This window comes from Triturus cristatus, chromosome 7 (assembly GCF_964204655.1).
Source record: "Triturus cristatus chromosome 7, aTriCri1.1, whole genome shotgun sequence".
Lineage (NCBI taxonomy): Eukaryota > Metazoa > Chordata > Amphibia > Caudata > Salamandridae > Triturus > Triturus cristatus.
This window is the reverse complement of record NC_140590.1, coordinates 1,779,021,055-1,779,093,143: the sequence shown is the minus strand read 5'-3', so window position 1 is coordinate 1,779,093,143 and position 72,089 is coordinate 1,779,021,055. Positions and strand designations below refer to the sequence as shown.

At 47.0% G+C, this 72,089-nt stretch overlaps 1 pseudogene; it reads left to right on the top strand.

The window, feature by feature from the left end:
• Positions 1–25,745: 25,745 nt before the first annotated feature.
• LOC146813091 (olfactory receptor 8H3-like) lies at positions 25,746–63,615 on the top strand (annotated as a pseudogene).
• Positions 63,616–72,089: the final 8,474 nt, after the last annotated feature.

Genomic DNA, 72,089 nt, shown 5'->3' with positions numbered 1-72,089 from the left:
GCTTGATGTTTGGCGAGGTCCCAGTCCCCTGCTGGAAGTCTGGAGCATCTTAGCTTTCAGCAGAACCAACATAAAAACCAGACCCTGGTTGTTGTTGAAGTTAGCTGGCTTGACACTCGACTTAGGAATGGTCACCTTATGGAGCTTTTTCACAAAAGTCATCCAAACATTTCCAAACTTCAGGAGGTGCTTCGTGAAGTTCTCCTTGTAGGTTCCAACTCTCCAAAATCAAGTCAACGGGTCTGGAATGTCCTATATGGTCTTTGGGAGGTCTGAACCAAAATTCTCACAATGCACCTGGACAAATCCTTAAAAGTGCACTGGATGAACTCCAGGATGGGGACTCTTGGTGGAAATGATACAAGTCTGGTTTGTTAACCTGTAGCTTGCAGGAAGTTCACTCCTTAATCCTTCTTGAAGCAAGGTATAGTCCCTAGGGCAGTAGTACCAAACTGTGAAGTAGGCGCAGCCATTCAGAGTACAGGCCTTTTGGTGCAGACCCCTATTCCAGCAGGGCAGTCCTTCTCCCTGTAGTTTCAGGCAGCAGGTCTGAGAGGCTTTGCAAGATTGACATATTTATTCACGGCTTCTGGGCATCAAGCAAGGGGGCACTCCTGATCAATGGGATGTAGGATGCCACACACAGGCATCAATACTTCCTCCAAAGTGTGGCATAGTCTTGTCTCAGAAAGCACTATTATTGCAAATTTCAATATGGATGAAATCACATCAGAGGTGTAAGACCTATCGAAACCAAACTCCTTATGTGGCTCGTATCCCTTAACTCCCCTCCTCTCATTTGCAAATTCCTCTCTTAATCCTTCCATCTGGCAGCAGGAGGGGCGAGCCTAACTGGCATTCCTGCCTGTCCTGTTCTATTTTGAATCTTATGCTTTATTTCCCATCCCCCTGCTGGGCCTGGTCTTTGCTGCTGCAGAGCTTCCTCCATCAGGTAACCTCTGCTTGGCCAAGCCACTTCTTACCTAATCAAGACAGCCCGGCTAACCCTCTTAGAGCTTACCAATCAGGGGAGACTGCAAGTAGGCTGGATTCTGCCTCACAAAAAAGAAAGTCTTATAACTTCATTTCTGTATGAGTTATGATACATTCAAGAATACAATTTGTTGGATTTATCAATACCATTCTTTTCAGTCTTTGAATTACATGTTGCACTCCCTTCCTAGCAATATTAATATGTACATAACACATTGCAATGTTAGCCTACAGAGCTAAATATATGCAATGGGGAGAAATGAAATGAGTGATTCCGTTCTCACCAGGGTTTATAAAACATCTTCTATAAGGACCCTGCTTATAGTTACATGACCTCCCACCCATGGGATATCTGAGGGAGACCTTGGTGGTACTTAATATGTTAAAATATTGCAGATTTCCCCTTTAAAGTGCTGAAAGCATCAACTTTGAGTTTGCAGTGAATTTACCTTTAAAGGCAGTCTGTAAACCAAGGCTGCATTTAAAATGACAACAAGTCACTGAGCAGTGCACACTTGCAAAGTGTATAAAAGCTGCTGGGCTTCAAATCCGCCATGCACTATTATCTACTAGTGTCTTATAGGCAGATTAAACCCATGGCCCTATTACTAGTGATTTATAGGGTCCCTTGTGCCAATTGTAAGTGCATTCATATACATAGCGCACCCTACTACATGTGTTTGTTTAAACATAGTTGTGAACGTGGACCTGGGCCTGGCTAGCAGAGCCCAGGGAACAGAGTCAGTTACCACCAGTAACAGCCAGCAAATAATGTGGGTGAACAGGCCAGATTGATAACTTTCTAACTCACGTCCTTACCTGTAGTGGTGTTGTAGAGGCAGAGCTTGGTAATCCCAGGGGTACGCGCAGTCTGACTGCCATGCCATTGCCCCATACACCTTGACTTGGCTCCCCACCTAGTCTCGGAGGACTCAGAAGGCATGTGCATGTCAGAGTCCTGGATCTCCTGCTCCTTGTTTACCCTACTGACCATCAGCGTTGCCAAGTTTTTGACCGTCTCAACTAAGAGGTGGTGAGCTAGACATGCCCATTGTTGAGCTAAATTACATAGCTCAAAGAAATTCCCTTTATATTCCAGGACTGTCTGAGGGAAGGATGTTTGATTGGCTGAGGTCACCCTGGTCATTGTCCATGTGGTCTGGGAATGATTCACTGATCTGTGCTCTGGATAGGGAGCTCCAATAGAGGAGCAGGCTAAAGTCCAGTTATCCGCAAACTGGATGGACATTTTTAGTTTTCCCCAATATATTGGTTCGGGATGAGTGAAAATACAGCAAACAACAGTTTGCTCACATTATTCCCCCCTCTCGAGCTCAAGGGGTTCTGTGAAGGTGGATATAAGCAACCATACCGTAGACTCATTGTATAAAGCAGTGTGCTTTGATAGGGGGACTGCCCCTTCTTGTAGTCATGATGTCATCGCTCATATGTCTATCAGGAAATTGTATGGTGTTTTGTTCACAAGCATCGTGACCATGGGGTTTTCTTCTGACCAACTTTGGGTGGATTGTAGGATGTGTGTGTTCTCATGCATGTTGGTAGTCTCTGGCATAGGTTTTTTATCTCCTTGGACTCTTGGTCTGACCCTGTAGCCTCACTCATGATATCGGAACCCAGGGGCCGGGGCTCTCATCGCCTCACTTTTGCAAGGGAACGCTATGAACCTCACAGTCACCTGAGAGCATTCTACTGGACGGGTTGGCGTGCATGGTTCCTGCACCACTGAGGCTTCATGGGTTGAATACGAGGGATGAGGGTGCTGAACTTTTTGGAATCCTAACAACAACATGGAATGATGCTGAAATCATCAGGCTTGCCAGTCTGGTGACCTCCCAGTCCTAGATCTAGAGGCGTGCAGCCTGGTGGGGGGGCCCTCCAGCTCCTACAACTGGTGGATTGGTGTATCGGATTGCAGGAGCGGTTGGGGTGGTAGGCAAGAGAGAGCTCCTCTATTCTTGTATATGGTGGGAGAGGTGTGGATGCCTTGCAGTATGTTCTGGGACAGGATTGTTGGTCTGGTCCGCCTCAAAAATGGCCCACAGTTCTAGTAGTGGCTCTCTTCCAGCCTTCTTTTACCCTACATAAGTGGTCCAAATGTGTATCTGAATGTGTTCTATTATGTTAGTGTAAAAGGTTCCTCCCCGTGTGCATGACATTTGTAGCAAAACTTACTGAGTTTTTTAGCCTGTGTGGGGAACCTAGTTTGCATGTGTATTAATAGACTCAGAACAGTACAAAAGTTCTTTTTGGTCTACTGTTGAGACAGGCCCTGTTTTTTTGCTGAAGAACTCAAACGTCCAGTAGTTCTAGCAATATTTGCACATTAAAAGGCTTTCTCAACAGCAGATCAACAAAGGCCTTTTCGTAGTGTTCATGGTCTATTCATGTATTTGAACTGTATTAAGGGGTTTTCTTTTTCATGTATGTTTCACACTTGCTTGATGGCATAGTGTTTCCGGACAATTGAGCGCATGTTACTTTGCATGTTGCTTTTATAACCGGGGACTTTGGATGTGCAGAAAATTTACGTACCACTGCCATCAAAGTTTCTTTGTTGCTTCTCGGGTCAAATAACCCTAAATTCTACTCTGATCATGGGGGGATATGTACACGTATTATGATGGCAATAACTACTTTACTACGAGGTTCGCTGTATGCAAAGATGCATTGATAGCAGACTTTTCACAATACCCCAACCAACAATGCATATGAAAGAAAGTGCAATTGTTAATTCAAAACATTGTGAATGTTTAGCAACAGAATAGCAGATATGGAATAACCATTTGGGGGTATGGGAACTTCTTCATATGTCCATGAAATCATTAACATAACCCAGCATTCAACATAAAACACAGTTGCAATATTTAACATCACCACAACATCAAGAATGTAAAATGTAACACCTGAACGCCACAATCACGACAGAGAGAGAGAGAGAGAGAGAGAAAGAGAGAGAGGGAGGGAGGGAGAGAGAGAGAGTGAGAGCTAAAGAAACTGACAGAGAAAAATTGTGTCTGTCAAAAACACCTTAGCCCGCTACTAGTGCATGCTGCCTGATGATGAGGGGAGGCTCTGCATTTTACCCTGGACTAAGGGAGGTCGATAGTCTGACAATATCAGCCTAGGGACAAAGATAGCAGATAGCAACACTTTACCCAGAGAAAAGGAACAACTCGACAACTACTGGCCCTCCTTAGCGAAGCACGAGCTAGACTGAATCTCTGAGGCCCAAATTTCCCCTAACATCCGTATTACTACTTATGTCACACCCAGGGGTCACGTGTACCATCTGTGTCACACCCCGTGGTCTAAGCAAATGACACCTGTAACTTATTTCAGATACTAAGAGTGTTAAGAAACTGACGGCACTGGGAAAACCATTTTAGACAATCAAAAAGGATTGAGGTGGTCCAAGCAGTGAAGGCCTATCCCTGTGTGAAACCCAGGGGTCAAGCGTATGTTAAAACCATGTAATTTGATGTCAATGTACACCACGATATATGTACATGCAACAATGTCAATATCGACAAATATGAATGTAATGTACACCATAACAAAAGTATGCACAATAAAGATAATGTCAATAAATGCAACCTTTCCTTCTCTCCTATATATCTTATGCTACTGTAACAGTAAGACTAAGAATAACGCATTGCAGTACTCTTGTGTCTACCGTGAAGATTACAGGCCTAAGTGAGCTAGTATAACAAATGATATTCACCATGTATGTTTGTTGAGAAGGCTTCCTCTTTCCTGTTCATGCTCTAACAGTTGAGTTCATGAGAGAGTGGCCATGGTCATGGACCCCCCATGCTGTGTGCTGTTTCATTCATGTATACAGTATACGAGCAGTTTCCCATGACAGTGCAGCATGGCTGGAAAAAATGTACGACATGCACCCCCATTGCATTTGCCAAACCAACACTATATGCCTTTCATTGACCATTATTCCACTCTTGGCTTGTCTAACATTGTGAACCAACCAAATGCCCAGATTGATATTTGTGTTAGAAGATATTGCAATGCTAACCAAACTGTAGTGATGTATTGCAGTTGTATTTAAGGGGAGGTGTATCTGGCATCTAAAATATGTATAATGTTTTATTCCAGCCTCACAGAACAGAAGGGATGGATGGTTGGAAGAAAGGGTGTATTTTGAATGGATGGAGAATGGATTGGAAATGTTGGTGAAAGACTGAATGAAAGAAAACAAAGATTAATAATGGTGGATATGGGTGAATTGGCATGAAAGGATCAATTAATATTTGGATAGTTTGGATGAATAAGCAAGGCAGCTCTTCTCATGAGGAGCATGCTGCTCATCTACTATGCCTACTTTGTTTATGTAGGGTTGTCAAAGCTATGGTTCAAAGTGGGGGGTATTTTTTAAGTTTGTTCTACTTCGTTGCATCACTATATTTGTTAAGTGAGCCAGATGTATCCCACCCATCAGTCATCACCCCCCCCAGCCCACGCATGCAATTTTGTGAAATCTGCATCTGCTTCAATTAATGCTGCATTTACAACGCTTTCAACACATTGCAAACTGAACACACAAGGTAACCTCTTAGTACTTCACTCCTTTATTTTATTCTAATTTCTTCAGTCCCAGTCTACCAAAAATATGGAAAATCCCTTCTTGGCATGTGCCACATTTGATTTTATAACCTTATGAAATAAAGTGATCCCAGAATATATTTCATTGTTTTCCATAGCAAATTTATTTTACACCAGTTCAGATGTTTCCTGTTCGACTTTCGTCAACTAGTACAGTGACTGAATAACCCATAGATGTCCTACTCAGACTCCAGCCTACCCGCCATCCCATCAACTTCTTCCCACATTGCAAACAGCAGGCTATTGCTGCTCCGCGTTCCACAGCAACTGGACACCATCGAGAGCTGGTTCACCACGATGGAGCAGATTCTGGTCCAGCTCTGGATGTTCATTCAGAATGCCCTATTTTAGCCCTTTTTTATTTTTTTTGTTTTGGTGGAAGGGATTTTTTTTGTGGCTGGACAGGGAGGGTGGGGGGAGTTGGGATTGGGTTTCTTTGGACATTTCAGATTATGGGACATTGGGGATTGGGTCAATTTGGGGAGAGATGTGGGCATGTTGTGTTAGTAAACAGGGTGAGTTTCTTTGTAAATAAATAAATGGGAACTATTATTTTATAGAAATGTGTGCCTGAAGTAGTTTGGTTTACTTTTACTTTGCACTGCAGCCTTCAGTTTTTACGCAGTCTGTGTAAGACAGAGTTTACCGCTTAGATATTGAGTTATACCTCCCTAACTTGACCATTAGGGGGGATGCTACCGTGACCTATACTGTCTATACCAACCTAGATAAACAATAGTAGTAGTTAGATAGTTACTTACTAAGCTATTTATGTTATGTTATTAAAATGTATAAAGCGTGCAAATACCGAAAATGGTGTCTTGGTAGTCCATAATGAGCACGAACCTCTATTTGTTAAACAGCCAGGTTTTAAGGGCCTTCCTGAATGCTCTCAGTGAGGGAAGAGTTCTGATAGAATTGGGGAGGCTGTTTCAGAGCTTTGTAGCCCCCACTGTGAAACTCCTAATGCCCCAATTGGCTTTGTGGAATCTGGGAGTAAGCATCAGTTTCACTCCTTCAGAACGTAGATATCTATTTGGGGCATACCAGTGCAATGACTGCCTCAAGAACTGAGGAGCGGTGCTGTGAAGTGTCATGTACATAATGCAAAGGACCTTGAGCATAAAGCGGCTCATGACTGGGGGCCAATGCAACTTCTAAAGGTGCTTTCTAACTGATTTAAACTTGGGGATCCCTAGCAGAAGCCTAGCAGCGACATTATGAATCATTTGAAGCTTATGTAGCTGCCTCTCAGGCATGCCACGGTAGTTCTTGCCAAGGGAGAGCCCCTTGGCAAGAACTAACAATGTTCCCACTGTTTTTTTGCTATCAGCTGGAATAAAAGGTTTGATTGTCTTAATCCCCTTAAGTAGAAAGAAACAAGATGAGGAGACGGCATTGAGTTGTGCCTCGAAGTTCAGTTTCTCATCAATAATCACACCCACGTTCTTAGCCTTGGGAGCTGGAATAGGTGCTGCCCCCAATTTGGCCGGCCACAGGATCTGTGACCAGCTTGGGGAAAAGTTACCAAAGAGGACTATCTCAGTTTTTCCTGACTTCAGCTTGAGGCAGTGTGAGCTCAACCATGAGCTGACTGCCGACATGCACTCCCTAAATCTTTTGACCCTCAGCATACTGTTTTTTGAAACAGACAGAACAATTTGAGTGTTGTCTGCATAAGATGTTAGTGCCAAGCCACAGCATGTGATTAATGCTGCTAGTTCTGACACATAAATATTAAAAAGGGTAGGACTCATTGAAGAACCCTGTGGAACCCCACAGGGGAGCACAAAAGAAGGAGATTCGTAGTTACCCAAGGCAACCGATTGTGTTCCACTGAATAGAAATGAGGACACCAGTGCTGGAGCATTATCCATGGTGCCAATAGGATTCAGACAATTGAGTACCAGATTATGTTCAGTGCTATGTTCTGCCCTGAAACCAAATTGGGTCTCATCTAGGAAGTTATGTTCGCAAAGATAGAATGTTAATTGATCATTCATAACTTTTTCCACCAGTTTGGCTGGTAGTGGTAGACGTGAAATGGGCCTATAGTTATTCGGTTTGGTTGAATAAAGGCTGGATTTTTTCAAAAGAGTGTAAGATTGATGCCCTTTTCCAGATGGATGGAGTTGAAAATCGCAGTTAGACTTTGGCCAAGAATCTGAGGGGCCTGTTTAAACATCATGGGGGGTAGCGGGTTATAGGGAGAGCCTGATCTGGCCTGCTGGATGAGAGTTGTTATCTCATCATTAGTTACTGGCCTAAATTCTATGAATACCCAGCATTCGAGGAATGCGAATTAACTGAAACAAGTGCCTTAGACATACATTTGCTCCACCTTTTTTTTAAAAATGCTGAGCTAACGAATTACAAAAAGCTTGTGAATGTTCACTTGCACTTATTTATGGGAGTGTGGACAGTTTAGTTACTTCCTGAAAAAGTTCCCTAGTGGAGTTTTTTGCCTCCTCAATTTGCTTAGCGGAGTTCACTTCACTCTATAGCTGTATCATCTGAATATAGATGAAGCAATAAAGGGAAGGAAGCACAGCTTCACAAGTGAGGTCTTGCTTCCCCCAAGGTGAGCTTCAACTGTAGGACTAATCAGAATGATTATCTATTGTAGGGAACTAAATTGAAATAAAAAGACTAAGTTAGTGGGTTATATCAAAGCTTTACAAAGAATTGACACCAGAGTTCTAGATGATGACACAAAAAGAATTCCTGGTAGTGAGAAACTAACAAAATATAATGGTAGTAGTAATTTACCTTATGGGGAGCTAATAGTACCTTACGAAGTCTGAAGTGGACAATCTTAGGCTAGGCGTTTACGGTTACACAACACAAGGCCTGAATGATGATGATGATGATGACGATGTATGTAATTTGTTCTAACTCTAACATATGGTTAACTTTTCATGCACGGGAAGGAAAATGGGCAAGTGTGGGCTATTGTTTAGAAGATCCTGCAGTAAGTTTGTGTTCCTTTCACCTCATCCAAGTGTGTGATCCATTGATGGTGTAAATTAAGCCACACCTCAATAAATCACAGAGCCTAGGGGAAGAGGGTTAGGGGTCTGATGAGTAGATGGGAAAGGTGATTTAGAGAAAGATTTGACAAAGACAAAACACTACACAAGGCTAACATTAATATCGGCAATGAGCAGCACATCATTTGTCATCAATCTGTTGTGGAACAAAACAAAGGAATGAGTATGACAGAGTACAGTTGAATGCATTGCAAACAGTTCTTCGGCCCCTGAGATCCAAGCTATCATATCTAAATGTTTTGGCTTTTAGGTTGGGAGGAACCCATCCTCCCAGTTCCACAAATATTATTGTTAAAAGAAAAATGATACTGTATTGCAAAATTAGGTGGCGCATGTGCATTCTCCTTTGGAATGTCCATCACACTCGGGTGTCTGTTTTGACTGGTCCTGTAGGTAAACAGGAGAGTGTAGCTCATTTTTTGCCTTTCATTCGTGCAAGAGACTAGAAGGCCTGAGGATTGTAAAACAGAAACTGTGTTTTGGAGTCAAGGAGAAGGACAGAAGGAAGGAAAGCTTCATGAAGAGGGTATCAAAGAATACTCAGAGGCTGAGCAAAAACAACAAGAGGGGGACACAAAGTTTCACTTTTGCCACAAGTCCAACACACACACACACAAAAACAGAAACAGATGCATTTGACAAATAAAACCTCTTTCCTTTCCACATTGCTGAGTACTAGGCTTCAGACCCTTGGTTTACCTTTGAACTGAAGTCAATAGTTTCTTGCTTCTACCTGTTGATGAGGTACTCCTGCAGCTCCTGCCCGGAGTTCTTTCATCCTCCTCTTTACTCGGAGTAACTCTGTCCTAGACTAGTCATCATGACCCGAGTGAGATAAGCGTCTAATGCTCTGCAGTTGAAGAACAAGTAGATAAAAAGAATTGCAGTATTTTGCATAGGTTTTTGTTTGTTATCTAAAGTGACTGTTCTGGTCTCTGAAGAACGAGAAAAAAGGAAAGGACCCTACAAGTAAATCTGGCCAAGTGTTCAAGGGCTAATCACTTAGAGAGAAAAAGAAAGTTCCTCATTATAGTTCAACACTCCTTCCCTCACTGTCAGCCACCACATGAATCATCAATCATCAATCATCACTCACAATCACCCTGTAATCAGATCACTCACTGGTGCAATGATGACCCGTTCCAATTCAAGTGGTAGGTACACTATCTCCCCTCTGATGCAAGCAACAGATTGGAATTTGGCAGTCTGGTAAATCAAATGATTGTCTGGGGCAGCCTTCTTAGATTATGAAAAAAACTGATGGATCATAGGAGTGGACTGTATAGGTTAAATTAATTAATTTTTGCTAAGTACGTTTGTATCCAATCATGTACGCCAATCAACTCCAGGGAAAAAATGATCCCCCGTCACTCAGGCCCCAAACTTAAAATCAATAATCTCAAGTAAGTTCCCACATAACAGTTCAACACCCTCCCTCACTGTCTGCCACCACATGATGAATCATCAGTCATCACTCACACAATCCCTCACTCACCATTGCAGTCGTTGTAGGTACCTCTTTCAATCCAAGCATGGGTAGCTTAGGTAATAATCTTTGATGCCTGCACCACTCTTGTAAATCAACAATCTTCTGGGGCAGACCTGCTAGTGCTAAGTGATTCAAAATGGGATAGGCAATAGGCATGCAAGGGGGTCTGGCTTTGTCTCCAATATCATAAAGGAATTGTAGAGGCTTCTTTGGTGCACACTGGTCCAACTGCAATCCGGAAATATTTGTGATAATAATGGTGGGGAAGCATAATACTGACAAAAAAATAATAACGTTCCACTAAAAACATTTGTTTTTTGTTGCAAAGATAGAAGTTCAATGAGAAAAAATTAAAAAGTTCTATAGGGGCAATGGCATACTTGGTCCGAGAAGTTGAGTTTGTCCTCCAACTCAAGTGGTTTACCCGGAAGTTGATCAGGTAACACACTTGATTCTGACCAATATTCTTCCTCCTCCTCCTAAACTGTTTCAGATATGTTGTAGTTGTGTGGTATGAAATGTTGGTTCAAATTGATCATAGTCAATCTCTCTACATTTTGAAGCAAGAGAATGGTCCTTCTCACTATAACAACCACACCAGATGCACTGAGCACACGCTCGGCAGACAAACAGGCCACAGGATAAGCCAGCTACTTTGGCCAGCCTGTTGAGCTCTGGCCATTGGCAAGTCTTCCCATACCAATACATCAACGAATTTTGATCCACATACACCTATTTTGAATCATCAAGATACTTCTGAAACATCTTGTGGATGGTCGTTGGTGCTGCCACTTGCTCAACCTGTTTTGTCATCACCTCTGCACTGGCCTTAAGCCCTGACTATTGAAACCAGTGTATGCAGAGGTTGGGTACGGTCTTTCTGTTGCTGTTGTTGCCGGTGTTCTGGGTGATGGTGTTGTTTACTGCTGTGATACAAGACTTCCCTCTCTGGAAGTTGAAGGTGGTACCCTAGAACTGCAGGTTGAGACTCTATGCTCTGGAATTCCACTCACCTGAATCTTCCTGACCAGTGCAGATCTTTTTGGCAGTCTCGACTCAGCGAGGGACGCCTAGGGATACTTCCAATTTGCTGGGCTGTCTTTTGTCCTGAAGAAGACCCACTCTGACGCCATACTAATGCATTATCAGGGTCGAAACATCAACGATAACACATGGCTCAATCTTAACAAATATCTGGGTGTACACTAATGAGCGGCTCAGCCACAACCAGAGATATTGACTTTGTTGTTGTTCTGACCATTATTCAACCTGTACTTATTTGTACATAGCTTCACTCTTGTATATATGCACTGCACCATCAGCACTGGGCACCTATTGTCACTTTGAAACACTTGTCACTTTACAGTTATGCCTCACCTTGACAGCCCTTGAAAAATGTATTTTTAATATACGGGGAGCGCATGCTTGCCACGCTTTCCGGCAAGGAGGCTTTCTCAGCGGTCCTTATCATCTAGAGAGCACACCAATCTCTGGCCTTCCGCCCCACACCCAGCACCCCTCCTTGCCCATCATTGCGAGAGTACTCAACTATAGAGACCGCGACGTTGCTTTGCAGCTTGCCCTGGAAAAGGGACGGCTGCTTTTTGATGGAATAGAAGTATCATTTTACCCTGATTGACTGTCCAGGAGGCGTGCAGAAAATTCCTCCCAGTGAAGAAAAATCTACAGCAAGCGGGCATTTCCTGCGCCATGCTCTATCCTGCACGCCTCAGGGTCATGCACCAAGGAATTCTCCATTCCTTCATGAGTCCCCAACACGTCTCTGATTTTCTAAAATCCCTACCTAAGCGACCCACAGACCAAGCATCGCCTTCCTCCCATCCTGCCGATGCTGGTGGCGCCTCAGCTGTAGAATGAAGGCCATGCCACTCTTTGAGCCCTTCCTTTCCCTTGTCTTTTGTCTGCACAACTTCTTCCTGGAGACTGAAACTGCCGCGGGCCCCATCAACCTACCGCTGGAAATGTGGTGCCTGCTACTATGAACTGCTCCATGAACTATGATGGACCTCCAGGGCTGATGCCAAAGCGGCTCTTAAACTTTGCCCACCGCCAGAGGCCAATTGGCACGATGAGACTCTCTCCTACTCCCTGAGCGCCCTTACTGTTGCGAGGTGTCCCTGGTTCGCCCTTTAGCCTCTACCCTTTAGGGAACTCCTACACTGTTTCGACTTAGTATTATCATTGTCTATTGTTCACCCTTCCCTGTTGAGAGTTTGACACACAGAATTTTGGGAAAGGGGGGAAATACGCCACAGCAGGTTTGGGCTACTGATGCTGGTGGGGGTTGTTTTGCTCACTGTCACGTATAGATGACCCGACAAACAACAACGTTGCACGCACAGGTGATCCACCTGACATGACTGCAATACTCTCCATAATATCTCCGACATGGGTCCATGGAGAACCGTCCTGGCCCCGTAGGTATAAACTCCTAACATGGAATGTGAGAGGCCTGGGCAACCCACGCAAACGCTGACATATCCTTGCTTACCTAGACCGACATAATATACACTGCGCTGCTCTCCAGGAGACACACCTCGGTCCCTCCGCACCTATCTCCTATGCATCCCGATGGGCTACATATCGTTGCTTTTCCTCATACTCCACCTATGCACGCGGCACCGCCATTCTCATTAAATGCACACTTCCCTACATTCCCATGGGGTCTTACAATGACCCGCAAGGCCGTTACAGCATCTCATGGGGCAGACTGACCGTTCAATCCATAACATTTGTCTCCTGCTACGGCCCGAACAATGACGACCATGAGTTGTTCTGCGTCCTATGGGGCAAGATCCTGGACACCGGCTCGATGCACTTAGTGTGGGGCGGAGATTTTAATGTCACCCTGGACCCAGCACGTGATCGCTCACACCCACAACCTCACCACTTTTCCAATGCACAATATGCCCTTAATCACATCATCTCGGACCATGACCTCTCCGACGCCTGGCGAAATATTCACCTGCACAATAGGAAAGGCTCCTGCTATTCCTCCGCCCATTCCTCTTGATCATGGATTGATAGTTGGCTTTTGGCTTATCTCTAAGGGGCTGACTCTGTGGCTGTCCCAGGCCCTTCACATCCCAGGCACTTCACATCCCAGGCACCTACTCCGACCACTCGCTGGTGCTTCTCACGCTTACTCCCCCTCATGCAGATTCACCATACTTGTGCTGGTGATTCCCCACGCATGCACTGTTGGACCCTGTGTTCAAGTCCTAACTTGAGCAAGAAATTGTCAGCTTCTTCCCTCGCAATGAGCACTGTCACACAATTTTTCACTGTATGGGAGGTTTTTAAAGTCAGTGTGTGTGGAATTTACATTGCCAAAAGTGGGGACATCCTGAGGGACATTCGCACCACACTCCGCGAGCTGGAAACAGAACTTAAACATGTCAAAACAGAAATGCAAACCTCCCCCACTCCAGAGTTGCAATCATGTCTAAACGACTTACTCACAGAATATCAGGAGACAGCCGATAGAGAATGCAAGTTTAGAGGGAAATACCACATAGCCCACCATTATGGGGAGGGAGAGAGACCAGGCAAAGCGCTCACAACCCTTTTTCGCCCACCCAAGTTCTCCAACACCATCCTCGAAATCATTGACCTAGACGGTCATTTGCACAGGAACACTTCGGACATAGCTGCCACTTTTAAACGCTTTTACAGCACCCTGTACACCTTGCGCACAGCACAACCTGTTGACTTCACCTCATTCTTTCAAGACACTGTGATTGGCTGGCTCAGAGACACTCAACGGGAATTTCTTTTTGCACATCATGAGGATGAAGAGATTATTGCGGCTATCATGCAGTTGCAGTCTGGGTGGGCCCCAGGCCCTGGCGGCCTCACGCCCGAATTTTATAAAACATTTCGCGCCATACTCATCCCTGCTTTGCGACAGTTATATCAAGAGGCCTGCGAGTCGGGCATTCTCCCCCAGACCATGCAAGAGGTGCTTATAATATCCCTCCTGAAACCCGGGAAGCCGGCGCCGCAATGCGAGTCATATAGGCCCCTTTCCCTCATTTATGTTGACGCAAACTTTTTAGCAAAATTGATAGCAGACTGTATTAGTCCTCTTATGACTGCCCTTGTCCTCCCTGACCAGTCTGGGTTTGTTCCCAGTAGAGGAGCCTCTCACAACCTTCGCACCCTGTTCGCTGTCTTACATGACATTGACCCCGACACAGATGCGATGGCTGTCTTCCTTGAGGCCACCTAGGCATTTTATTCCCTGGAATGGGACTATTTGGCCTTCCTGCTCAACCGCATGGAATTTCCCGCTCCATTTCTGGTGTGGATCCACTTCCTATATACAGGCCTATGGGCCAGCGTTGTGGTTAATGGCGCCAGATCCCCCTCCTTCTCGATAGCCCGAGGTACTAGGCAGGGATGCCCCTTGTCCCCCCTCCTATTTGCCCTTGGCAACGGAGCCCTTGGCCGCCAAAATCCGCCAACATTACCACGAACATGCCCTTATTTACCCTGAGAGGGAAATATTATTTTTTCTATACGCCAATGGCATTACTTTAAACCTCCGCAACCCGGAAGACAGCATCAACCCTATTTTAAGGCTCCTTATCCTCTTCGGACACCTCTCTGGGGTCAACATAAACTGGGGGAAATCCCAGATTTCTGCCCTCACAAACGCCACTACACAATTCACGCCTGACTACCCCCTTGCGTGGTGCGACAACACAGTTACCTAACTAGGAATAGTAATAACCCGCAACCATAAAGATTTAATGTCGGCTAATTATGGGCGCGCACTAAATCTTCTTACTGATAAAATCACCAGGTGGGTCGCCATGCTGATCTTGCTCGCTGGGAGAACCTCGCTTATAAAGATGATAATTCTGCCTAAATTGCTTTATTTATACACTAATATCCCATATGACCCCAGTAGACATTTTTTCAAAGCTCTAAAAACTCAACTCATCCGGCTCACCTGGGGTGGGAAGCAATCTAGACTGCATTGGAACATCCTCACTTGACCCTTCAGCGCTGGATGGTTTGAAATCCCAGACTTAGAATTATACTTCAGCTGTGCACAGGCCCATTACGCAGCATATTGGGTGAACCCCCTCCTTACATGCCCCACCTTGCAGTTGAGGACGAGTACATGACCACGACCCCATGCTCCGCCTATTTAGGCGTTCCTGCCGTTCTGAGACACCTAGCCTCTACCACACTAGACTGCACCACCAGTGCCTGTGAGACCTAGCCCGGTGCCTCCACATGCCTACACTATACTCCCCCCGCTGCCCCTCCATGGCAGACTCCACATCCCAGTCACGCAGGTGAGAGGCTGCCGCCAACTCCTCCAGAAACTTCCTATTCGGACTTTTGGTGAGCTATATGTTAACGGTAAATTTCGCACCAGCGAGGAGTTGTTTGGCGACACCCTACCTACCCCCTTGGAAAGCTTTTTCTATATCCGCCTGCAATAAAACATTAGGGCTTTAACCCCGTGTTTCCCACAGGAGCCCCCACCGTGACCCCTCTGCACGCTCTCCTTCAGCAAGATACCCCTCACAAGTTGTATCGATGCTGTACCGCACCACCCAAACAGACTGCATACATGACCCCCCTCGTCCAGGGTGCACTGGGAGGAAGAACTTAGCTCCCCCCTATCGGATGACTAGTGGTCCTTTTGCTGTCAACAGACTGGAAACATATCTGCTAGCAGTAGGCTGCGCATCATTCACTATAAATATCAACATCACCCCTATTATACACCTGCACGACTGATTTGCTTTCACCTGCGAGACACCGACTGCTGCGGGAGGGAGGGTGTGGGTTTCCGCCATTTGGCTTGGGACTGCCCCCCATCAGACATTACTGGCTCATGGTTCTTGCAGCACTGGACCAGATGACCGGACTGCATGATCCTGATGATCCCCTAGTCACTCTCCTCAGTTCTACCGGGGCCCTGGCTGCACCAATGGAGAGATATGTCTCCTTGGCACTCTTGCTAGCTAAACGACGAGTCGCCTGTAGATGGGGTCGAGGAAGGGTGCCCAAATTTAAAGATTGGCTGAATGACCTTATATTATGTCAGGATCCATTACACACCTATGCCAAGCTCCTACCGCCATCCTCCCGCCCGCGCGACATATGGTCCCCCCTTCCGATGGACCTTCTGGAGCAAGCTGCTACTAACGAGGCTGAGGCGGGAGCATAACCGGATGACTGATGGGTCCCGCGGGAGAGTTGTAGCCCGATTCACATCATACCTCAGCATGTCTGAACTATAAATTTCATGCTGTATGTATAAATGAGAACGTTGTCAGTCAATGTATAATGCTAATACAATTTTTTTTAATCTAATGTTTGGCTTACACGCCCTGTCTGGATTATTGAGTGGCAATGCTTGTCTTTCAAGTTCTGTACACTCTGTTCAAAACTTAATAAAGAAATAAAAAATAAAGAACACATACAGGCCTATGAACACTGCCTACACAAAGAAGCATTTGCAATGCAATAGGTATTGCGTTTACGTGAGAATAAGCTATTGGCATTGAAAATGACAATGCGTTTTATTTATGTTTCAAAAACCGAAACATTAAAAAAAGGCATTGTCATTTACAATGCCAATAGCTCAAACTCTTGTAAATGCGAGACCTGCTGCATTGCAAATGCTTGTTATCATTGGTGTTAGCTTAAGTTGTGTAGCAAAACTGATTCAACTGGCTGCTCTTCCAATCCTGTCACCTTCTTCAAGGCTATCATACAATTTAAGTGCTTTGCACATAGTAGGGTGCACGTGCATACTTCAAATAACCTGATTCAAAGCAATAAATAAGACCCTCAGTTTAAATGAAAAAAAAGTGTCATGAATCAATTTTGACTTATTACTGATATCGCATCCCATGCAAAGTAGTAGCAAGAAACTAGGAGCTGGTGGCACAATTAAATATAGAGTATAAACGTGCCAAACCACTTTAGGCTTTTTAATAAATCATCATGGTATTGGACAAGACTACAAGCAAATGCAAATCAGGAACAGGGTAGCCATGAAGAAATACAATTAATGTGGGCAAACATCCAATATCAATGATATACCAACGTGCAAGTATCAATACCTTAACTAACCAAAGCATCAGCAGAATTTTTTTTTGGTATATCAAATACACATTTCATATCATGGAACACTCACATGCATGAGAGTGCAGGCAATCCTTGGAATTATATATGAAAATTGGGTATATAGCAAAAAGCTCTAAAATAATGAATGAAACATTTTCCTTTTGAAGTCTTTGAATAAGAATGATCATGCCACAGTGTCTATTCCAAGGCTGTATTGATAGGAATAAGAAATGCTTTACCCGCAACTTTTGATCCCGTAGCCGTGCCAGGCTTCCTTCAGCTGTTTCCGGGGTTTCGGGGATTTTTATGGGTAGGGACCTTGAAAGCTGAAGCAGCTGTTGACTGCCTACTCCCGTCCACATAGTCATCATCATCATCCAAGCTTTTATCTGACAAGGGAAAAGGATGAAGAATAACACACCCATTAATGCATGTCTCTAAACAAGCAGAACTGCTTTCAGCAACACCGGGGGAGGCAGGAGTTCACAGAAGAGCAAGTGAATCAATAATAATTATTGTGTCCTTTGTCTTTGGCCGAGCAGTGGGCAGAAATGAAAACACATTATGTCGGATCAAACGGATGTGGTATTGAAATACCGATTCACGTTAATAAGCCGCGGTTTAAAATGAGCCAAGGACACTCTGCCACCAATAAACACAAACAAAAATGTTTAAACAAAATATGAAAGAAGAACTACATTGCCGCTAGCATGAAATTCTCTAATGCACATCCTCAAACACTCCCTATACTCACTTCTCCATCTAGGTTCTGCCACTTACAATCACATATCCGTTTGCAGATGAGCCGCCTCATTCCTCTAGGCTCTCGACCTTTCTGGCTCTGCGACACTTCCGGTAGCTCACATGGCCGTTCTCACAGCAGATAGGCCACTCAGAGACACCGGCCTATACAGCCTCAGCCGACCACAGATCCAGCACTGAGCTTGGAGCTGGCATCTTCCTTTCTCTTCCCTGCACTAGGTGTCGGGCAGCCAATCAGCTGAAAGGTGACATCATCTATGGGCAGCCAGTGCCAAATCAAAGGTGAAGATTCTCCGATGAATATAAAGCCAAGGCCTCTGCTAGTGCCAGCCTCAGTCTGTAACCACAATTCCTTGCACGGTAGGTATGTTGTACTGACAATGCCCCCTTCCAGCATCATTACCATTTAAGCATTTGAACAAGAATTGTTACGGCACAGTGAGCTGCACTCCACTTCTCGCATAAAAACAATATAAAACAAGTCAGTACATTTTCTCAAGAAAAAAACATTCCGCTATCTTGAGGGCCTCGGGGCACTGGGTCTCAACCATCCTGCGGTTTTCAGTGCAAACATTAGGGACGAGGATCGAGGGACAGGGGAGTAGAAAAGGAAAACAAGCATTTGCAATGCAATAGGACTCGCATTTATGCGAGACCTATTGCATATTGCATCACTGACTTGGCACGGGCCTGGACAACGGGAGTGCCGGCAAGGGGAGAAGGGGGCAGAACGGAGTGCTCACAGTCCATGTACTGTGTAACATTTGAAGTAAAGGGGCCAGTAGCCATGGGAGGTACCAAATGACGACATAGCCATCATATAGAGGAACTAAAAAGCCAAAAAATTAAACAGAAGACAGCATTACGGAGGACAAAGACACAAGACAATGGGTGGAGAGTGGGCGGAGCTTCCACAAAGCTTCCACTCCGTACAGAATACTGCATGCCTCGCAAAGTGAGCAGAATGCTATAGGCTCGACCTAAAATTAGCCCTTGGCCACATGGCATGGGGAACAAGACAAATGGTGGGCTGTGGCAAACACACTCACACACTGGTCAGCCAAATAAAGCATGGAAAAACAGAAAAAAATAGCATTAATTCAGCAATGCCAAGAATTTAAATTAACTGTGCTACAACATTTTACAACAACACAAATCATCCAAAGGCATCAAATATAATTATCCCACCGATATACTGGTTGCAGAAAATAAACATGAAATACTCCTAAAAGAAACACATTTTGTAATTTAACCCAATGCCATCCATGGCCTAAATGATGTTTCACTTCAACAGACAACACAGAAACAGTTGTTTCATGCACCTATGACTTCTACTGGGCCTACTGTCTGGAAGGCCTATTGGGAGACTAGGTCACATAGTGGATTAAATTAATAGTGTAAATTTATCAAAAAATGAAGAACATGTACTAAACTGTGCAGCATTTTTCCTTTACAATGAAGAACGTTTACATTAACTAGGTCCCTACTAAAACTGCAAGCCACCCACCACAATAAATTTAAAAAATAAAAAAAGTACAAATTAATCCTGGTACATGGTTCGAATAAAATAAAAACAATACGCTTATACACTAGTTTTCAACTTGTGAAATCACAAATATAAAGTCCTTAAATTCAATGGTATATATGTGCAGCAGACAAGGCGAGTGTTCCTTCCAGCTCCAAATCTCAATGAAAAGGGACAAGGAGATGGAAAAAGAACTGGGAGGAGCCTGCTGGACAGGAACAAGAAGGTGGAGTCTCTGAGGCACTCCCTTCCCGTTGGGAACAAAATAGTTAAAAAAAGGCTTCTCACACACAAAAAATTACTCCACTGGTGAATTAGAGCAGAAAATCCACTCACAAGAGCCTCACAGCTGCTTCTTGAGCACAAAAGCTGCTCAGCCTGTCTATTGGCAATCAGCACTAAATAGCCAGAAGCGGTGCAATGCCGGGATTGTTTACGAATGCCAAAACCTATCTTGAGCACGTGAAAGGAAAAAAATAAATCTTCTTTGCCTATGGGAAGGCAGAATTCAGGAACTCTGTGCTCCTCCGGGAAGCGCAGAGTGGGCAAATTCCACTAACTCCATGAGTAGAACAGAGTTTTATGCCCCAGCCTAGGGAAGGACCCTCACTCAAATGGATTCACATCTGCTTAGCAAGAATGGTGACCAGAAGCCACGATTGAATGAAAGTTCTGCAGAATTTGCGGGTTGGTGGTCCCTCCTGAAGCCGCCATCATTGGGTGAGAGGCTACATCTAATCCTGTTATGAGCCCAAATGTACCCCAATATAGGCCTAGGTGGTTGCACAACCTCTTACCTACATTGGTCCCACCTTGATTTACATAACAGCTCTGGTGCTGACCTCTTACTTAGTTGGATGCCTCATTTATTATGCATGAGGATTCTTAGTATCATAGCAGGATTGCCATCTTCTGAATAATAACTCTGTACAAAAGTCACAGCCATCGTCATCATTGGCCGACAGGCCCACATTACCATGACACATCTAGGTACAACCCCTGAGGGTACCTTTCAGGTATATAAGTACCACATCTTTGCTGGGCAAAGCAGAGGAGAAGCGTCCATCCTGATACGAGACGCTGAAATCCCTGCAGCAGACACTCCAGCACGCAGTGGTCTGACATCCCTTGAGGGTGTCCAGTTCATCAGGCAATGGGGTTGGCTCTTTTCTAGGGAGATTCTTGGCTATACACCTACATACATGCTAGGTACACTTAGATACATCTAGTTAGGGTTTTCATCTTAGGAGTATGCATGATTATTGCCTTGTATCTTTATGCCTGCATATATTCACTGTTTTAGCACTATGGTAGAATTCTAACTTTTATTCACGCCATCAGTCGGTGCTTGTAATCGTATATGTTTGTTGCTGTCCCATGGTTGTTGCAGCACACGTATTTTGTGCAAGAATGGCGCTGGTTGAATAAATGCTTATTGAAAACGTCCCCAACATTTATTCTGTGTATCTCTCTGGGACAAATTGAGCACGAGTGACTGAGCGAAAAGTACTGTACTGTTTCCATGATCCCTGAGGGGTCGGGATGGTCATGTTTGATAGTTGCCAGAAGCTATTTATTCCCTGGTAACGTTGAGGGGCTTATAGTGGCACTGTGAGCTAGCTGGTCTACAAGCAAAAACATCCTTTGTGGGTGTCTGAAATCAATCTGGACACCAAACCCTTGGTTTATGTTGTATAAATGCGCAGATCCTATATAGATTTGTAGGAACTACACAACATGGTGCCACCAACGTTCATTTGGTTCTTATTGAATGGTCAAATCTGAGTAGTTCAGTTGTGCTTTTTTCAGAAATCCCTACTCATATTTACCCATAGACGTCTGGTGTGGGGAGGGAAAATCTGCAGCAGCTGAGTAGGTATATACTATGTATTAGCTATAGGTATATTCAAGCTTGAAGGATTATAGCTCCACATTGTGCAAATCTTATCTCTTTCCAGTACTAAAAACATCCATGAAAAATGTCTGTCCAGGATGGCTCTGCAGCTGCATTAAATGCAATGCAGCTGAGGAAGGAGAGCAGGAATGTGCTATAAACATTTCAGAAAATTGAAGAAACGCACTTACTTTACTATTAGCAGATTTTGGGGTCCCAGCATTAGCTGTTACCTTCGTTATTAAGGCTCACGAGGCATTCAGAACAGAGGTATTCTATTGTTGATTTAAAGTCCCTCCTGCAGATGCATGCACACATACATTTCATTCTTATAATCCAGATGAATTACTGTAAGAATATTCTCCATGCGAGGACATAGAAGTCCTGTTAACATACCAAGAACATATAAATTGGTTTAAAGGTTTAAAGGCAGCCTCCCCATACCACAGATAAAGTGAGACACGGTCTGCTCAGCAGCGACCGGGCGACTTCGCCAGTTCTAACTGCTTACACACAGCATCCAGAGATTGGCACATTGCCAGCAGCAGACTTATGCCCATTTCACAGAGAAATAATAAAACTTTATGTAAATCTTACACAGTTCGTAATGCAAACACTCACACTTCAACCGCCATGGGTTACTTAAACAGGTCAACTACAAGGAACCGCCTTGAAAATCACCCCACAAATGCTGAACACTATAATGGGAAGAATGCTCACTAAACATGAGCAAATGCCATTCTGGATAGCACAGAAAATAGCATAGCTAGAGGCAGTTTTTCCACACACTGGTCTGCAAGAAAAACACATAATATTGACAATTAGCTTGCCAATTGGGAAAGGTTCCACAATAGAGGATTATACCAATTGTGGTACAGTCTTTACTGCCGTGTAACCCAAATCTTAGCCTCAATTTAAAAAGAAGAAGGTAGATGGCCTTAAGATAGGGAAATCCTAGGCTACTGAGGACTCAACGTCTGAATGGGGAATGGGCTCTGACGATGCTAGACAGTGCAGCAGAAGTAAGAATAGCCCACCAGAACCTGATGACATTTCTGGTGGCAGCAGCGTTGAATGAGCATATCACGGTGGAAACACCTGATACACGGGTAAGTGTCCCACACCGTTTACACAAAATAACGCTTCAAATGGGGTGACATACCCAGCAAAATGAAAGGTCTATTTTGGGAGAACCTGACATATGGATACGACAGTCTTTTGGATGAAAAAGACTGGCCACCTGAGTCTACTATTGATTGCCCAAAAGGAGAAGCCTTAATATTATCAGCCTTCTCCACCCTCATTCCAGAATCACTATAACACACACACACAGGAGTGGGTGGTAGCACTAGCTCCTGCATTATTCCGCAATCATGTAGGGTAGGATGCTGAGTCACCTCTGTGAGAAGCTGGGTTTCTGTTCCAGAAACCCCCCACTTTTTGCCAGACTTAATGTGCCCTGGGTCACTGCCAATCAGGTTCCCAGGGCCTGTGTATTTCCCCCAAAAATGTTACTCACAGGTCAGCCCCTGGTGCATGGTATCACAGGTACCCATGGCACTGTGACTAGGGAAGACCCCGAAGGGCTACAGCACTTATTGTGCCCCCTTTAGAGGCCCTGTACCTCTACACATACACATACTGCCTTTGTAGGCTACGTGTCTTGGTGCAGTAAGAGTCGACTTTCACACATCCCTGTGTGCCATGCCTACAACCCACTGCCCTGGCATAGATCAGTCAACCCTCTAGCTGGGTGCACTATACCAGTGGTAAGGGTTCATGTGCATGAGCCCTGTGCCCCCACAGTGTTTAAGTCCATTCTTAGACATTGTAAGTGCAGTGCTCACATTAAGAGTATACAGTGCTAGGAGATTGTCATTATAAACTCCACAGCATCATAATGGCTACAATGAAAACTGAGAAGTGTGGTATCAAAGTTCTCAGCACATTAAACAAACACTGATGCCAGTGTGGGATTTAACAATAAATGCACACAGAGGGCATCTTAGAGATTCCCCCTGAAAAGTGGCCTACCACTAGTTTCCAGCTACCACCACCAGACAAGTTTCTGGACCCCTGGACCCCTGAAACAATGCACATCATGGGATGAGGTGCCAAGCCTCCTCCCCAGAATGGGCAGGGTCCACAAAGGGGAAGTTTCAAAGGCTTGCTGTCTGTGTGACCATCCCCGGGCCACTTGCAGCTTTCAGCAACTGGTCCCCACAGGTTCTGACCCCCACTTTGGGCAGGAGAACCGGTGGGAAAAACAAGTAAGAAAGAAAGGCGTGCCCACCTCTGCCAACTCTACCCCTCAGGTGGGGGAGGTGAGGTGAGGTGAAGTGCAACTCTCAGTCCCAGCCATCTTACAGATAGGGGGACCCAGCAAACCAGAGGGAAGCCTATGCCCCCTCCCACCTGCAACAACCCTTAATATAGTATTTAGGGGGCACCCCGAACCTTGCTTCCTCAGACAAGAAACCAGAAGAAGAAATGAAGAAGAAGGACCGAACAGCCGTGCCACAGCTAACAAAAGGAGGATGTCCACTGACTTGTCCCCAACCCTACCGGCCTGTCCCCACCTATAACCTGCTCCAGCGAAATCCCGGTGTGTCCTGCTGCCAGCAACCTCGAGAAACCCGGAAGACCTGCCTGCCTTCCATCCTGTGAACATCAGATTTGTTGAACAACAGACTCCAGCTCCGCAAGAATCTGCAAGTTTGCACCAGTCTGCACCCAACACCCATGGCCCAAGTTCGCGTAGCCCAACACCAAGAGGAGGTCTCCCTGGTGATCCTGATCTGAGATCTGGCGACCACTGACCTGCCTCAAGCCTCCAGCCGATGCCTGCAGCCTCAAACTGGAAGGTCCCCCCAACCATGACCAGGAGCTGGTAAGAAGATCCGGCCCTAAGAGGCACGCCTGCACCCGACGCCCCACTGCCTTGGGTGGCCCAACCGACGGTGCCTAACCAACTCCCAACATTCCAACTTACCTCTCTAAGTGGTGGTCGCACCCAGAAGACCTTCGTCCCAGAGCCTGCAGTGTGTTTGCAACCCGGAGAATCCCCATTGAAAGCTACAGGGCACCCAACGCCAAAACAGCACTGTGCACCCGGCCGCCCCAATGCCGCTGAGGGTGCATCTTTTGTGCTGGCCTATACCCCCATTTGTCCTGAGCTTAAGTCCGGGAACTTTGCTCCCACAACCCAGTGGCCTGCTCTCAGCAGCCACCAACCAGAGGCCTCCTATCCCCCGTTGGATAACATCTGGCCTCTGCACTCTGCACTCGGCTGCCCTAGTGCCGCTGAGGGTGTAACAAGAGTGCATCTTTGACCATGAGTCTAACCCCAGAATACCAACTCCCAGAACAAAGTACTTACATTTGAACAGATAACACTATTTTCCTACATAGGATAAAATTGACTGTTTTTCTATCAAAGTTTCTGTGTGGAGTTGGAAAATCTAAGAAATCCTTTTACAACTGTACTAAATAATAAAAACACTTTTACTTACCTGTTTACAGGAAATGTGCTAGTGTAGTATCTAGGTATACTACACCATGTGAGAAAAGTAATCTGAAAGTAATTTACTGGTCATTTTACTAAAAAGCTCATTCAATGTATACATACTGTATTTTCAAAGCATTGGATTCCTCAGTAACAGTACTGTAAATCAAAACAAAGTGCATATACCATTGCAATCCAAACTATGTTACACCTGTATATTTACTGCAAAGTATGTATCACTTACCTGTGCCAGGCTTGCTTGGTTCTAGGAAATAAAATATCTAAGAGAATATTTTTATACAAAAACAATTGGTCTGAAGTTCAGTCTTTGAGTGTGTCAATTCATTTGCTGACTCAGTGTGTATAACAATTTCTTAACACTGTCCTCTGATAAAGCCTTACTGCTCGGCCACCACTACCACAAATATAGAGTGAGTTGATATCTACTTTACCTCTGCCTACCTTTTGGGTTCCACTGAACTCTGTGCACACTATACCTCACTTTGGTATAGTATATACAGAGCCAGCTTACTACATTGGTGGATCAGCGGTGGGATATACAACTTCGCATTTGTTGGACTAACTTGGTTACCACCTGGTCACACTACAGAACTCTTAAATTCTCTTTAGAAATAAGATTTATTTCAAATTGGCATTTTCGCAATATTACTAAAAGTCTTGTTAGGGCCTTGGTTAAGTCCCTTTAGAATTTGAGAAAAATAAAAGGTCACTTTAGCTTGGGATAAGAGGGGTTAGAAACATTTTGAACTATGTCTCCTAACAAGAACCCAGCTGTTAGTGAAAATAACCGCAATGACATAGAGGACCAGGTTGAGGAGCTTGATTTCACCCCTTACCTTCACTTGACTTTGAAGAAGGTAAGGTCCTTATTTAAAATAAAAAACATAACCATGGGGTCCCATCCCACCAAAAAAAGCTCAGGAGCTATTGTCTGGGTATGCTAAGGACTACCCATCTAAAAATGGTGAAGACCAAACAGATGAGGAAGAAGATGGAGGGGATAAGGATGCAGTCCAATCCCCCCACCCACTTCATAGGGAGAGAAGGGCACCAGTGGCCCTAAATCCAAGCATATGCCCCCTCCCACTGATGGGTGGCATAATAGGAGATGTACCCACCCCAAGGAAGGGACCCATTGATCCTAGCCTTTACTTACCTGTAACGCCCCTAAATCTAGTATTTAGGCGGCACCCCAAACCTTGCTTCCTCGGACAATAAACCAAAAGAAGAAAAGAAGAAGAAGGACCGAACAGCCGTGCTGAAGCTAACAAAAGGAAGAAACCCACTGAAGTAGCCTCAGCCCTACCGGCCAGTCCCCACCTCGAACCTGCTCCAGCGAAATCCCAGTGTGTCCTGCCGCCAGCAACCTCGAGAAACCCGGAGGACCTGCCTGCCTTCCATCCCAAAGACTCTGTCTCCCTTGAACACCGTATTTGTTCAACAACAGACTCCAGCTCTGCAAGGATCCGCGAGTTTGCACCACTCTGCACCCGACGCCCATGGCCCGAGTGGCCCAACACCGAGAGGGGGCCTCCCCGTGCTGACCTGAGATCAGGTGGCCCCTGACCTGCCTCAAGCCTCCAGCCGACGCCTGCAGCCTCAAACTGGAAGGTCCCTCCAACCGTGATCAGGAGCTGGTAAGAAGATCCGACCCTAAAAGGCACCCCTGCACCTCATGCCCCAAGGCCTTGGGTGGCCCAACCGACAGTCCCTAACCAAGCCCCAACATCCCAACTTACCTCTCCAAGTGGTAGTCGCACCCAGAAGACCTTCGTCCCCGAACCTGCAGTGTGTTTGCAACCCAGAGACTCCCCATTGAAAGCTACAGGGCATTTGACGCCAAAACAGCACTCTGCACCCGGCCCCCCCAGTGCTGCTGAGGGTGCATATTTTGTGCTGGCCTAAACCCCCATTTGACCTGAGGTTAAGTCCAGTAGCTTTGCTCCCACAACCCAGTGCCCTGCTCATCAGCTGCCACCAACCGTAGTCCCCCTATCCCCATTGGATAACATTGGGCCTCAACACTCTGCACCCGGCCAGCCTAGTGCCGCTGAGGGTGTGACACGAGTGCATCCCTGACCCTGGGTGACCCCTGAGTCTAACCCCAGAATACCAATTTCCACAACAAAGTACATACCTTTGAATCGACAACACTATTTTCCTCCATAGGATAAAATTGACTGTTTTTCCATGAAAAGTTTCTAAGTGTGGAGTTGGAAAATCTAAGAAATTCTTTTACAACTGTACTAAATAACAAAAACAATTTCACTTACCTGTTTACAGGAAATGTTCCAGTGTATAGTACACTGTGTAAGAAAAGTAATCTGAAAGTAATATATTGGTCATTTTACTGAAAAGCCTTTTCAAAGTATATGTATTGTATTTCCAAAGCATGGCATTTTTCAGTAACAGTGCTGTAAATCAAAACACAGTGCACATACAATTACAATCCAAACTGTTACTACTGTATATGTACTGCAAAGTATTTATCACTTACCTGTGCCAGGCTTGCTTGGTTCTAGGAAATAAAATAACTAAAAGAATATGTTTATACGAAAACAATTGATCTGAAGTTCAGTCTTTGAGTGTGTGGATTCAATTGCTGACTGTGTACAACAAATGCTTAACACTGTCCTCTGATAAAGCCTTACTGCTTGACTACACTACCACAAATAGAGAGTGAGGTGCTATCTACTTTACCTCTGCCTAACTTTTGGGTTCCACTGGACTCTGTGCACACTATACTTCCCTTTGGTATAGTATGTACAGAGCCAGCTTCCTCCAACCTCACCATGTATTCCCTTTGAAACTACTCCAACTCCACTAAGGCAGTACCCAATAAAACATGACGCAAAGAAACAAGTCAGAAAGATCCTAGATCCACTAGAATACCAAGTGTTTTTTTAAAAATTGCACCTCTTCCATGAATAATCCTTTGTTTACCATAATGAAACCTGACAATTCATACCATCTAGTTTTAGACTACAGGCATTTGATCACATGCACAAAAACATTTGCAGTACAAAATTCACACAGTGCCGCATTAATAAATAACATTGTGCGGAAGAAATACCAACGGCATTAGATATCGCAAATGGATTTTTTGGGCCAAAATATAGCGCCTGAAAGCAGATAATACATTTTCCCTCACCGTCCTCTACCGAAATCCACCCTCCTTTCAGCCCACCACTCTTACCTACACGGGCTGCCGCTAGTAAAAACACAGGTATTCCTGCAGTACGAACAAGAATATCCTATATTGAATGAAATGATGCCTCTAGATCAGTATGAATACATAATTTACATTGACAGATCTGCTCAGCCAACTGTAAGAAGTAAACAGCAAGACAGTGCCACATGTACAATTGTAAAGGGACGTATGCGGGACGGTATGTTGCGTCCTAGCAATACACAGACTCAGTTTCTAGGAGATTGCACAGCACAGTTGGCAGAACTAAAAGCCCTGATACTGGCATTAAAAAATCCAGATCTGTAATTCCCCACACTAATTGTGAGCGATTAATTTTACTGTGTCCAGTCATACAACAAATAAGACTATTGGGGACAGGATTGTTTTTAGAGATTCTGAAGGTTGCACAATAAAGCACAAGTGGCTTTGGGAACAAGTGGCAGAGTTGGAAAAAGGCTTGCCAAAGGCTTATGTAATTTACACATTGAGTTGTCAGTGTGTTGGCGTGCACGTTGAAGGGAATTCACTGGCTGATGAAGCCGCCAAGCCGACAGTGAGAACTGCTGACATTGCTGCAATCACTCATTCTAGCACAAGAGTGGATGGAAAGATAATGGTAGCTGTCAACGCTACGCATAATAACAGCTCAGACTTGCCAAAAGGCGTTCCACTCAAGTACACCTATGAATTAAATGCACTAAATATTGTGTTTGCTCAAATTCCAGGAGTAGGGGATAGAGTAATACCAAACATGGATCGCAGATTAGCTTTATTTCTAGCTGCACATGAGGGTATGGGTTCAGCACATTTAGGTATCACTGTAACAGTTTCACTTCTGAAACACTGTTATTGGTGGCCAGGTCTTACCAAGCAGACCAAGGGCTTTGTCCTTATGTGCGACATATTTCAACAGAAGAAGTGTTCCACCATAGCATGTCCACCACAAACACCATTACTAATATCAGACAGACCTCTTGCATGTGTCTATTTGGACCACTGCGGCCCCTTACAATCTGGCGGTGCTTACAGGTACCTCCTGTTGGCAGTTGATTCATGCTCTAGATTCCTGTGAGATTGGACCCAGCACTCAGCTTTTTTGCGAGTCTTTATATGGACATCCGCAATTGTCAAATTACATTCTGACTGTGGCCCTGCGTTCAGCTCTCAGGCTTACAAAGAAGCTATGGGAAGTTTGGGTGTGGTCTTGCAGTACTAATCTCTATGTCATCTCGAGGGAAATTTGATTGTGGAGAGGAAAGACCAGGACTTAATGCAATCGTTAACAGCAAGGGTATTAGGCTCGGGTGGCAGTTGGGTCAATCACCTATGTTGGGTCCAGAGGGCACTTAATAAGATGCCAAGAAGCTCCCTGAGAGGCCGTACTCCATATGAGGTCTTGTTTGGGATTAGAATTTGGGTACCCAGCCATGACTGTTGCAGCACAGTGGCTGATGAAAAAGCAGTTGACATCAATGATTGTTTGGCTGTTTTACAGGAACTCAATGAATTCCAGGCATTACAAAGCAACGTCCAAGTAAAATACACCTCCACTGGGGAGTGAAAGCTGTTCCAGCAAGACCTGCCTGGGTCCAGAAGGTTGGGGACCTGGTAAGAGAGAACATTGTAGACAAAAAAGTATTTGGGCCATCTTACAGACTGCCTGCACCTGTCCTGGCTGTTGAAGGAACAAGAACAGTACTTCTTCCACCTCTTGCTGACAAAAAAGAAAAGAGATTCATCTCCATTCATCTTATCAAACCACGCTGTGGGACCGATACTGAATTTCAGGCTGTGTGGGCTCCGGGGTAGTAGCCAATCTCCTCTTACTACCATCCAGGAAGTTCAGACAGAAAGATTAATAACTTTTGAAGATTCTACTATACAAAGTAATGGAGGTACCAAAAAGGGAATGGAACTCGTACCTGTTGAAATCGACAGGTTGCAAATTAAAATGAAACACAGATCTCAATTCGGCCTAATACTGACAGCTATGTGAATATATCTCGAAACGAGTCATCTGCCAGTTCTACAAAACCTGCCGAGCTACCAAAGATAGATCGAACAACGTCTGGCTACTTCAATGATTTTGATGCCTTTTCTCCCTGCCAGCTTCTGTTACCTGCAAAGAAAAGATACATGACATCTACCGTTGGCTGAAAAAGACTTACTTTTTTTCTGCCTAGCTATAGCTCTGGATTGCAATTAGTCTACTTTTGCTGGACGTCTGGATGGGTGTAGTGACTGTCTTTTTCCTGCTCTTGAATGGACACTGTCTCCCAGAACACTCCACAGTACCACATTTGAACTTGGTCCTGAAACCACATTCATCATCTCATCGTGAACGAAGAGACCCGTCCTTCATGAACATTTCAGTAGTTCCCGTTCCTGAAAGAATAGTTTGGGATAGGGTTTATATGATGTATTTTGTCCCACTGAACTTTTGAAAATACGACAGTTGTTAAAAATATCTTTGTATTATATCATCACCTCCAGTACTTTCTCTGATGATTGGGACTTTGAAACTGTAAATACTATGCTGTCTGATTTAAAACAATCTGTTGAAGTCTTTAGTAATGAATTATATGATTATACACGTGATTTTGACACATGTATTGTTACCAACACTATGGTCATCATTTCTTGCACAAAGCAAGTATCTGACATAATGTTTTCACCTACCATCGATGGGAACATTGCCAGACCCCACAGAAAGGTAGTTCACAAATGTTTTCACAGAAATGTGCGCATTTTTCTGGATTTAACACTTCAGACCTGACATCTTATTATCATAATTAGTGCCTACACTTGCAAGGAAAAATATGCTCACCAACATGAAACAGATATATTCTGATTCCTTTATTTCCCAGCTGTCTTTATAGGGTTTCAACTTTTGGAGGGACCCCATAGACACAAAATCTGTCTGTGGGACTAAAGATTGGCAAGTTCAGGGAACTGAGGCATTATTTAGAGCATGTCTCATACCACAGCAGATTATCTTCCTGAACAACACAGTGCAACAGACTTCCTGTCTTGGACTATCCAAAATCAAGGAATTGAACACACTTCACATTCCCTCACTCAAACACTTTGAGGGGTGGCGTAACTATACACAACATAGTGAGGATACGGTAGATGACATTATACATGATGGTTCATCTAATTCTTCAGACCCTTATTGAAAGGGATGGTTGGTTTGGCCTATCAATGCAAATAATTGTCAGTCAAGGTTCAGGGGTACCACCGAAGAATATAGTATCCATAGGCCTGATCAACGAACATACAAGGGTGGTGCCATCTTACTGTGTTGGGAAGTTGTGCCTAGAGTGGCCAAAAATCTCAACACTGTCCTAGGTGAAACAACACTCATCCTTACTCTCAGACGACATGGATTTTAGGGATTTTTTGTTAGATCCCCAGAAAACATGTCATAAGCGCTTCTTATCTTCTATTTACAACGAAGTATGGAAAATCTCTCAACAGGAGGCTGCGGACAGATTAGGTGAACTTGACAGGGTCATCCTAGAAAAGGCATTTGCCATGGTCGACAGTGGTATGACCACACTAACATCCAGGATTTATTCACTGGGCAACATTGTATCTTCTGCAATAGATATATTACAACAGGATTTGTCTATTCTTCAACAAGAACAATCGCAGTTGCAATACATTCTAGCTGGACGCTACACTCATTGTGTTCTGGTCACGTGCCCTGGCGGTATACCAACAGTATGTCACTGTTTCCTGCATGCAACCTGACAGAAAGACAGCCAACCATGGCATCAAGAGAGGCAAAATATACAATGCTGCACATTGAAAAATTGGACCAATTACTTTTCACCGTGCCTAAGTCACCTTCCACAGAATGGTTAATCCATGGCCACATTACACTGCCAGTAATGACGTTCCAATTTTAATACTGTCTACATTATCAACAGGTAGGCAGGTATGAAGCGTTGGGAGAGAGATACATACACGAATCTTAGGAATTATCTTGCAGGTTCAGATGCAGAAATATAGGGCCTGACTCACAAACGTAATCTGAGAGAAAATCCTAAATTTACGACTTTCGGTCTTCACAAAAGGCATTTAGTAGTAGTAAAATTAGGTCTCCTAGCTTTACTAGTACTAAACTGGGACAAAATTCTAACTTTATGACTTTCGGTATTCACAAAAGGTATTTAGTAGTAGTAAAGTTAGGAATCACTGAAGTTTTTCACAGTGGTTCTGACTGTGAGAGTTCTTTTAGTGGGTCTTTAATTTGTCAGGAAATTATGCTTCACGGAGCATGTAATGCTTTGGTTGCAAACCTATTATGTCACTTGAAAGGATCCCTAGCTGCTGTGGTTCATCCGGTGTTCAAACTGCTCTCAAATGGGAGTTATTTGATGTTGATTGATCAAGGTTGTTGTGGGATGCTGCCATTCGTCGCATATCTGGTCACAGTAAGTTCCAGGGTTACTTGTTGTATGCAAGTATTGTTTCTACCGACCTACAAATTCAGGGAGGTGCCACTATGGCCTTCAATGAATGTTTACCTTATACGGTTTGATTCTCTGAACAGACTGAAAGCCATACTTTTACAGTAGGATATGGCCTTAACCTCAGTCCGAGAGACGTTTGATCTCCAGGTTGCAAGTTCTTCAGCTGACATACAGGCGAACTAACTTCCCGCTCCATTTCATGTTGATGTTGCCATTCTTAGAGCCACCATAGCATGCTTCTGCTCCTGTTGGAATGGACACTGGCTCTACAACAGGCACACAGGTGCTAAATGCTTTGTCAGGGGCCGTAGTGGGAACCAGAGAAGATCACCTTTGCTCCATTGACCTGATCCAAGCTGTGTTACAAGGATCGTAATCTGTGAAAAGACATGCAGCAGTGATGTTAGTGGGTGGCAAAATGGCTGTGCAAAGGCCTCACCTTCCTTCCTGGATACCATCTCTCTAGGGGTCAGTTTATGTAACATACACGTTCAGGAAAGGCCTAAAGGATGATGAGGAAGGAGGTGGAGTTAAAAGATTTTGAAGGAAAAGATGGCAGCTGGATAGAGTGACTGGTCGAGAGCTCTGCGTTCTCCAAGCGATAGAACCCATGGAGTTTGCAACCCACCATGTGTTATAATGATTGAGTACTCCTTAATTGCAGCATAGGGTAGGAATGCACAAAAAGAGAAGTCAAAACTCACCGGGGACCAAAAGTGGCGGAGCAGGAGTGAAGCCTGAGCCTGATATACTAGAATACTATAGAGGTTTCCAATTCAAACATATGAGGGTATTACTAAATGAATATGAGATATATCCCGCCTACCTACAAGCAATGGTCAAAGCAGAAGGAAACAGTTATTTGTATAAATTTCGCCATCCAAAGAACTTAAAAAAGGTTAAACTGAAGATTCTATTATCAGCAGCAAAATTGTGGCACCAAGTGAGGAGATTGCAAAAATTCCATATTACAGTGAATTCGCTCCTACATGGGATTCACCAAGGACCCCAGAATGTCTCAAGGATAGGCTAGCAATCCCACTGATGGAAGCAGTAATAACTAAATGGGGTCAACTGATAGAGGGTAACAACATCATCGATTGGGACCAACTGGTAATCAAAACAAACGGTGCAATATCGAAGTTTAAATATTAACAACTATCAAGCTGGGTGAAGAGCCTGAGAGAATGTGTAAAAGGGAATAGAGAATTGGAGAAGAAACAACAGGAAGGCAGGACTCCAAAAAAAGAAGTCTGACGTTGGTACTGGGCTCTTATATAAGCTGGCGATGAACATTTCACAGTCCCAATTGCGATCTGGGGCAAAGAACTTCCGTCGCTGGATATCCAAAACAGATGACAAGTATCTATGACTAAATGTTGGTACATTGTAAAATCTGCCGCCTGAAAGACAAATCATTGGTTTACCACACATAGAGCCTACTGGTCACCGAAGAGGTTATCCAAATTTAGCAGGCAGATGGTGAAAAGTTGTCCAAAATTTGGAGAAGAGAGGGCGGACGACATGCACATGTTCCGGCAGTGCCCCCAGCTCGAAAAAATATGGGATGAAGAGGGTAAGGTCTTAGCGAATCTACTGGATCAACCAATAGACCTCCTACTTTTTGGGGTGGGTCATAATGACAAAGGCTTTCCCAAGCTGAATAAGAAACAGGGAAACCTACTTTTTCTATTAATACTGCTTGCCAGAAGGGAAATCTGCATTAAATGGATAAGTCCTATCCCTCCTGCACAATGGGAATGGCTAGCATCTGTTCACAGGGAAAACAAGCTGGATAGAAGTGGGAGGCAAGGTAAAAGGTATAACTTCTGGTAAATTTGGGAACAATTGAACCAGACAACATAAAGAACTAGTTGGCGTAAAGGATGTCCAATGATTAACCAACCGCAATAATCGACAAGCAAAGTACTTGTACGAGTAGCCATTATGGCTAGCTCCCCCCCACCGACTAGGTTTATTGGTAGTGGAAATAAAGGGACCCTGACAACTCATAGAAAGAATCTCTCTTACCCCGATCACATATAAGAGACAGACATGTGTAGGAACAGGATGGTCAAGGGTCCCCTTACATAATGAGGACTTAAAGGCATACATGTTCAGAGGGAGCAGCAGACATCCTCGTCGCCGCAGAGAAAATCCATTGAAGCCAGTAGCATCACCTGCATCGAGCGGAGCACGACAAGTGCAAAACCAAGTAATCAACTCCCATTCAAAGCAGAGCAAATAGACGCAATCCCAATCATTTCCCCAAGAGCCACGGAGGGACCACTAAATCTCCCCCCTACCTCCAGTTTACCACATTAGGAGCAGTATCACCCAAAAACCCTTAGGTGAATACCCAACAGAAACCACACAAAACAAGCCCACAGCAAGCCCAAAACCCTGAATTTTCTAGACAAAGGTTGTGACCTACATCACCCAACTCTATCAGAGAGAACCTTATTATATGTGCAGGGACCAGAGGGACAAAACATTGCTATTTATCCACAAAGCCCTTAAAAACCACTACACTGCCCCTCCTGTCCCACACACACACAAATGAGTAGGTCAAAAGGTACAGCCTATATCGATAAGTAGCACCCACACAAACTTGTAGGTAAAAAGGTACTACATGTATCAATAAATAGAACACCTTCCTACACATACATCAGATGTAGGGGCGAGACTAATGCTCCCACAAAAATAAGTAGTTAAATAACCCCAATGATCCCTGTGCCCAAACAAATTGTTCCATAAAATCTTTCCTCTGCCCTGAGAGGGGAGGACCAAAATGACCCCAGAATGAAAGCCCTAAGTTGATCTGTGAATAAGATCTCCCCATTCTTTGAAACACTGCTCCATATAGTATCACCCTGCAGCACCCCACTAAAAAGGTTTTGTGCAAATTGAGCTACAGAGCAGACCTCTAAAACAAGCACAAGAATTTCCCAGAAACTGCATACCAATATCTGTTTTTTTCCAAGCTAACTCACAAACCACAGTCTTATCCAACAGGTCTGAGATTGAGCCGCATGTGCACCATCTTACAGTAGGCCACCACCTCTTCAGCCAAAGCACCTAAAAGACATCAAAGAGGCCCAATTGCTCAAGAATAAAGACTACAGACTGACCTTATGGACACTTATTATGAACAGACCCTTTGTTTTACTACCCAGGCAAAGACACCTCCAGCCACCCAGACAACAGACATCTTCCATGAAGACCATTCCATGACCTACAGATATTTCACAAGATATGTATTTTTGTATATCTGTACACTTTCTGTTTAGCGTGGGTATACTCGTGCACATCCGAAGCTAATAGTAAGCCTTGTCATATGGAACCTATCTCGATATTCTTACAGCGCTTGAGTAGGGAGCTCTCCCATCTCACATGTATGAACACTGAACCGAATGCTAGCATCCCACATGCACTTCACAGAATACTCCTACACAACACATCATATCAGCATATGACTTCCATGCGCATTCAAACGACAAACAGGTTTTACTTATTGCAAGAAATGCTCTGGAAAAAGAAACATCTCTCATCTGCTTGTACCTATGTTGGATGAGGGCCAAGATACAATCTAAGTGAGTAGAACCCCGTGAAGCAGCAGTAAATTTCACCCAGTATGAGACCAACCCCACAGCACTGTACCTCTTCACTGAACCTAGCAATATTCAAGCTGAGCTAGACAGGATGTGCAGAAGGGGCAACATAGGGGAGAACACTGTTTGACCCAAAGACTTTGTAGAAAAGAGGTTCTTGGAGATAGGAAAACCACCACACCAGTGTACAAATAAATCCACTCCTGCCTCCATCTATGGTCCTAGCTCAGCCCTTAACATATTAGGGTTACAACAAACAAGTGATGGACGGAATGCTGACAATGCAGACATTCTCCCCCAGTCAAGAGATCTGGGTTAAATCCATCGTTCTTTTGCCCACTACGCCACCCCAGTTTAGACATGGCCATATGCAAATCAGTCTTGACCCTGTGCCTCATGGGAACAGTCCAGCCCGAACTGCCAAGCCATGTCTTCCCTGGACCAGAATCAAGCATCCTAGGACCGGTTTCTGGCTATCAGCCGTCATCAGCCAGGATAGCTTGACTCCAGTGGCGTAGTGAGCACGGGTCCCACGTCTGGGAATACCCATCCCACTTAGGGCGAAAAGCGTTACAACAAACAAGTGATGGACGGAATGCTGACAATGCAGACATTCTCCCCCAGTCAAGAGATCTGGGTTAAATCCATCGTTCTTTTGCCCACTACGCCACCCCAGTTTAGACATGGCCATATGCAAATCAGTCTTGACCCTGTGCCTCATGGGAACAGTCCAGCCCGAACTGCCAAGCCATGTCTTCCCTGGACCAGAATCAAGCATCCTAGGACCGGTTTCTGGCTATCAGCCGTCATCAGCCAGGATAGCTTGACTCCAGTGGCGTAGTGAGCACGGGTCCCACGTCTGGGAATACCCATCCCACTTAGGGCGAAAAGCGTTACAACAAACAAGTGATGGACGGAATGCTGACAATGCAGACATTCTCCCCCAGTCAAGAGATCTGGGTTAAATCCATCGTTCTTTTGCCCACTACGCCACCCCAGTTTAGACATGGCCATATGCAAATCAGTCTTGACCCTGTGCCTCATGGGAACAGTCCAGCCCGAACTGCCAAGCCATGTCTTCCCTGGACCAGAATCAAGCATCCTAGGACCGGTTTCTGGCTATCAGCCGTCATCAGCCAGGATAGCTTGACTCCAGTGGCGTAGTGAGCACGGGTCCCACGTCTGGGAATACCCATCCCACTTAGGGCGAAAAGCGTTACAACAAACAAGTGATGGACGGAATGCTGACAATGCAGACATTCTCCCCCAGTCAAGAGATCTGGGTTAAATCCATCGTTCTTTTGCCCACTACGCCACCCCAGTTTAGACATGGCCATATGCAAATCAGTCTTGACCCTGTGCCTCATGGGAACAGTCCAGCCCGAACTGCCAAGCCATGTCTTCCCTGGACCAGAATCAAGCATCCTAGGACCGGTTTCTGGCTATCAGCCGTCATCAGCCAGGATAGCTTGACTCCAGTGGCGTAGTGAGCACGGGTCCCACGTCTGGGAATACCCATCCCACTTAGGGCGAAAAGCGTTACAACAAACAAGTGATGGACGGAATGCTGACAATGCAGACATTCTCCCCCAGTCAAGAGATCTGGGTTAAATCCATCGTTCTTTTGCCCACTACGCCACCCCAGTTTAGACATGGCCATATGCAAATCAGTCTTGACCCTGTGCCTCATGGGAACAGTCCAGCCCGAACTGCCAAGCCATGTCTTCCCTGGACCAGAATCAAGCATCCTAGGACCGGTTTCTGGCTATCAGCCGTCATCAGCCAGGATAGCTTGACTCCAGTGGCGTAGTGAGCACGGGTCCCACGTCTGGGAATACCCATCCCACTTAGGGCGAAAAGCGTTACAACAAACAAGTGATGGACGGAATGCTGACAATGCAGACATTCTCCCCCAGTCAAGAGATCTGGGTTAAATCCATCGTTCTTTTGCCCACTACGCCACCCCAGTTTAGACATGGCCATATGCAAATCAGTCTTGACCCTGTGCCTCATGGGAACAGTCCAGCCCGAACTGCCAAGCCATGTCTTCCCTGGACCAGAATCAAGCATCCTAGGACCGGTTTCTGGCTATCAGCCGTCATCAGCCAGGATAGCTTGACTCCAGTGGCGTAGTGAGCACGGGTCCCACGTCTGGGAATACCCATCCCACTTAGGGCGAAAAGCGTTACAACAAACAAGTGATGGACGGAATGCTGACAATGCAGACATTCTCCCCCAGTCAAGAGATCTGGGTTAAATCCATCGTTCTTTTGCCCACTACGCCACCCCAGTTTAGACATGGCCATATGCAAATCAGTCTTGACCCTGTGCCTCATGGGAACAGTCCAGCCCGAACTGCCAAGCCATGTCTTCCCTGGACCAGAATCAAGCATCCTAGGACCGGTTTCTGGCTATCAGCCGTCATCAGCCAGGATAGCTTGACTCCAGTGGCGTAGTGAGCACGGGTCCCACGTCTGGGAATACCCATCCCACTTAGGGCGAAAAGCGTTACAACAAACAAGTGATGGACGGAATGCTGACAATGCAGACATTCTCCCCCAGTCAAGAGATCTGGGTTAAATCCATCGTTCTTTTGCCCACTACGCCACCCCAGTTTAGACATGGCCATATGCAAATCAGTCTTGACCCTGTGCCTCATGGGAACAGTCCAGCCCGAACTGCCAAGCCATGTCTTCCCTGGACCAGAATCAAGCATCCTAGGACCGGTTTCTGGCTATCAGCCGTCATCAGCCAGGATAGCTTGACTCCAGTGGCGTAGTGAGCACGGGTCCCACGTCTGGGAATACCCATCCCACTTAGGGCGAAAAGCGTTACAACAAACAAGTGATGGACGGAATGCTGACAATGCAGACATTCTCCCCCAGTCAAGAGATCTGGGTTAAATCCATCGTTCTTTTGCCCACTACGCCACCCCAGTTTAGACATGGCCATATGCAAATCAGTCTTGACCCTGTGCCTCATGGGAACAGTCCAGCCCGAACTGCCAAGCCATGTCTTCCCTGGACCAGAATCAAGCATCCTAGGACCGGTTTCTGGCTATCAGCCGTCATCAGCCAGGATAGCTTGACTCCAGTGGCGTAGTGAGCACGGGTCCCACGTCTGGGAATACCCATCCCACTTAGGGCGAAAAGCGTTACAACAAACAAGTGATGGACGGAATGCTGACAATGCAGACATTCTCCCCCAGTCAAGAGATCTGGGTTAAATCCATCGTTCTTTTGCCCACTACGCCACCCCAGTTTAGACATGGCCATATGCAAATCAGTCTTGACCCTGTGCCTCATGGGAACAGTCCAGCCCGAACTGCCAAGCCATGTCTTCCCTGGACCAGAATCAAGCATCCTAGGACCGGTTTCTGGCTATCAGCCGTCATCAGCCAGGATAGCTTGACTCCAGTGGCGTAGTGAGCACGGGTCCCACGTCTGGGAATACCCATCCCACTTAGGGCGAAAAGCGTTACAACAAACAAGTGATGGACGGAATGCTGACAATGCAGACATTCTCCCCCAGTCAAGAGATCTGGGTTAAATCCATCGTTCTTTTGCCCACTACGCCACCCCAGTTTAGACATGGCCATATGCAAATCAGTCTTGACCCTGTGCCTCATGGGAACAGTCCAGCCCGAACTGCCAAGCCATGTCTTCCCTGGACCAGAATCAAGCATCCTAGGACCGGTTTCTGGCTATCAGCCGTCATCAGCCAGGATAGCTTGACTCCAGTGGCGTAGTGAGCACGGGTCCCACGTCTGGGAATACCCATCCCACTTAGGGCGAAAAGCGTTACAACAAACAAGTGATGGACGGAATGCTGACAATGCAGACATTCTCCCCCAGTCAAGAGATCTGGGTTAAATCCATCGTTCTTTTGCCCACTACGCCACCCCAGTTTAGACATGGCCATATGCAAATCAGTCTTGACCCTGTGCCTCATGGGAACAGTCCAGCCCGAACTGCCAAGCCATGTCTTCCCTGGACCAGAATCAAGCATCCTAGGACCGGTTTCTGGCTATCAGCCGTCATCAGCCAGGATAGCTTGACTCCAGTGGCGTAGTGAGCACGGGTCCCACGTCTGGGAATACCCATCCCACTTAGGGCGAAAAGCGTTACAACAAACAAGTGATGGACGGAATGCTGACAATGCAGACATTCTCCCCCAGTCAAGAGATCTGGGTTAAATCCATCGTTCTTTTGCCCACTACGCCACCCCAGTTTAGACATGGCCATATGCAAATCAGTCTTGACCCTGTGCCTCATGGGAACAGTCCAGCCCGAACTGCCAAGCCATGTCTTCCCTGGACCAGAATCAAGCATCCTAGGACCGGTTTCTGGCTATCAGCCGTCATCAGCCAGGATAGCTTGACTCCAGTGGCGTAGTGAGCACGGGTCCCACGTCTGGGAATACCCATCCCACTTAGGGCGAAAAGCGTTACAACAAACAAGTGATGGACGGAATGCTGACAATGCAGACATTCTCCCCCAGTCAAGAGATCTGGGTTAAATCCATCGTTCTTTTGCCCACTACGCCACCCCAGTTTAGACATGGCCATATGCAAATCAGTCTTGACCCTGTGCCTCATGGGAACAGTCCAGCCCGAACTGCCAAGCCATGTCTTCCCTGGACCAGAATCAAGCATCCTAGGACCGGTTTCTGGCTATCAGCCGTCATCAGCCAGGATAGCTTGACTCCAGTGGCGTAGTGAGCACGGGTCCCACGTCTGGGAATACCCATCCCACTTAGGGCGAAAAGCGTTACAACAAACAAGTGATGGACGGAATGCTGACAATGCAGACATTCTCCCCCAGTCAAGAGATCTGGGTTAAATCCATCGTTCTTTTGCCCACTACGCCACCCCAGTTTAGACATGGCCATATGCAAATCAGTCTTGACCCTGTGCCTCATGGGAACAGTCCAGCCCGAACTGCCAAGCCATGTCTTCCCTGGACCAGAATCAAGCATCCTAGGACCGGTTTCTGGCTATCAGCCGTCATCAGCCAGGATAGCTTGACTCCAGTGGCGTAGTGAGCACGGGTCCCACGTCTGGGAATACCCATCCCACTTAGGGCGAAAAGCGTTACAACAAACAAGTGATGGACGGAATGCTGACAATGCAGACATTCTCCCCCAGTCAAGAGATCTGGGTTAAATCCATCGTTCTTTTGCCCACTACGCCACCCCAGTTTAGACATGGCCATATGCAAATCAGTCTTGACCCTGTGCCTCATGGGAACAGTCCAGCCCGAACTGCCAAGCCATGTCTTCCCTGGACCAGAATCAAGCATCCTAGGACCGGTTTCTGGCTATCAGCCGTCATCAGCCAGGATAGCTTGACTCCAGTGGCGTAGTGAGCACGGGTCCCACGTCTGGGAATACCCATCCCACTTAGGGCGAAAAGCGTTACAACAAACAAGTGATGGACGGAATGCTGACAATGCAGACATTCTCCCCCAGTCAAGAGATCTGGGTTAAATCCATCGTTCTTTTGCCCACTACGCCACCCCAGTTTAGACATGGCCATATGCAAATCAGTCTTGACCCTGTGCCTCATGGGAACAGTCCAGCCCGAACTGCCAAGCCATGTCTTCCCTGGACCAGAATCAAGCATCCTAGGACCGGTTTCTGGCTATCAGCCGTCATCAGCCAGGATAGCTTGACTCCAGTGGCGTAGTGAGCACGGGTCCCACGTCTGGGAATACCCATCCCACTTAGGGCGAAAAGCGTTACAACAAACAAGTGATGGACGGAATGCTGACAATGCAGACATTCTCCCCCAGTCAAGAGATCTGGGTTAAATCCATCGTTCTTTTGCCCACTACGCCACCCCAGTTTAGACATGGCCATATGCAAATCAGTCTTGACCCTGTGCCTCATGGGAACAGTCCAGCCCGAACTGCCAAGCCATGTCTTCCCTGGACCAGAATCAAGCATCCTAGGACCGGTTTCTGGCTATCAGCCGTCATCAGCCAGGATAGCTTGACTCCAGTGGCGTAGTGAGCACGGGTCCCACGTCTGGGAATACCCATCCCACTTAGGGCGAAAAGCGTTACAACAAACAAGTGATGGACGGAATGCTGACAATGCAGACATTCTCCCCCAGTCAAGAGATCTGGGTTAAATCCATCGTTCTTTTGCCCACTACGCCACCCCAGTTTAGACATGGCCATATGCAAATCAGTCTTGACCCTGTGCCTCATGGGAACAGTCCAGCCCGAACTGCCAAGCCATGTCTTCCCTGGACCAGAATCAAGCATCCTAGGACCGGTTTCTGGCTATCAGCCGTCATCAGCCAGGATAGCTTGACTCCAGTGGCGTAGTGAGCACGGGTCCCACGTCTGGGAATACCCATCCCACTTAGGGCGAAAAGCGTTACAACAAACAAGTGATGGACGGAATGCTGACAATGCAGACATTCTCCCCCAGTCAAGAGATCTGGGTTAAATCCATCGTTCTTTTGCCCACTACGCCACCCCAGTTTAGACATGGCCATATGCAAATCAGTCTTGACCCTGTGCCTCATGGGAACAGTCCAGCCCGAACTGCCAAGCCATGTCTTCCCTGGACCAGAATCAAGCATCCTAGGACCGGTTTCTGGCTATCAGCCGTCATCAGCCAGGATAGCTTGACTCCAGTGGCGTAGTGAGCACGGGTCCCACGTCTGGGAATACCCATCCCACTTAGGGCGAAAAGCGTTACAACAAACAAGTGATGGACGGAATGCTGACAATGCAGACATTCTCCCCCAGTCAAGAGATCTGGGTTAAATCCATCGTTCTTTTGCCCACTACGCCACCCCAGTTTAGACATGGCCATATGCAAATCAGTCTTGACCCTGTGCCTCATGGGAACAGTCCAGCCCGAACTGCCAAGCCATGTCTTCCCTGGACCAGAATCAAGCATCCTAGGACCGGTTTCTGGCTATCAGCCGTCATCAGCCAGGATAGCTTGACTCCAGTGGCGTAGTGAGCACGGGTCCCACGTCTGGGAATACCCATCCCACTTAGGGCGAAAAGCGTTACAACAAACAAGTGATGGACGGAATGCTGACAATGCAGACATTCTCCCCCAGTCAAGAGATCTGGGTTAAATCCATCGTTCTTTTGCCCACTACGCCACCCCAGTTTAGACATGGCCATATGCAAATCAGTCTTGACCCTGTGCCTCATGGGAACAGTCCAGCCCGAACTGCCAAGCCATGTCTTCCCTGGACCAGAATCAAGCATCCTAGGACCGGTTTCTGGCTATCAGCCGTCATCAGCCAGGATAGCTTGACTCCAGTGGCGTAGTGAGCACGGGTCCCACGTCTGGGAATACCCATCCCACTTAGGGCGAAAAGCGTTACAACAAACAAGTGATGGACGGAATGCTGACAATGCAGACATTCTCCCCCAGTCAAGAGATCTGGGTTAAATCCATCGTTCTTTTGCCCACTACGCCACCCCAGTTTAGACATGGCCATATGCAAATCAGTCTTGACCCTGTGCCTCATGGGAACAGTCCAGCCCGAACTGCCAAGCCATGTCTTCCCTGGACCAGAATCAAGCATCCTAGGACCGGTTTCTGGCTATCAGCCGTCATCAGCCAGGATAGCTTGACTCCAGTGGCGTAGTGAGCACGGGTCCCACGTCTGGGAATACCCATCCCACTTAGGGCGAAAAGCGTTACAACAAACAAGTGATGGACGGAATGCTGACAATGCAGACATTCTCCCCCAGTCAAGAGATCTGGGTTAAATCCATCGTTCTTTTGCCCACTACGCCACCCCAGTTTAGACATGGCCATATGCAAATCAGTCTTGACCCTGTGCCTCATGGGAACAGTCCAGCCCGAACTGCCAAGCCATGTCTTCCCTGGACCAGAATCAAGCATCCTAGGACCGGTTTCTGGCTATCAGCCGTCATCAGCCAGGATAGCTTGACTCCAGTGGCGTAGTGAGCACGGGTCCCACGTCTGGGAATACCCATCCCACTTAGGCTGGGTTCAAACTGGAATGGCATGGTGAGCAAAAAAACGATGGATTTAGGCCCAGATCTCTGTACTGGGGTGAATGTATGACATTGTTCTGCATTCTGTCCATCAATTGTTGTTTTTGCATTTGTCACCCCGAGTGGGAAGGGTATGCTCAGACGTGAGTCCCGTGCTCTCCATACCACTGGAATCAAGCTATCCTGGCTGACGAGGGCTGAAAGCCCGAAACCGGTCCTAGGATGCTTGTTTCCAGTCCAGGGAGGACCTGGCTTGGCAGTTCGGGCTGGACTGTTCCCATGGGGCACAGTGTCAAGACTGATTTGCATATGGCTGGGTTCAAACTGGAATGGCATGGTGAGCAAAAAAACGATGGATTTAGGCCCAGATCTCTGTACTGGGGTGAATGTATGACATTGTTCTGCATTCTGTCCATCAATTGTTGTTTTTGCATTTGTCACCCCGAGTGGGAAGGGTATGCTCAGACGTGAGTCCCGTGCTCTCCATACCACTGGAATCAAGCTATCCTGGCTGACGAGGGCTGAAAGCCCGAAACCGGTCCTAGGATGCTTGTTTCCAGTCCAGGGAGGACCTGGCTTGGCAGTTCGGGCTGGACTGTTCCCATGGGGCACAGTGTCAAGACTGATTTGCATATGGCTGGGTTCAAACTGGAATGGCATGGTGAGCAAAAAAACGATGGATTTAGGCCCAGATCTCTGTACTGGGGTGAATGTATGACATTGTTCTGCATTCTGTCCATCAATTGTTGTTTTTGCATTTGTCACCCCGAGTGGGAAGGGTATGCTCAGACGTGAGTCCCGTGCTCTCCATACCACTGGAATCAAGCTATCCTGGCTGACGAGGGCTGAAAGCCCGAAACCGGTCCTAGGATGCTTGTTTCCAGTCCAGGGAGGACCTGGCTTGGCAGTTCGGGCTGGACTGTTCCCATGGGGCACAGTGTCAAGACTGATTTGCATATGGCTGGGTTCAAACTGGAATGGCATGGTGAGCAAAAAAACGATGGATTTAGGCCCAGATCTCTGTACTGGGGTGAATGTATGACATTGTTCTGCATTCTGTCCATCAATTGTTGTTTTTGCATTTGTCACCCCGAGTGGGAAGGGTATGCTCAGACGTGAGTCCCGTGCTCTCCATACCACTGGAATCAAGCTATCCTGGCTGACGAGGGCTGAAAGCCCGAAACCGGTCCTAGGATGCTTGTTTCCAGTCCAGGGAGGACCTGGCTTGGCAGTTCGGGCTGGACTGTTCCCATGGGGCACAGTGTCAAGACTGATTTGCATATGGCTGGGTTCAAACTGGAATGGCATGGTGAGCAAAAAAACGATGGATTTAGGCCCAGATCTCTGTACTGGGGTGAATGTATGACATTGTTCTGCATTCTGTCCATCAATTGTTGTTTTTGCATTTGTCACCCCGAGTGGGAAGGGTATGCTCAGACGTGAGTCCCGTGCTCTCCATACCACTGGAATCAAGCTATCCTGGCTGACGAGGGCTGAAAGCCCGAAACCGGTCCTAGGATGCTTGTTTCCAGTCCAGGGAGGACCTGGCTTGGCAGTTCGGGCTGGACTGTTCCCATGGGGCACAGTGTCAAGACTGATTTGCATATGGCTGGGTTCAAACTGGAATGGCATGGTGAGCAAAAAAACGATGGATTTAGGCCCAGATCTCTGTACTGGGGTGAATGTATGACATTGTTCTGCATTCTGTCCATCAATTGTTGTTTTTGCATTTGTCACCCCGAGTGGGAAGGGTATGCTCAGACGTGAGTCCCGTGCTCTCCATACCACTGGAATCAAGCTATCCTGGCTGACGAGGGCTGAAAGCCCGAAACCGGTCCTAGGATGCTTGTTTCCAGTCCAGGGAGGACCTGGCTTGGCAGTTCGGGCTGGACTGTTCCCATGGGGCACAGTGTCAAGACTGATTTGCATATGGCTGGGTTCAAACTGGAATGGCATGGTGAGCAAAAAAACGATGGATTTAGGCCCAGATCTCTGTACTGGGGTGAATGTATGACATTGTTCTGCATTCTGTCCATCAATTGTTGTTTTTGCATTTGTCACCCCGAGTGGGAAGGGTATGCTCAGACGTGAGTCCCGTGCTCTCCATACCACTGGAATCAAGCTATCCTGGCTGACGAGGGCTGAAAGCCCGAAACCGGTCCTAGGATGCTTGTTTCCAGTCCAGGGAGGACCTGGCTTGGCAGTTCGGGCTGGACTGTTCCCATGGGGCACAGTGTCAAGACTGATTTGCATATGGCTGGGTTCAAACTGGAATGGCATGGTGAGCAAAAAAACGATGGATTTAGGCCCAGATCTCTGTACTGGGGTGAATGTATGACATTGTTCTGCATTCTGTCCATCAATTGTTGTTTTTGCATTTGTCACCCCGAGTGGGAAGGGTATGCTCAGACGTGAGTCCCGTGCTCTCCATACCACTGGAATCAAGCTATCCTGGCTGACGAGGGCTGAAAGCCCGAAACCGGTCCTAGGATGCTTGTTTCCAGTCCAGGGAGGACCTGGCTTGGCAGTTCGGGCTGGACTGTTCCCATGGGGCACAGTGTCAAGACTGATTTGCATATGGCTGGGTTCAAACTGGAATGGCATGGTGAGCAAAAAAACGATGGATTTAGGCCCAGATCTCTGTACTGGGGTGAATGTATGACATTGTGCTGCATTCTGTCCATCAATTGTTGTTTTTGCATTTGTCACCCCGAGTGGGAAGGGTATGCTCAGACGTGAGTCCCGTGCTCTCCATACCACTGGAATCAAGCTATCCTGGCTGACGAGGGCTGAAAGCCCGAAACCGGTCCTAGGATGCTTGTTTCCAGTCCAGGGAGGACCTGGCTTGGCAGTTCGGGCTGGACTGTTCCCATGGGGCACAGTGTCAAGACTGATTTGCATATGGCTGGGTTCAAACTGGAATGGCATGGTGAGCAAAAAAACGATGGATTTAGGCCCAGATCTCTGTACTGGGGTGAATGTATGACATTGTTCTGCATTCTGTCCATCAATTGTTGTTTTTGCATTTGTCACCCCGAGTGGGAAGGGTATGCTCAGACGTGAGTCCCGTGCTCTCCATACCACTGGAATCAAGCTATCCTGGCTGACGAGGGCTGAAAGCCCGAAACCGGTCCTAGGATGCTTGTTTCCAGTCCAGGGAGGACCTGGCTTGGCAGTTCGGGCTGGACTGTTCCCATGGGGCACAGTGTCAAGACTGATTTGCATATGGCTGGGTTCAAACTGGAATGGCATGGTGAGCAAAAAAACGATGGATTTAGGCCCAGATCTCTGTACTGGGGTGAATGTATGACATTGTTCTGCATTCTGTCCATCAATTGTTGTTTTTGCATTTGTCACCCCGAGTGGGAAGGGTATGCTCAGACGTGAGTCCCGTGCTCTCCATACCACTGGAATCAAGCTATCCTGGCTGACGAGGGCTGAAAGCCCGAAACCGGTCCTAGGATGCTTGTTTCCAGTCCAGGGAGGACCTGGCTTGGCAGTTCGGGCTGGACTGTTCCCATGGGGCACAGTGTCAAGACTGATTTGCATATGGCTGGGTTCAAACTGGAATGGCATGGTGAGCAAAAAAACGATGGATTTAGGCCCAGATCTCTGTACTGGGGTGAATGTATGACATTGTTCTGCATTCTGTCCATCAATTGTTGTTTTTGCATTTGTCACCCCGAGTGGGAAGGGTATGCTCAGACGTGAGTCCCGTGCTCTCCATACCACTGGAATCAAGCTATCCTGGCTGACGAGGGCTGAAAGCCCGAAACCGGTCCTAGGATGCTTGTTTCCAGTCCAGGGAGGACCTGGCTTGGCAGTTCGGGCTGGACTGTTCCCATGGGGCACAGTGTCAAGACTGATTTGCATATGGCTGGGTTCAAACTGGAATGGCATGGTGAGCAAAAAAACGATGGATTTAGGCCCAGATCTCTGTACTGGGGTGAATGTATGACATTGTTCTGCATTCTGTCCATCAATTGTTGTTTTTGCATTTGTCACCCCGAGTGGGAAGGGTATGCTCAGACGTGAGTCCCGTGCTCTCCATACCACTGGAATCAAGCTATCCTGGCTGACGAGGGCTGAAAGCCCGAAACCGGTCCTAGGATGCTTGTTTCCAGTCCAGGGAGGACCTGGCTTGGCAGTTCGGGCTGGACTGTTCCCATGGGGCACAGTGTCAAGACTGATTTGCATATGGCTGGGTTCAAACTGGAATGGCATGGTGAGCAAAAAAACGATGGATTTAGGCCCAGATCTCTGTACTGGGGTGAATGTATGACATTGTTCTGCATTCTGTCCATCAATTGTTGTTTTTGCATTTGTCACCCCGAGTGGGAAGGGTATGCTCAGACGTGAGTCCCGTGCTCTCCATACCACTGGAATCAAGCTATCCTGGCTGACGAGGGCTGAAAGCCCGAAACCGGTCCTAGGATGCTTGTTTCCAGTCCAGGGAGGACCTGGCTTGGCAGTTCGGGCTGGACTGTTCCCATGGGGCACAGTGTCAAGACTGATTTGCATATGGCTGGGTTCAAACTGGAATGGCATGGTGAGCAAAAAAACGATGGATTTAGGCCCAGATCTCTGTACTGGGGTGAATGTATGACATTGTTCTGCATTCTGTCCATCAATTGTTGTTTTTGCATTTGTCACCCCGAGTGGGAAGGGTATGCTCAGACGTGAGTCCCGTGCTCTCCATACCACTGGAATCAAGCTATCCTGGCTGACGAGGGCTGAAAGCCCGAAACCGGTCCTAGGATGCTTGTTTCCAGTCCAGGGAGGACCTGGCTTGGCAGTTCGGGCTGGACTGTTCCCATGGGGCACAGTGTCAAGACTGATTTGCATATGGCTGGGTTCAAACTGGAATGGCATGGTGAGCAAAAAAACGATGGATTTAGGCCCAGATCTCTGTACTGGGGTGAATGTATGACATTGTTCTGCATTCTGTCCATCAATTGTTGTTTTTGCATTTGTCACCCCGAGTGGGAAGGGTATGCTCAGACGTGAGTCCCGTGCTCTCCATACCACTGGAATCAAGCTATCCTGGCTGACGAGGGCTGAAAGCCCGAAACCGGTCCTAGGATGCTTGTTTCCAGTCCAGGGAGGACCTGGCTTGGCAGTTCGGGCTGGACTGTTCCCATGGGGCACAGTGTCAAGACTGATTTGCATATGGCTGGGTTCAAACTGGAATGGCATGGTGAGCAAAAAAACGATGGATTTAGGCCCAGATCTCTGTACTGGGGTGAATGTATGACATTGTTCTGCATTCTGTCCATCAATTGTTGTTTTTGCATTTGTCACCCCGAGTGGGAAGGGTATGCTCAGACGTGAGTCCCGTGCTCTCCATACCACTGGAATCAAGCTATCCTGGCTGACGAGGGCTGAAAGCCCGAAACCGGTCCTAGGATGCTTGTTTCCAGTCCAGGGAGGACCTGGCTTGGCAGTTCAGGCTGGACTGTTCCCATGGGGCACAGTGTCAAGACTGATTTGCATATGGCTGGGTTCAAACTGGAATGGCATGGTGAGCAAAAAAACGATGGATTTAGGCCCAGATCTCTGTACTGGGGTGAATGTATGACATTGTTCTGCATTCTGTCCATCAATTGTTGTTTTTGCATTTGTCACCCCGAGTGGGAAGGGTATGCTCAGACGTGAGTCCCGTGCTCTCCATACCACTGGAATCAAGCTATCCTGGCTGACGAGGGCTGAAAGCCCGAAACCGGTCCTAGGATGCTTGTTTCCAGTCCAGGGAGGACCTGGCTTGGCAGTTCGGGCTGGACTGTTCCCATGGGGCACAGTGTCAAGACTGATTTGCATATGGCTGGGTTCAAACTGGAATGGCATGGTGAGCAAAAAAACGATGGATTTAGGCCCAGATCTCTGTACTGGGGTGAATGTATGACATTGTTCTGCATTCTGTCCATCAATTGTTGTTTTTGCACTTAACATATTAGGGGCAGCATTCCTTAATGACAAATGGACCCCTGACATAGAATTCTAGAGCAGGGCGATTCACATTCATGACGCAAGGGGAAATGAGTCCCGTGGGAAGGGGTCAATCTCCAGTACAGACACCCCAGCCAGGAAATATGAAGCCCTGAGATAAAAGGTACACATGGTTGGAAATGAAGGGGCAACCTCTAATTGTACAGAAACATACCCTGTGCTCTGTGTGTTTCAGAGGCAAAGGAACAATACTTCTTGGTACAATTTAAAACTGAGAAGCCATACTCCACATCCCAGATCAGCAATGAAGGATCTTCATGCTGATGGATTTCTACTGGCAATGCGGAGTCACTTATGCATAACTCGTCCCCGGGTGGCGGGGTCTCTGCACCCTCTTAACCATGAACACACCAACCCTGGTCATCCCTGGTAAAGATCTGTCTGAGTTGTTCCAACATCCGCTTCAGAAGAAAACAACTCTGCTGCATCAGGCTTGAAGAAGAAGAAGTGCTGATTATTTTGGCTGGGCTCAGTACACAGACTTTCCAGAAGAACTCAGGTGAACACAGAAGTGTCCATACCTTTCTTCACTTTACAAACCAAGGCAAACTCCCGCTGGCTGCAGATAAGCAAATGGGAAGTACTGAAAATTATAAATCACACTCAGCCTAAGAGCTATCAAAGCAGAACTACTAGCCATCAACCGTATGGTGATGCAACATCGGTATATAGAAGGGGGATGGGAGCACACTGCTACCTCCCAGCACAGTTCGCCCCTTTGCATCCTGGTACATGCAGTTCAATTTAAATGCTTACTTGAAATTTTGCAGAGTGTCTCACCAAAGTTGGTGCAGGTTAGTGCTGTTAATCTCTAGACATATGTGTTTCTGGATTTCATCCTTCTTCAGTAGAGATAAAACGAAATTCTTCTGGGGTTTGCTGAGAAAGCTGCCACAATCCTCTCAGGTCTCTGTACCTCTCCCTGGCGCACAGGTGCCTCCCATGAGCTCGTCAGCCCAGTGGCTCAAGGGAGCCTTTTTTAAACAGAAGGGGGATGGGAGCACACTGCTACCTCCCAGCACAGTTCGCCCCTTTGCATCCTGGTACATGCAGTTAAATTTAAATGCTTACTTGAAATTTTGCAGAGTGTCTCACCAAAGTTGGTGCAGGTTAGTGCTGTTAATCTCTAGACACATGTGTTTCTGGATTTCATCCTTCTTCAGTAGAGATAAAACGAAATTCTTCTGGGGTTTGCTGAGAAAGCTGCCACAATCCTCTCAGGTCTCTGTATCTCTCCCTGGCGCACAGGTGCCTCCCATGAGCTCGTCAGCCCAGTGGCTCAAGGGAGCCTTTTTTAAACAGAAGGGGGATGGGAGCACACTGCTACCTCCCAGCACAGTTCGCCCCTTTGCATCCTGGTACATGCAGTTCAATTTAAATGCTTACTTGAAATTTTGCAGAGTGTCTCACCAAAGTTGGTGCAGGTTAGTGCTGTTAATCTCTAGACACATGTGTTTCTGGATTTCATCCTTCTTCAGTAGAGATAAAACGAAATTCTTCTGGGCTTTGCTGAGAAAGCTGCCACAATCCTCTCAGGTCTCTGTACCTCTCCCTGGCGCACAGGTGCCTCCCATGAGCTCGTCAGCCCAGTGGCTCAAGGGAGCCTTTTTTAAACAGAAGGGGGATGGGAGCACACTGCTACCTCCCAGCACAGTTCGCCCCTTTGCATCCTGGTACATGCAGTTCAATTTAAATGCTTACTTGAAATTTTGCAGAGTGTCTCACCAAAGTTGGTGCAGGTTAGTGCTGTTAATCTCTAGACACATGTGTTTCTGGATTTCATCCTTCTTCAGTAGAGATAAAACGAAATTCTTCTGGGGTTTGCTGAGAAAGCTGCCACAATCCTCTCAGGTCTCTGTACCTCTCCCTGGCGCACAGGTGCCTCCCATGAGCTCGTCAGCCCAGTGGCTCAAGGGAGCCTTTTTTAAACAGAAGGGGGATGGGAGCACACTGCTACCTCCCAGCACAGTTCGCCCCTTTGCATCTTGGTACATGCAGTTCAATTTAAATGCTTACTTGAAATTTTGCAGAGTGTCTCACCAAAGTTGGTGCAGGTTAGTGCTGTTAATCTCTAGACACATGTGTTTCTGGATTTCATCCTTCTTCAGTAGAGATAAAACGAAATTCTTCTGGGGTTTGCTGAGAAAGCTGCCACAATCCTCTCAGGTCTCTGTACCTCTCCCTGGCGCACAGGTGCCTCCCATGAGCTCGTCAGCCCAGTGGCTCAAGGGAGCCTTTTTTAAACAGAAGGGGGATGGGAGCACACTGCTACCTCCCAGCACAGTTCGCCCCTTTGCATCCTGGTACATGCAGTTCAATTTAAATGCTTACTTGAAATTTTGCAGAGTGTCTCACCAAAGTTGGTGCAGGTTAGTGCTGTTAATCTCTAGACACATGTGTTTCTGGATTTCATCCTTCTTCAGTAGAGATAAAACGAAATTCTTCTGGGGTTTGCTGAGAAAGCTGCCACAAACCTCTCAGGTCTCTGTACCTCTCCCTGGTGCACAGGTGCCTCCCATGAGCTCGTCAGCCCAGTGGCTCAAGGGAGCCTTTTTTAAACAGAAGGGGGATGGGAGCACACTGCTACCTCCCAGCACAGTTCGCCCCTTTGCATCCTGGTACATGCAGTTCAATTTAAATGCTTACTTGAAATTTTGCAGAGTGTCTCACCAAAGTTGGTGCAGGTTAGTGCTGTTAATCTCTAGACACATGTGTTTCTGGATTTCATCCTTCTTCAGTAGAGATAAAACGAAATTCTTCTGGGGTTTGCTGAGAAAGCTGCCACAATCCTCTCAGGTCTCTGTACCTCTCCCTGGCGCACAGGTGCCTCCCATGAGCTCGTCAGCCCAGTGGCTCAAGGGAGCCTTTTTTAAACAGAAGGGGGATGGGAGCACACTGCTACCTCCCAGCACAGTTCACCCCTTTGCATCCTGGTACATGCAGTTCAATTTAAATGCTTACTTGAAATTTTGCAGAGTGTCTCACCAAAGTTGGTGCAGGTTAGTGCTGTTAATCTCTAGACACATGTGTTTCTGGATTTCATCCTTCTTCAGTAGAGATAAAACGAAATTCTTCTGGGGTTTGCTGAGAAAGCTTCCACAATCATCTCAGGTCTCTGTACCTCTCCCTGGCGCACAGGTGCCTCCCATGAGCTCGTCAGCCCAGTGGCTCAAGGGAGCCTTTTTTAAACAGAAGGGGGATGGGAGCACACTGCTACCTCCCAGCACAGTTCGCCCCTTTGCATCCTGGTACATGCAGTTCAATTTAAATGCTTACTTGAAATTTTGCAGAGTGTCTCACCAAAGTTGGTGCAGGTTAGTGCTGTTAATCTCTAGACACATGTGTTTCTGGATTTCATCCTTCTTCAGTAGAGATAAAACGAAATTCTTCTGGGGTTTGCTGAGAAAGCTGCCACAATCCTCTCAGGTCTCTGTACCTCTCCCTGGCGCACCCCTTTACACTTACCTACTCCCTGCTGACGAGAGGCAACTACCTCGAAACACGTGTCCAGGGATGGCTAATGCGACACATACTTCCTTTTTACACTGTGGCATAGGCGTACTCGCCGTCGCCACTACATCGACCAGAGTTCCTTGGGGCAATATGCTGGTGTGACGAGCAGTGTGCGGCCAACTGGATTTGTTATATAAAGGCTCCCTTGAGCCATTTGGGCTGACGAGCTCTGGACCAGCACCTGCGCGCCATGAGAGGTACTTTACCTGTTTTTACGTTATTGGCAGTCCACGCGGCACCCCTTTACACTTACCTACTCCCTGCTGACGAGAGGCAACTACCTCGAAACACGTGTCCAGGGATGGCTAATGCGACACATACTTCCTTTTTACACTGTGGCATAGGCGTACTCGCCGTCGCCACTACATCGACCAGAGTTCCTTGGGGCAATATGCTGGTGTGACGAGCAGTGTGCGGCCAACTGGATTTGTTATATAAAGGCTCCCTTGAGCCATTTGGGCTGACGAGCTCTGGACCAGCACCTGCGCGCCATGAGAGGTACTTTACCTGTTTTTACGTTATTGGCAGTCCACGCGGCACCCCTTTACACTTACCTACTCCCTGCTGACGAGAGGCAACTACCTCGAAACACGTGTCCAGGGATGGCTAATGCGACACATACTTCCTTTTTACACTGTGGCATAGGCGTACTCGCCGTCGCCACTACATCGACCAGAGTTCCTTGGGGCAATATGCTGGTGTGACGAGCAGTGTGCGGCCAACTGGATTTGTTATATAAAGGCTCCCTTGAGCCATTTGGGCTGACGAGCTCTGGGCCAGCACCTGCGCGCCATGAGAGGTACTTTACCTGTTTTTACGTTATTGGCAGTCCACGCGGCACCCCTTTACACTTACCTACTCCCTGCTGACGAGAGGCAACTACCTCGAAACACGTGTCCAGGGATGGCTAATGCGACACATACTTCCTTTTTACACTGTGGCATAGGCGTACTCGCCGTCGCCACTACATCGACCAGAGTTCCTTGGGGCAATATGCTGGTGTGACGAGCAGTGTGCGGCCAACTGGATTTGTTATATAAAGGCTCCCTTGAGCCATTTGGGCTGACGAGCTCTGGACCAGCACCTGCGCGCCATGAGAGGTACTTTACCTGTTTTTACGTTATTGGCAGTCCACGCGGCACCCCTTTACACTTACCTACTCCCTGCTGACGAGAGGCAACTACCTCGAAACACGTGTCCAGGGATGGCTAATGCGACACATACTTCCTTTTTACACTGTGGCATAGGCGTACTCGCCGTTGCCACTACATCGACCAGAGTTCCTTGGGGCAATATGCTGGTGTGACGAGCAGTGTGCGGCCAACTGGATTTGTTATATAAAGGCTCCCTTGAGCCATTTGGGCTGACGAGCTCTGGACCAGCACCTGCGCGCCATGAGAGGTACTTTACCTGTTTTTACGTTATTGGCAGTCCACGCGGCACCCCTTTACACTTACCTACTCCCTGCTGACGAGAGGCAACTACCTCGAAACACGTGTCCAGGGATGGCTAATGCGACACATACTTCCTTTTTACACTGTGGCATAGGCGTACTCGCCGTCGCCACTACATCGACCAGAGTTCCTTGGGGCAATATGCTGGTGTGACGAGCAGTGTGCGGCCAACTGGATTTGTTATATAAAGGCTCCCTTGAGCCATTTGGGCTGACGAGCTCTGGACCAGCACCTGCGCGCCATGAGAGGTACTTTACCTGTTTTTACGTTATTGGCAGTCCACGCGGCACCCCTTTACACTTACCTACTCCCTGCTGACGAGAGGCAACTACCTCGAAACACGTGTCCAGGGATGGCTAATGCGACACATACTTCCTTTTTACACTGTGGCATAGGCGTACTCGCCGTCGCCACTACATCGACCAGAGTTCCTTGGGGCAATATGCTGGTGTGAGGAGCAGTGTGCGGCCAACTGGATTTGTTATATAAAGGCTCCCTTGAGCCATTTGGGCTGACGAGCTCTGGACCAGCACCTGCGGGCCATGAGAGGTACTTTACCTGTTTTTACGTTATTGGCAGTCCACGCGGCACCCCTTTACACTTACCTACTCCCTGCTGACGAGAGGCAACTACCTTGAAACACGTGTCCAGGGATGGCTAATGCGACACATACTTCCTTTTTACACTGTGGCATAGGCGTACTCGCCGTCGCCACTACATCGACCAGAGTTCCTTGGGGCAATATGCTGGTGTGACGAGCAGTGTGCGGCCAACTGGATTTGTTATATAAAGGCTCCCTTGAGCCATTTGGGCTGACGAGCTCTGGACCAGCACTTGCGCGCCATGAGAGGTACTTTACCTGTTTTTACGTTATTGGCAGTCCACGCGGCACCCCTTTACACTTACCTACTCCCTGCTGACGAGAGGCAACTACCTCGAAACACGTGTCCAGGGATGGCTAATGCGACACATACTTCCTTTTTACACTGTGGCATAGGCGTACTCGCCGTCGCCACTACATCGACCAGAGTTCCTTGGGGCAATATGCTGGTGTGACGAGCAGTGTGCGGCCAACTGGATTTGTTATATAAAGGCTCCCTTGAGCCATTTGGGCTGACGAGCTCTGGACCAGCACCTGCGCGCCATGAGAGGTACTTTACCTGTTTTTACGTTATTGGCAGTCCACGCGGCACCCCTTTACACTTACCTACTCCCTGCTGACGAGAGGCAACTACCTCGAAACACGTGTCCAGGGATGGCTAATGCGACACATACTTCCTTTTTACACTGTGGCATAGGCGTACTCGCCGTCGCCACTACATCGACCAGAGTTCCTTGGGGCAATATGCTGGTGTGACGAGCAGTGTGCGGCCAACTGGATTTGTTATATAAAGGCTCCCTTGAGCCATTTGGGCTGACGAGCTCTGGACCAGCACCTGCGCGCCATGAGAGGTACTTTACCTGTTTTTACGTTATTGGCAGTCCACGCGGCACCCCTTTACACTTACCTACTCCCTGCTGACGAGAGGCAACTACCTCGAAACACGTGTCCAGGGATGGCTAATGCGACACATACTTCCTTTTTACACTGTGGCATAGGCGTACTCGCCGTCGCCACTACATCGACCAGAGTTCCTTGGGGCAATATGCTGGTGTGACGAGCAGTGTGCGGCCAACTGGATTTGTTATATAAAGGCTCCCTTGAGCCATTTGGGCTGACGAGCTCTGGACCAGCACCTGCGCGCCATGAGAGGTACTTTACCTGTTTTTACGTTATTGGCAGTCCACGCGGCACCCCTTTACACTTACCTACTCCCTGCTGACGAGAGGCAACTACCTCGAAACACGTGTCCAGGGATGGCTAATGCGACACATACTTCCTTTTTACACTGTGGCATAGGCGTACTCGCCGTCGCCACTACATCGACCAGAGTTCCTTGGGGCAATATGCTGGTGTGACGAGCAGTGTGCGGCCAACTGGATTTGTTATATAAAGGCTCCCTTGAGCCATTTGGGCTGACGAGCTCTGGACCAGCACCTGCGCGCCATGAGAGGTACTTTACCTGTTTTTACGTTATTGGCAGTCCACGCGGCACCCCTTTACACTTACCTACTGCCTGCTGACGAGAGGCAACTACCTCGAAACACGTGTCCAGGGATGGCTAATGCGACACATACTTCCTTTTTACACTGTGGCATAGGCGTACTCGCCGTCGCCACTACATCGACCAGAGTTCCTTGGGGCAATATGCTGGTGTGAGGAGCAGTGTGCGGCCAACTGGATTTGTTATATAAAGGCTCCCTTGAGCCATTTGGGCTGACGAGCTCTGGACCAGCACCTGCGGGCCATGAGAGGTACTTTACCTGTTTTTACGTTATTGGCAGTCCACGCGGCACCCCTTTACACTTACCTACTCCCTGCTGACGAGAGGCAACTACCTCGAAACACGTGTCCAGGGATGGCTAATGCGACACATATTTCCTTTTTACACTGTGGCATAGGCGTACTCGCCGTCGCCACTACATCGACCAGAGTTCCTTGGGGCAATATGCTGGTGTGACGAGCAGTGTGCGGCCAACTGGATTTGTTATATAAAGGCTCCCTTGAGCCATTTGGGCTGACGAGCTCTGGACCAGCACCTGCGCGCCATGAGAGGTACTTTACCTGTTTTTACGTTATTGGCAGTCCACGCGGCACCCCTTTACACTTACCTACTCCCTGCTGACGAGAGGCAACTACCTCGAAACACGTGTCCAGGGATGGCTAATGCGACACATACTTCCTTTTTACACTGTGGCATAGGCGTACTCGCCGTCGCCACTACATCGACCAGAGTTCCTTGGGGCAATATGCTGGTGTGACGAGCAGTGTGCGGCCAACTGGATTTGTTATATAAAGGCTCCCTTGAGCCATTTGGGCTGACGAGCTCTGGACCAGCACCTGCGCGCCATGAGAGGTACTTTACCTGTTTTTACGTTATTGGCAGTCCACGCGGCACCCCTTTACACTTACCTACTCCCTGCTGACGAGAGGCAACTACCTCGAAACACGTGTCCAGGGATGGCTAATGCGACACATACTTCCTTTTTACACTGTGGCATAGGCGTACTCGCCGTCGCCACTACATCGACCAGAGTTCCTTGGGGCAATATGCTGGTGTGACGAGCAGTGTGCGGCCAACTGGATTTGTTATATAAAGGCTCCCTTGAGCCATTTGGGCTGACGAGCTCTGGACCAGCACCTGCGCGCCATGAGAGGTACTTTACCTGTTTTTACGTTATTGGCAGTCCACGCGGCACCCCTTTACACTTACCTACTCCCTGCTGACGAGAGGCAACTACCTCGAAACACGTGTCCAGGGATGGCTAATGCGACACATACTTCCTTTTTACACTGTGGCATAGGCGTACTCGCCGTCGCCACTACATCGACCAGAGTTCCTTGGGGCAATATGCTGGTGTGACGAGCAGTGTGCGGCCAACTGGATTTGTTATATAAAGGCTCCCTTGAGCCATTTGGGCTGACGAGCTCTGGACCAGCACCTGCGCGCCATGAGAGGTACTTTACCTGTTTTTACGTTATTGGCAGTCCACGCGGCACCCCTTTACACTTACCTACTCCCTGCTGACGAGAGGCAACTACCTCGAAACACGTGTCCAGGGATGGCTAATGCGACACATACTTCCTTTTTACACTGTGGCATAGGCGTACTCGCCGTCGCCACTACATCGACCAGAGTTCCTTGGGGCAATATGCTGGTGTGACGAGCAGTGTGCGGCCAACTGGATTTGTTATATAAAGGCTCCCTTGAGCCATTTGGGCTGACGAGCTCTGGACCAGCACCTGCGCGCCATGAGAGGTACTTTACCTGTTTTTACGTTATTGGCAGTCCACGCGGCACCCCTTTACACTTACCTACTCCCTGCTGACGAGAGGCAACTACCTCGAAACACGTGTCCAGGGATGGCTAATGCGACACATACTTCCTTTTTACACTGTGGCATAGGCGTACTCGCCGTCGCCACTACATCGACCAGAGTTCCTTGGGGCAATATGCTGGTGTGACGAGCAGTGTGCGGCCAACTGGATTTGTTATATAAAGGCTCCCTTGAGCCATTTGGGCTGACGAGCTCTGGACCAGCACCTGCGCGCCATGAGAGGTACTTTACCTGTTTTTACGTTATTGGCAGTCCACGCGGCACCCCTTTACACTTACCTACTCCCTGCTGACGAGAGGCAACTACCTCGAAACACGTGTCCAGGGATGGCTAATGCGACACATACTTCCTTTTTACACTGTGGCATAGGCGTACTCGCCGTCGCCACTACATCGACCAGAGTTCCTTGGGGCAATATGCTGGTGTGACGAGCAGTGTGCGGCCAACTGGATTTGCAACATCGGTATATGTTGGACTTAATGACCCAGTGGAGGGTGAGATGTGTGCCAAGATTGGTGCTTCCTTCTGTAATTTTATCTCTGGAAAGGATCTTGAAAACTGAACTCTTACTTTTGCCATCCAAGCACTGCATCTTCTACAAGTAGATATGAAGAAGACGGGTGGCCCCCCTGAGCAGGATTGGTTTTATAATGTATATTCCTGCCTCCCCTTATGGGTGACTAAACTGTTCACCTCATTGCTTCCGGTTTTAACTTGTGTACTATTATTGTGTGGTTTCCTACAAGTGGGGATTTCCTGCTGTAAAAACGCAGTCTTCAAGCTAGGAAGTATGCAAATAGCTAGAGCAAGGATAGCAGGTACAACTAAAACACACACAACATTGAATACTGTGATTGTCATGATGTAAAGGAAAAATTATGTAATTGAAAATTCAACTAGAGCAGGGAATGTTAAAATCGGTGAGTTTGATGCTAATGTACACCATGATATGTACACACACCGATTTCAATACCGGTACATGAGAGTTCAATGTACGCCATAACAAAAGTATGCACAATAATGATAATGTTGATAAATGCAATATCTATGATGTCAATATATGCCATAGCCAACGTACACATTAAGATGACAGTATATGTACCTGCATTATCAACAATGGACAGTGTATGTACCTGCAATATCAACAATGACAGTGTATGTACCAACAATATCAATGATGACAATGTATGTACCCGTATGTTGTATGCTGTATGTACCCATAATGACAAACACCATGTTATGGGTACTAGTAATAACAATCTCATATCATTGCTCTCGAATCCACCAGAGATAACCGCCCCATCAGCTACAAGTCAGAGATACGTGATTAGGTAGGCCATGTGACCCAAACCCAGAACTACTGATTAACAGGTCACAGGTGGGCTTACACTTAGCCCGAAGACAAACACTCACTCAGGGAAAACCCTAATTGGTCCCACAGATAGACAGCTGCACCACAACAGGTCCAAAGAAATTGGCCCCAATAAAACAAGTTGGCCGGAGGGTCGCCCCTTGGGGACCTCTTCCCATTTGCGAAGAGTTACCACCAATTTGAAGTTGGTGGTAAAGTGCAAATGTTTTGCAACTGTATTTTGGTCACAAAATATTCTTACACACTGCTGCGATTCGGTATTAAGAAGGAAGGACCTAAACACACCCCTTCCTAACACAGAATTGCATACCTTATTTAAGAATCAGTAATTGGTTACCGAATCACTACTAGGGTTTGGTACATCAATTGGACCTTTTGCAAGCAGAAACACGCTTCTTACATATGGCAACTTGACTCCTGGTGACTGCACAAAATCATTAAACAACATGGGTGAGGTGAGAAAGCCCTGAGGGATACCATGCATGAGAGGCATGAGGGATGATCTTTAGGTTTTGTTAGTACAAATTTAGATCTTCCTGAACGAAAGGAAGACATCTATTGAACGTTCTTCTCTCTGCAACTTATCTTGACTCACACTCTTGATAGGAGAATCGCATGTTTGGTGATGTCAAAGGATGCTGGGAGGCATCATACTGTGGTTCTGACATTTAGGCTGCAGCAAGATCTAATAAATCAAAAGTTTTCAATTCTAACCTGGTTCTGATGTTTCAGTGCTTCATTTTGTACATCCATACACACAGAATTTAGGGCCCAATTAGTGGCTGGCAGATGGCTACTTCATCACAAACAAGACAGATATCCGGCCCACCTCATCACAGCTGCATTATATCCTAATGCCTGTAATAATGGGGACGGTATATCTGTCATGTTTGTGATGGAGTACCCATGGAACAAACTTTAAATCAGGTGCTTAGATCTTTAGATCTTTTATCGCCTGGCACGGTTTGGTTTGTACCCAACCGTTGGTTGCTGTCCACTTTATAAAAAAATAATCCTGAGTGCATGTTTTATACTCAAGTGCTTTCAGCTCTGATTCCAACACCTTTAATAAGTGTCCCAACCTAGGTTCTTGGATGCTTCACAGGGGCATCTGAACACCATTAACTCCTGCTTTGGGTAGAAATCATGTAAGCTGCTGAATATGAACACGGAAATGCTTTGTGATATTAGATCTTCTAAAATTTCAATTTCAATGTGCCAGGAATTTAGGAGTATTCTTTATTTAAAGGATAATCCACTACTTTACATGTAATATGTCAGTTCTGTCCTTCATTGAGTTCACTCAGTGTTGAAATGATGCCTAGCAGCTCCCTCAATCCACTCACACCCAATACAAAAGAGACTACACTCCCCCAGAATCTACACAATATTAAATAGTGGGCAAAATTCCTTTTGGTGTACCTTGCACCAGTCCTCTCAGCTATGGCAGTACTATAGCAATGCCAACACTCACCAAACTAAATTATACTGCAATACCTTGGGTTACTTCTGCCATCACACTAAGGAGTCTCCACTTAGTTTACCTAAATGTGAATAAACACCAAGGGCACCAGTAGACAACACCCAGCAGGAGGGCCCGGCACTGTGTGAACAGTTGTGCAACTGTTTTCAGGTAGGTGTGTTCAGGGCTGGTTTTATCTCTTAAAATACGTTTGTAGATTATTTATATGTAATTATATCATTGCAAAAACGCATATGGCCAGCTGCTATAGTCTAACTATTAATATATTTTATGAATTAATGAATAACTATTTTTAGGCGGTTTAGTGGCAGATGGTTTGATCCTTCGAGATAGATAAAAACACACGAAGTGTATTATACCACCTACAAATAAATACGTTAATTTCAAATTAAATCATGTAAATCTAATAACCTGGTTCACAACACAATATGTGAAATTTCAGCAGAGTTACAATTGCATACTATAACAAGGATTTGGGCACCTTTGTCAATTGACAATTCAACACTTGTTCTCTTCCAGAAATGTGACTTGTGTCCAATATTTACCCAATCCTCTCAGCACAATTCATGGCATATTCACAAGATGTCTCTTTGTTTGCTGCTCATACTAGGATACCACCCTGCAGGAGTCCAACATTAGACAAATGAAAGAAGAAAATCAGACTTGGGCAAAATCATTTTTTATTCTGGGATTTGGGGGTCGTCAAGAGCTGCAAATTCTTCTTTTTATTTGCTTTCTGCTGATTTACCTTGTAACTCTGATTGGAAACCTGCTTATCGTAACCATTGTCTGTTCTAATACACACTTGCACACCCCTATGTATTTCTTCCTCACAAATTTGTCATGTCTAGACATCATTTGCACAACAATTGTTTTCCCAAAAATGCTGGCTAGCTTCTTTTTGGGTGGCACATATGTTTCTCATTTTAAATGTCTTCTACAAATGTATTGCTTCAATGGCGTGCTGTCTACAGAACTCAATGTCCTTGCAGTCATGGCTTTTGATCGCTATGTGGCCATTTGCAATCCACTACACTACTCAACCACCATGAATAAGAATCTCTGTGTCTCATTGGCTCCAGGAACTTGGCTGTTTGGACTTCTAGATGTAATACCGCACACTGTACTAATTTCTAGGCTTTCCTTCTGTGGGTCCCACACAATCAACCACTTCTTATGTGATGTTACAGCTTTATTGAAACTTTCATTCACAAGTACTCAAATTATTGAGACGCTTTCCTATGTGCTTGGTCCTATAGCAGCAATCGTGCCTTGTGGTCTCATCACTGCGTCTTACATCAGCATCATCTCTTCCATCTTGAAAATACAGTCCACAAAGGGAAGACAAAAGGCTTTCTCCACGTGTGCCTCTCACCTCACTGTGGTTATTTCATGCTACGGGTCACTCTGTTTTACATACATGCAACCACCATCAGCATATTCAAAGTAAAATAACAAATACATGTCTTTGTCATATATTGCTGTTACTTCACTATGCAACCCCATCATATACTGTCTGAAAAACACAGAGTTTAAAAAGGCCTTGAGGAAAAGTATGGATAGGGCATAAAATGTAAAACATTTTTAATGGTCAGAACAGTTGAAATATGTTAATAACCAGTAGTTGTTACTAATGAGAATACAACTCGCTTTAATATTGACCTCAGTTTGTTTGGGACATGTTTGTCTTCGAAATAGGTTTTTTGTTTTCAGAATAAATGTACTTTACCAATTCTTCCTTCTCAAGGATACAATAAAGGTATTAAATCTGTTTAGTACATCTTTAATAGGTTTTGTCATCTTTCTTTCCTATTAACAGAGAGCAATGTGAGGACTTTGGGCAAGAAAAAAATCTTTTCATCAAAAAAGACTTGTGTTTAATTTTATGCTCCCACCTTAAGGAAAGTTATGTTTATAGAACATTTTAGCGCAATGAAGTCAGAAAAAGGAATACTGGTACTGAAGATGAAAGTGGCATTGGCCATATTCACAACTAAGCATTGTGCCATTGCTGCTAATAAAAAAAGACTTCCTATGGGACATTTTCTGACTCTTTGCCTAAATTAAAACACTAATTGGATCTTTTGAGTGTATGCCAGAGGAGGCTGGCTGCAGTGCTTCCAGGAACATGTGCACCATTTTGATATTTTTGGTTTCTGTTCTTATATTGCTGTGGAAAGTGATGTGTACCTGTTGGACCTGGCCCTTTCTGCAGGGTCATCCCCAAATTTTGGGCCTCATTTATGAGGTATTGGCGCAAGGTAGCACTTCCAGAAATCTTGCTGCACTGTCCGGCATCAAAAGAAAAGAGGAGGAATGCACCGTAACTATGAGATATGTTGCATTCCTATCCTTTTCCCCTGCGCTTGCACACAATGGGCTGCCATGTGCCAACACAGGCACCCTTGAGCTACAGTGCAAGGGTGTTCGCGTTGTATGGGTGATTGCATTTGCTTTGTACAGGTGATCATTTTTGTGCAGGAAGGGGCGCCGTCCTGCACAAAAACAATCATGAGAGATGTTTTCCTCTTTTAATGGGTGCTGCAGAATGCAGCACACAGAAAAAGGAATAAGAGGATAAATAAAGGCATTTCTTCTTGATGTGCCTCCATTACACCTCCCCTGCGAAGGCGTTGGTATCTGACAATTTCCCATGTTTATGAAAGCTTGTAAATCTGGGAATGTGTCAGATTTCAGGGATGTTGCTTGGGAACACCCACAGCAACACCCATGGAATGCCAAGTAGTGTGTGAAACGGGGCCATATTTCCAAGGCTACGTAAAGCCATGCAGGGTGGCTTTATGTTGCCTTGTAAATATGGGCAGGCACACTGCGCCGCCGGTACATTAAAAAAGGTGATGCACCGGCAGCGCAAGAGCCATGTGATCGAGGCCCTTATTGTCTCCCTCCTACTTAAATATATCCTTTATTGTATATGATTAATTAAAACTATCACCAAGTTTGCTGACATTAAACAACTAAGGGGCATCAAGTCAAGTCAAGTCAAGAAAGCTTTATTCGACGATTGTCATAAAAGCATATTTATATCATACATGTTAAAAGATAAGAACATTTTAAGATATTTAAAAATGGTTTAAAACAATAAATAAATAGAGATATTTACAAACTGATTCAGCAATTCATTGGAAGGAAAATTAATCAAGACAGCATTTTACTCCTAATCACCCATGCCCTGCCAAGAAACTTTGCAACAGATATGTAAACAAATGAAGTTTCAGCAGATCGTAAAATGCGAACAGCCACCTTGGTATTCGTGGTACCCAAGGTCCGGCACATTGGTTTAAGCCAGGTCTGTCGAGGGATTATGTAGGAAGGGCATTGGAACAAAAAGTGATTAACAGATTCAACAGGTGCAGTACAACCAGGACAATTAAGTACATTTTCTGTAGACCATCTAGATGTAAACTCTCTTACTGGGAGACTACCAACTCTGAACTGAAAATAAAGCTTCCGGTCCAAAGGACTGGTTATCTCATCCCAAAAAGGTGCCAAGGAAATGGTATCCTTAAAGTCGAAGAAGATGCCAGATAGTGAAAGTGGTGCTGTTGATCTGAAAACTCTGGATGCTACCATTTCCCAGTACAAAGCCTTCAAGACTTGTTTGGTGGGGAAACAAGCATTTTGAGGATCCTCCCACAGATTTTTTAGGCCCAAGTCCCGAAGTGACTCGTAGATCCTACGGAGCCACTTGACCTTTCGGCAAATGTCCAGTTTAATAATATCCATGAGGCCAAGAGCAAAAAGCCTAAGTTCGGGGGTAACCCATAACCGCCTCCAGTATAGAATAGGGCGGAATGAGGCAATTAATGCTATCGGTCTCATACCAAGGTCATAGAATAGAGGGCAAAGGGGAGTGCTCTGTGGTAGACTTGTTAAATTTCGAAGGAAATTATTCTCAGAGGAAGATAGCTTATGTAGATTTTCAAATCCCCACAATTCAACTCCATAAAGTGCAGCTCCAACCACTTTTGCATCATAGACCCGAAGAGCAGGATCAATGGGTTTGGTCAAAGATTTGGCATGTTCTTTACTTAAAGCACCAGAGAGTTGAGAGTGCTTAAGAGATGCCAAGTTAACCTGCTTTTTCCAGCTCAAGTCATGCTGAATACAAATGCCCAAATAGGTAAAATCTTGGACCTGGTCCAATAGCAAACTATTCATAAATATCTTACATTTAAAAGATTTTGGTTGGTTAAAAGACATGAATTTAGACTTTAAGACATTAATTTCAAGCCCACGGGCTAAACAGAACTCCTCAAACAAACTTAAGGATCTCTGTAGGCCGCTCGGGGTTTTGGAAATTATGAGGCAATCGTCGGCAAACATTAAGATAGGAATTTTCGCACCTGCCAGAGAAGGGGCATCCACTTTCGCATCTATTAATAGTTTTGCTATGTCGTTAATGTATAGAGAAAATAAGGTTGGCGCGAGGACGCAGCCCTGCCTGACCCCCTTTTGGATGGGGAACTGCCTGGTCACTTGTCCAACACCACCCCATCTGATCTGCGCAAAGTTGTCTAAATGGAGTCTAGCAATTAGAGAAACTAGAACAGCTGGCATCCCCAGATTGTCTAAGACAGCCCATAGGGTTTGCCGAGGGACTAAGTCAAAGGCTGCCCTAAGATCAATAAAAGCTGCATAGAGGCTGCCTCCCCCCAAGTAGACCACCTTCCAGTAAAGCATAGCAAAATGCAGCACCTGATCAATGGTGCTTATTCTTGCTCTGAAGCCAGCTTGTAGATGGGAAAGGATCGCATTATCTAGGGCCCAATCCAACACTTTGTTCAAGATCAACCTGCCTAAGATCTTTTGTGTGGTATCTATCAGGCTGATAGGACGGTAGTTAGCGGGGAGAGACTTGTCCCCCTTCTTGAACACTGGAATAATTTCTGCTCCCTTCCAGGATGTCGGGATAGGAGCGCCTCTAGCAATCAAATTGGCTAAAGTAATTAAAACTATCACCAAGTTTGCTGACATTAAACAACTAAGGGGCATATTCACAAGGAGCTATCGCCGAATTAACTGCACTTTATCACAGCCAAAGTCATGATAAATTTACCTCCCCATTAACAAGCTGGTGCTAACAGCCCACAGCACCAGTTTACCCGTGATAGCAGCCGCAAAAAAACATCGCCACAGAGGCCCCACGCAACTATCGCTATTGAGATGCAGAGTGGGCATTCCCGTGCCAAAAGCCTCGACAACATCACACATCAACATTATCAACGATCAGCCAGATCTGCGATAAAAACACAAAACAGGTGATTAGGTGGGTTCAAGTCAAGTCAAGTCAAGTCAGAAGTACTTATATCGCGCACATATCACTCTTGCGAGTCTCATGGCGCTAGCAGGCTGCTCTGAACACATGAAAAACGGGAACAGTGGCTAGTTTCTAAAAAGCCAGGTCTTAAGCCTCTTACGGAAACAACTGTGGTCTGACATGTTGCGGAGTTCGTAAGGCATTTTATTCCCCTCCTGTCTAGCCGTGTGAATTTTAAGGGGGGTAAGCAGAGCAGAATCGCTAGAGCGCAATGCCCTAGAAGGTTGGTACCATCGTAGCTTTGGTGACCAGTATTTTGGTCCTTTTTCATACATATGTTTATGTGTTAAACATAGGGTCTTAAAAAGAGTTCGTTTTTTTCGTTAGCACCAGGAAATCTACACCTGCTCTGACCTGGTGTAAAGTCGGATGGCAGCCTGCGCCACAAAAGGAAGCACAGCCCAAGGCCACATCAGAAGGGCAACAGATATCATGGAGCCACTGCTCATGTGGCCTGGACACCCAAGAGGGCCACAACACCCACCGCCACCACCCCCAGGACCACCCCTCCCTGGCACCCCCGACCAAAGACATGCTACATCAGCTACACCTAAATATGTACAAAATAATCCGCCTGACGTCGCACAATCACAACTGGTGACATGCATGTGTCGACACAGAAATGAGCAGCACACATTCACTTTCGAAGCAACAAATGAAACTTTAATAAACCTAACACTAAAATGAAATGAGGACACGTGGACGCTCCCCTCGGGACAATCCGTAGGTCTCAGCCTGCAAGATAAAAAACATGATGAGAAGGTGTGTTCTGCGCACATCAAAGGACAGAGAGAGCAAAGGAGAGAGAGAAGAAGAGAGGGAGAGAGAGGGAGAGAGAGAAGAATAAGAGAGGGAGAGAGAGAGAGAGAGAAGAAGAGAGGGAGAGCGAGATAAAGAGAAAAAGAGATGGAGAGAGAGAGAGAGAGAGGGAGAGAGAAGAAGAGAGGGTGAGAGAGAGAGAGAGTGCCACCCCTGCGCACCCAGGCCACACTACTCACCTGCTGCCACCGGTTTCTCTCCAAACACGTGTGCCGGTATGTATAGCAGGACACCACGTCACACATCTGAGACAGAGCCATCAGCTGAAACAGAGTCTAGATACACGACTAGCACAGTACACACACTTGCAGAAGACAACATCGCCTGCCCGCCAATGCACACCCAGGCAGAGGCACCCCAACCCCTCCCGACGCCCATCGGAGTATGCCTGCCCATGCACACCCAGGCCTCACTGCCCACCTTCTGCCACCGGCGCGTAGAGAGGAGGTCCCACCACGTGCCGCTACAAGCGCGGGGCCCGCGGACATGGCACCCTCCACACCATGCAGCCACTCCACGCAGGCCACCAGGTCTCACGGTTTGGTGCTAGGTCTTGATTACTCCATGTCATGGGACATACCAGTGCACCCGGCACCATTGCAGGCTGCACCCCCACTCAGCCCAATGGGTGCCACTAATTCTGGGATCCCGGAAGCGACGCCATGGGGTGGTAAGCCCGCGCTGCCCACTTGCTATGGCCTACACTGCGGTCCAGCAGGGCACACAAAACCTGAGCTGTCTGGACCACCGGGACGGGGCATCATCGCAGGCTGCACAACCGCTCAGCAGCTTAAGGTGCCACTGACTCAGTGCACCCAAAGTCATCGTCCCGTGGTGGGGTGCCTGTGCCGTCCGCAAGGCCTCGGATGCCCTGTGCAACCCCAGTCTGCGACACGTGGCGGAAGGGCCCGTGCCGTCCGCCCGGCCTCGGATGCCACCAACCCTGTGCGCAACAACTCACGGGCACTTTATGAATGAGAAGCTTGGAGCGACCGTCATCCAGTCACAACCGGAAGAGGGAAATGTGACGTCGTCGACCCTTATGTTGGCGGAGTCGCATGGCCTGTGACGTCTGTGCCGGATGGGTGTGGTGTGTGTGCAAACCTGCCCTCAGGGAGTGGCTGTGACATGCTGACAACTAGACCAGTGACCTGCACACCACCAGCGAGTACGCCGGCGACGGGTAGCAATGAGGGCCCCCCCTTGGAGCGTTAGCGGAGTGGTCTGGCCTGCCATACGCCAGACCAGGGCAGGGCCTGCAACAATGACTCGTGGGTTCTGGCCGTGGTCCAATCCATGTCTGGACAAGGAGTTGACTGATGCGTGTGTCCCTGTTGTAGTGTCCATGGGACCCAGTACACAAAATGCAATGTCGCACCCTTTGACTAGTATCCCACAGGATGAACATCATTGACACAAGGGAAGGCACTGTCCCCACATTCAAGCACACATCCATACCTGAATGATGTAAGACATGACACAGCAGTGCGTCACTGGATGTTTATTTGCACATCCAGTGCAGTTATGCAGCTAGAGTGGTACAGGGCAATGCCAAGCACACTACAAAATATGAGCCCGTGGAGGGCCAGCCAGAGTCTATCCGGGGATGACATGTACTGTGGAAGAGGAAGAGTTCAGTCCGCAGTCTGTCCGCCATGTCATTGGTCGTCAAACAGGATGTGGCAGTCCATGTCACTGTCCAGGGTGAGTGCATCGGAGTATAATGGGGGTCAATGGAAGCTCATGAGGCCATGTGTGGGAACAAGCAGAAACAGGCCAGGTGGCGGAAATGAATGCTAGTGCCTCTTTCGGATCACAAACCCATCCATGTCCTCTTCCCCGGATGTGTGCCCTGCCCCACCTGTGGGTGTTCCAGTACTGGCTGTGGCACTGTGTGCCACTGACACATCAGGTGCCTGAGTGGATATGCCTGCCACACTGGGAGGCACCAACACACCTGAGGGCGGATATGTGGATGGTGTGGGGGCAGCAGCATTCATTAGCGCCACGCTTTGTGGCAGCAATGCCACGATGGAGATCTGCACGGCATGATAGATCCCAGCTACATTTCGATGATGTGCAGCGGTGGCACACGATGTTGCAATGTGGCATGTACCAGGAGGGTGGGCCCACAGGTACGGGTACAGGTAGGAGTGCTAGTACACTCGGGGTCTTGACACATGCATACCAGGTGTGATGTGTATCAGTCTTGCGGATGCATGAGTCGGCTGCCTGGCCTCATTCACAGCACGATCCTAGCCAGCCATGGGCTGGACACCTGTGTCCGCCCTGTCTGGACCATTGGCCTACACCCAAGTGGGCGCACACCTTCGCAGGCCAGTATTGCGGTGTCATTGGCATGGCGCTGGACATGCGCCGACAGGCATTAGAATGGTGTCCCATAGGAGTGTACGTGAAGCAACCGTGCAGCGCAGACAAGTGTGGGTGCCCGTGGCAAGGAGGCGCAGCTGTATGGCGATGTGACACACACTGAGTCTGCCCATGTGCATCGTGCTGGGCATGTCATCCAAGATTCCCTGAGTCGCTGACGTACCACCACATCCACGACCAGCCTCTGTATGTCTCCTGTATTCATGCAGCCGGTGAAGTTACTGTAGGGATGAAAGGTCCTTTGTCTGTACTATCAGGTGGTAGCACATCTGCAGCTCCAAGCAGGAACTTGCATGTGCCCAGCACCCCCTGACAGGTACGAAAGCATTTGCTTGCGACTCCCACACTACGCACTGTCCGGCGTGAGACCAACGTGTACACATCCCACATGCAGTAGGCCATGGTCATAGTTTGCGTGCGTGATATGGCCTTCACACGTACTCCCACCCCACCCAAGGCCTGCACCCATTGCACACAGACACTGCTCATTGCAGAGAGCTGTGCCATTTCATCCACAGGACTGTCTCAGGGCAGGCCAGTGTCGCTTCAAGAAGAGCCACTGAAGCAATGGCAGACCTTCCCGGACACATGTTCTACTCCAGTCACATGGAGCTGTACTTTGCACGTCTGCTGCTTGTAGTGGGAGCACTGCCATTGGCAGTGCTGCGGATCAGTTACCAACTGAGCTTCTGCCTTGTGCACGTCACCTGCGTGCAGCCTGTGTTGCATTGTCGCTTGTGCATATACGAGTGGTCCATGGATGTATGTCTCTCCAACGTAGTGATAGGTGACCTGGATTTTGATGTGTGTGTGCGCCCCCTGCTGGCCCACGACCAGGAGTGTCAGCAGGATGCCCGCTTATGGCATGCATAGATGTTTGGCATGTAGGATGGAAACTGGACCTGGGAGATTGCACAAGTTGTCGTGTGCAGTGAGCACATTGAGCCACTACCCGATTGGGCTTTGCTGCACATTGGGTCCAGTGGTTGGAGTCAGCACATCTGTCCGGGTCAGCTGATGGTTTACGTCGACGACATGTCAGATGTGGTCGACGACGATCGCTCATTGGAGATGTTGGCCTACACAGCTGCACTAGCAATCATGGATGAGTGACAAGGTACCTGCAGCCAAGACTAGATGTGACCCATTGCACGTGTCCCAACGGCTGGTTGCATGTTGGGAATCTGGTCACATGTCCAAAAACTTCAGCAAAAATGGCTGCATTGGCCTGGACTCATGATCCAGAGGTGGACAACCAACGCTGGTTGGCACTGACTTGTGTTGGTGATGGACTCCCCCGAGGTGGACATGGGCGCTTTCCTACGTTCCTCATTCAGACATGCTGCTGCATTGATCTGTATATCGTGGCACTTCTCTTGGCCATACTGACTCGCACTTGTTGATAAAGTTTCCTCACTTTCACTTGTCTCCAACCATGTTGTGTCTTGATTTGTTTACCAATGTGTGTGTCACGGATTCTCTGGCTCCCTGCC